Source organism: Sus scrofa, chromosome X (genome assembly GCF_000003025.6).
Source record: "Sus scrofa isolate TJ Tabasco breed Duroc chromosome X, Sscrofa11.1, whole genome shotgun sequence".
NCBI lineage: Eukaryota > Metazoa > Chordata > Mammalia > Artiodactyla > Suidae > Sus > Sus scrofa.
Genome location: NC_010461.5, coordinates 106,816 through 178,179, shown reverse-complemented (window position 1 = coordinate 178,179; position 71,364 = coordinate 106,816). Strand labels below are relative to the sequence as shown.

The 71,364-nt window shown below is 49.4% G+C and overlaps 2 protein-coding genes and 1 long non-coding RNA gene across 13 annotated transcripts; 2 read left to right on the top strand and 1 right to left on the bottom strand.

The window, feature by feature from the left end:
• On the top strand, window positions 22,097–46,411 carry ARSE (arylsulfatase E (chondrodysplasia punctata 1)). 3 transcript variants are annotated; one of them, XM_021079485.1, is made up of 12 exons: window positions 22,097–22,224; window positions 22,464–22,696; window positions 26,503–26,547; window positions 27,411–27,560; window positions 29,581–29,702; window positions 31,831–31,953; window positions 35,119–35,542; window positions 36,596–36,732; window positions 38,663–38,797; window positions 41,028–41,190; window positions 44,800–44,921; window positions 45,978–46,411. In XM_021079485.1, exons 3-12 carry the CDS (start codon window positions 26,525–26,527, stop codon window positions 46,334–46,336), a joined length of 1,758 nt encoding a protein of 585 aa, XP_020935144.1. In that variant the 5' UTR covers window positions 22,097–22,224; window positions 22,464–22,696; window positions 26,503–26,524; the 3' UTR covers window positions 46,337–46,411.
• Window positions 46,771–51,968, bottom strand: LOC110257664. Of its 8 annotated transcripts, XR_002340586.1 has the most exons (6): window positions 51,613–51,936; window positions 50,579–50,883; window positions 50,430–50,496; window positions 50,160–50,320; window positions 49,681–49,908; window positions 46,771–47,112 (listed from the first exon to the last, which is right to left on the bottom strand). It is a non-coding gene; the product is annotated as an uncharacterized LOC110257664 (long non-coding RNA). The 8 variants fall into 8 exon arrangements; XR_002340588.1 differs by having other exon boundaries at window positions 50,160–50,883; window positions 51,613–51,728; window positions 51,887–51,968; XR_002340585.1 differs by having other exon boundaries at window positions 50,430–50,883.
• Window positions 52,195–70,188, top strand: LOC100624032 (arylsulfatase D). Of its 2 annotated transcripts, none has more exons than XM_021079791.1 (10): window positions 52,195–52,321; window positions 53,689–53,838; window positions 54,981–55,102; window positions 55,297–55,419; window positions 58,904–59,327; window positions 59,698–59,834; window positions 62,073–62,207; window positions 65,751–65,913; window positions 67,082–67,203; window positions 69,634–70,188. In XM_021079791.1, the coding sequence occupies exons 1-10, from the start codon at window positions 52,278–52,280 to the stop codon at window positions 69,996–69,998; spliced, it is 1,785 nt and encodes a 594-aa protein (XP_020935450.1). In that variant the 5' UTR covers window positions 52,195–52,277; the 3' UTR covers window positions 69,999–70,188. The 2 variants fall into 2 exon arrangements, with proteins under 2 accessions (XP_020935450.1, XP_020935449.1); XM_021079790.1 differs by lacking the exon at window positions 52,195–52,321 and adding an exon at window positions 52,564–53,147.

Genomic DNA, 71,364 nt, shown 5'->3' with positions numbered 1-71,364 from the left:
ACAATGTTAAATGCACCAACATCCGTATTATAGGGGAGCCAGAAGGAGAAGACAGAGAGAGAAGGGGACAGAAAAAATATTCCAAGAGATAATAGCCGAAAACTTCCCTAACATGGGGAAGGAACCACTCACTCAACTCCAGGAAGCACAACGAGTACCATATAAAATAAACCCAAGGAGGAACACCCCGAGACACATAGTAATCAAACTGACCAAAATTAAAGACAAAGAGAAAATCTTGAAAGCAGCTAGGGAAAAGAAAAAATAACATACAAGGGAACCCCAATAAGGTTATCAGCAGATTTTTCAGCAGAACCTCTGCAGGCCAGAAGGGAGTGGCATGATATACTTAACATGATGAAAGGAAAAAACCTCTAAGCAAGATGACTTTACCCAGCAAGGCTCTCATTCGGATTTGAAGGAGAAATCAAAAGCTTCGCAGATAAGCAAAAGCTAAGAGAATTCAGCACCACTAAATTAAGCTTAACCACAAATACTAAAGGAACGTCTATAGGCAGAAAAGAAAAGGCCACAACAGGAAACAAAAATACCACAAATGACAAGGCTCACCAGGAAAGGTATATATACAGTAAAGATACAAAATTATTCACGTGCAATTATGCCACCAAAATCAGAAATTGTGAAAAGAGGTGGGTACAAATGTAGGACACTGGAGATGAACTTGCAATTAAGAGACCAACAACTTAAAACAATTTCAAATATATATAGACCCTTATATCAAAACTTCGGAATAACTGCAAACCAAAAATCTACAATGGATACACAAATTAAAAAAATCAAGGCAAGTACAATGCTAAAGATAGTCATCAAACCACAAGAGGAGAGAACAAGAGAAGAAGAGGAGAAAAAAAAGCAACAAAAACAAATCCAAAGCCATTAATACAATGGCAATAAGAACATACATGTCAATAATTACCTTCAGGAGTTCCTGTTGTGGCGCAGTGGTTAACGAATCCAACTGGGAGCCATGAGGTTGCGGGTTTGGTCCCTGCCCTTGCTCTGTGGGTTGAGGATCCGGTGTTGCCGTGAGCTGTGCTGTGGGTTGCAGACGTGGCTTGGATCCCAAGTTGCTGTGGCTCTGGCGTAGGCCGGTGGCAACAGCTCCGATTAGACCCCTAGCCTGGGAACCTCCATATGCCTCGGGATCGGCCCAAGAAATGGCAAAAAGACAAAAAAAATAATAATAATTACCTTCAATGTCAATGGACTTAACGCCCCAACCAAAAGACCCAGACTGGCTGAATGGATACAAAAACAAGACCCATATATATCCTGTCTTCAAGAGGCCCACTTCACTTCTAGGGACACACACAAATTGAAAGGAAGAGGATGGAAGAAAATATTCTAGGCAAACGGGAATCAAACAAAAGCTGGAGTAGCAATACTCACATCAGACAAAATAGACTTTAAAATGAGGAATATTTGAAGGGACAAGGAAGGTCATTACATAATGATCAAAGGATCAATCCAAGAAGATGATATAACAATTTTCAATATCTATGCACCAAACACAGGTTCACCACCATATATAAGGCAAATGCTAACAACCTTAAAAGGAGAAATCGACAATAACACAATCATCGTGGGGGACTTTAACACCACACTTACAGCAATGTACAGATCATCTAGACAGAAAATCAATAAGGAAACACAGGCCCCCCTGACCAAGGAGGTAAAGGACCTATATGCCGAGAACTATAAAACCTTAATCAAAGAAATCAAAGAAGATGTAAAGAAATGGAAAGATATTCCATGTGCCTGGATTGGAAAAATCAATATTGTAAAAATGGCCATACTACCCAAACCAATCTACAGATTCAATGCAATCCCTATCAAATTACCCAGGACATGTTTCACAGAACTAGAACAAACAATCCAAACATTTATATGGAACCACAAAAGACCCAGAATCGCCAAAGCAATCCTGAGAAACAAAAACCAAGCAGGAGGCATAACTCTCCCAGACTTCAAGAAATACTACAAAGCCACAGTCATCAAAACAGTGTGGTACTGGTATCAAAACAGACAGGCAGACCAATGGAACAGAATAGAGAATCCGGAAATAAACCCTGACACCTATGGTCAATTAATCTTGGACAAGGGAGGCAAGAACATAAAATGGGAAAAAGAAAGTCTATTCAGCAAGCATTGCTGGGAAACCTGGACAGCTGCATGCAAAGCAATGAAACTAGAACACGCCCTCACACCATGCACCAAAATAAACTCCAAATGGCTGAAAGACTTAAATATACGACAGGACACCATCAAACTCCTGGAAGAAAACATAGGCAAAACACTCTCTGACATCAACATCATGAATATTTTCTCAGGTCAGTCTCCAAAAGCAATAGAAATTAGAGCAAAAATAAACCCATGGGACCTCATCAAACTGAAAAGCTTTTGCACAGCAAAGGAAACCAAAAAGAAAACAAAAAGACAACTTACAGAATGGGAGAAAATAGTTTCAAATGATGCAACTGACAAGGGCTTAATCTCTAGAATATATAAACAACTTAAACAACCCAACAGCAAAAAAAACAACCAATCAATGGAAAAAATGGGCAAAAGACCTGAATAGACATTTCTCCAAAGAAGATATACAGATGGCCAGCAAACACATGAAAAAATGCTCAACATCGCTGGTTATAAGAGAAATGCAAATCAAAACGACCATGAGATACCACCTCACACCAGTCAGAATGGCCATCTTTCATAAGTCCCCAAAGAACAGGTGCTGGAGGGGCTGTGGAGAAAAGGGAACCCTCCTGCACTGTTGGTGGGAATGTCAACTGGTACAGCCACTATGGAGAACCGTTTGGAGATACCTTAGAAATCTATACATAGAACTTCCATATGACCCTGCAATCCCACTCTTGGGCATCTATCCGGACAAAACTCTACTTCAAAGAGACACGTGCACCCGCATGTTCATTGCAGCACTCTTCACAATAGCCAGGACATGGAAACAACCCAAATGTCCATCGACAGATGAGTGGATTCGGAAGATGTGGTATATATACACAATGGAATACTACTCAGCCATAAAAAAGGATGACATCATGCCATTTGCAGCAACATGGATGGAACTAGAGCATCTCATACTGAGTGAAATGAGCCAGAAAGACAAAGACAAATACCATATGATATCACTTATAACTGGAATCTAATATCCAGCACAAATGAACATCTCCTCAGAAAAGAAAATCATGGACTTGGAGAATAGACTTGTGGCTGCCCGATGTGAGAGGGAGGGAGTGGGAGGGATCAGGAGCTTGGGCTTATCAGACACAACCTAGAATAGATTGACAAGGAGATCCTGCTGAACAGCATTGAGAACTTTGTCTAGATACTCATGTTGCAACAGAACAAAGGTGGGGGAAAAAATGTAATTGTAATGTATACATGTAAGGATAACCTGACCCCCTTGCTGTACAGTGGGAAAATAAAAAAAATTATTAAAAAAAAAAAAAAGGAAACACAGGCCCTGAATGATGGATTAGACCAAATGGACTCAATATTTATAGGACATTCCATCCCAAAGCAGCAGAATACACATTCTGCTCAAGTGCACATGGAACATTCTCTACGATGGATCACATCCTGGGCTACAAATCCAACTTGGTAGTTTTAAGAAAACTGAAATCATATCAAGCATCCTTTCTACCACAATGCTATATGGCTGGACATCAACAACAAGAAAAAAAACTGCAAAACACACAAACATGTGGAGATGAAACAACATGCTCCCAAACAACCAATGGGTCACTAAGGAAATCAAAGAGGAAATGTAAAATGACCTAGAAGCAAATGACAATAAACATACAACACTCCCAAACCTATGGGATGCAGCAAAAGCCGTTCTAAGAGGAAATTTTATAGCAATACAAGCCCACCTCAGAAAACAAGAAAAAGCTCAAAGAAACAAGCTAACTTTACATCTAAAGCAGCTAGAGAAAAACAGACAAGACCTAAAGGTAGTAGAAGGAAATAAATCATCAAGATCAGAGCAGAAATCAATGAAATAGAAACAAAGAAAACCACAGAAAAGATCAATGAAACAAAAAGCTGGTTCTTTGAAAAGATCAACAAAATTGATAAACCCTTAGCCAGACTTATCAAGCAAAAAGAGAGAGGACTCAAATCAATAAAATTAGAAATGAAAAAGGATAAGTAACAACAGACACACAGAAATACAAAGGATCCTAAGAGACTACTATATGCAACTACATGCCAATAAAACGGAAAAGCTAGAAGAAATGGACAAATTCTTCGAAAAGTACAATCTCCCAAGACTAAACCAAGATGAAAGAGAAAAGATGAACAGACCCATCACAAGAAGAGGAATTGAGCAAATGCATCTGAAGCAAGCACAGCATGAAAGGTGAAGATTATGGGAGAACAGAGAGAGGACTGAGGGGGTGCACAGGAACGCTGGGGCTCTTTCTTGTGGCACCACCATTGTGCCCAAGACATGAACTGGAGAAAGTGCTGGGAACAGTCTGGAAGGACCACTCTCCAGATGAGAGATGGGGGGACGAGGATCCCTCAGAAGTCCCGTGGGAAACCATTGCAGGCTCTCATCCTTCTCTAGAAGGGAGTTCGAGACCTTCCCAAAACACCAGGGGTTCCCTAGACTGGCTGAATCCCCGAGGAGAAACCGAAACGGGTAAAGCAAGAATGCTGTGGAAAAGGCTGCGTCCTGGCTTCCGTTCCAGCAGCCAGGGGCAAGGAAGTGTGTCGCCATCTGATAAAATTATCAGCCCAGCTCTCTCCATGTGAGGATGCTATAACCCTCCACCCAGCCTGTCTACAGGACCCCTGGGCATCAGCAACAATGTACTCGCCTTACACAGCAAATAGCGAGTTCCCGTGGTGGCTCAGCTGCTTCAAACCTGACTAGTATCCATGAGGATGCAAGTTCCATCCCTGGCCTCGCTCCGTGGTTAAGGACAGGGCACTGCTGTGAGCCACGGGGTGTAGGTCGCAGAGGCAGCTCAGATCTGGCGTTGCTGTAACTGTGGTATAGACCTGCAGCTGCAGCTCTGATTCGATCCCTAGCCTGGGGACTTCCCTCTGCTGCAGGTGTGACCCTGAAAAAAAAATTAAGAAGAATAAAGGTGTTGATGCTTATAACAGCCCTGGGAAAAGTGCCTGATATATATACATCTATATATTATATATTATCTATTATACATTTATATCATGTATACAGATATGGTCTATCATATATATCACTCATTTATTGTCACATGTGTATCTACCATATACTATATATCATATAGTGTGTCGTCTCCTTCATATACAGATATTATATGTTACATTATTATATATTACATATCACATCCTGTGTATGATAAATCTACATCCACGTCCATGTCTGTATTTATATCTATCCGTAATACATTACATGTCTATTGTTTGGAGATATATACCACACATAATCATGTACAGCTATCCCATATTTTATGTCATCTCATATATATCATATTATATGCATCATATATCTGTTTCTGTATAAGCACCTTATACATATTCTTCATATATTTATTCCTCTGTTTTGTTTTATTTTTCACTTTTTAAGGCCACACCCACAGCATATGGAGGTTCCCAGGCTAGGGGTCCAGTTGGAGCTGTAGCCACCGACCTACGCCACAGCCACAGCAATGCTGTGTCCTTAACCACTGAGCGAGGCCAGAGATCAAACCCGTATCCTCATGGATGCTCGTCAGATTCATTTCCCCTGAGCTACAGCGGGAACTCCTACTTCCTGTATTTATATATATGAGTACACATGTGTGTAGGGCATGTGAATATGCTGTTTATATATGATGAGCACAGGCACACTATATACAAACACCATATCCCTGCCCTGCACATATCTCTTTCTCCACCATGTCCATTAAATACATGTAGTGATTCCACACCATAAATACTGCCAGCCAACTCTGGTTAGGTCCTACTTGAGTCCTCCTGTAGAAATTCCAGACCACATCTTACTGCTTTTTTAGGGCCACACCTGCGGCATGTGGAGGTTCCCAGGCTAGGGGTCGAATCGGAGCTGCAGCTGCCGGCCCACACCACAGCTACAGCAACACCAGATCCGAGCTGCGTCTGCGACCTACACCACAGCTCACAGCAATGCCAGATCCTTAACCCATTGAGCAAGGCCAGGGAACGAACCAGCATCTTTTTTTTTTTTTTACCTTCACATCTTTTAGACATTCTGATGTATATATTGTTGAGATCTGTTTGAGTTATATAGAGTATGTATATATTCACATATATAAAATATAAGACCAATTGTACGTATCCTTCATTTCCTGATCGGTGAGGTTAGCACCCGCCGCTTAGCAAGGACACAGGGACAGGATACAACACCGTCCTAACATGGAAATATCTGCAGACTCCACAGACCAGGGGTGTCCCAAGGCAAAAGAGGAAAACACATCACGGCTGGTAGGAAGACTCTCCAGAGGTGTATCCATGCTCTTACTGCAATAACTGGTGGCTCTTGTAGACATGTGAACGAGAGGTCCACATGAAATTTTTTTATTTTTAACATACAGTTGATGTACAGTGCTGTGCCAATGTCTGCTGGACAGCATGGTCACCCAGTCTCACACACACACACACACACACACACACACACACACTCTCTCTCTCTCTCTCTCTCTTTTCTCATATTATGCCATTCCAGGGCATCCATCTGTTACTGAAAAAGTGCCAGAAAACAGTAGATTCCTTTGCCTCTGAAACCAACGACCCCAGACTTACTGGCTTTTAACAGTGTTTATCTTCTCCTATCCCAGAGGCCAGCCTTCTAAAATGAACATCACAGGCCCCTAACCAAGAGGTAGGCAGGGCTGCCCCAGGGGAGAAGGCTCCCTTTGAAAAGTTAAAACATCAGAAAAGCTCTGATTCCTAGTCAGCAGATGCAAACGCTGACATGGAGATGGATGAGCCATGAGGGCCTGCTGTGCAGCACGGGGAACTCTATCCAGTCTCCTGCAATAAACCATAATAGAAAGAAATATTTTTAAAAAGCATATGTATTACGTCTATAACTAAGTCATCTTGCTGTACAACAGACACTAGCACCACATTGTAAATCAAGTGTAATTTAAAACAAACGAACATCTGTAGCAACATCAATACAACTAGAGATTCTCGTACCAAGTGAAGTAAGTCAGACAGAAAGACAAATACCATAGGATATTAATTCTGTGTGGAATCTAAAATATGGCACAAGTGCAAGACATGGAAACAACCCAGTGGTCCATCGACAGATGATTGGATGAGGAAGATGTGGTATAGATACACAATGGAATACTACTCAGCCATAAAAAAGAACACCATAATGCCATTTGCAGCAACATGGATGGAACCAGAGACTCTCATCCTGAGTGAAATAAGTCAAAAGAGAAAGACAAATACCTTATGATATTACTTAGAACTGGCATCCAATGTACAGCACAAATGAAGCTTTCCACAGAAAAGAAAATCACAGACTTGGAGAATAGACTTGTGGCTGCCTGTGAAGAAAGGGAGGGTGTGGGAGGGATTGGGAGCTTGGGGTTAATGGAAGCAAAGTGCTGCTCTTGGAATGGATTTACACTGAGATCCTGCTGTGTAGCCCTGAGAGCTATGTCTAGATATTTACATCACAACACAACAATGACAGGAAAAAGTATGTGTACACGTATGTGTAACTTGGTCCCCATGCTGTGCAGCGGAAAAAATAATAAAAAAATCATTATTAGAAATAAATAAAAACAAAAACAAAAAAATAAAATGTGGCACAAATGAACCTATCTACAGAGCAGAAACAGACTCACAGCCATAGAGAACAGACTTGTGGTTGCTGAGGGGGGAGGGAGTGGGATGGACGGGGAGTTTGGGGTTCACAGAGGCAAACTATGACACTGAGAATGGATAAGCAATGAGGTCCTGCTGTCCCGCACAGGGAACTCTCTCCAGTCTCTTGGGCTAGACCAGGATGGAAGAGAATATGAGAAAGGCAATGGATATATCCTATGACGGGGTCACTTTGCTGGACAGCAGACATGGACACTATAAATCAACTATAGTTTAATTAAAAATTTAATACCATCAAACAAAACTGATGCTGTGTAGCCCTGGGAACTATATCTAGCCACTTATGATGGAGCATGAGAATGTGAGAAAAAAGAATGCATACACGTATGCATAACAGGGTCCCTTTCCTGTAGAGTAGAAAATTGACAGAACACTGTAAACCAGTGGCAATGAAAAAAAACATCACGCTAGAATAAAATCTACTCAATACTCTGTGATAACCTATATGGGGAAAGAATCTGAAAAGGAATGCGTAGATATATATGTATAACTGATTTGCGTGGCTGCACACCTGAAACTAACATGACGTGTAAGTCAATTCTACTCTAATGCATTGTTTTGAATGGCAAAGAGTGGCTATAACTGAGATGCCTGTCAGTGCAGTGTTGCTTCTATCAGTGATTTGTTTTGCTCTACCTGGATACTGCACATATATGCAGTCAATATATACTGTTACGTACAGGCATGAGCGTAAGACCCTATAGCATGTACAATGTATAAAGCATATATAATAGCAGAGACTATAATTCTCCATGGATACCACCTGAAGTGCCACGTGGTAAATAACAGCAAACATGAAATACATGATCTGACAGAATCTGATTACACCAACAACTGCACAAAAAAATAGTAATTCCACAGTGGGAATTCTTAGAGAAAAATGCATTTTCTTCTTGAACAGAAAAAATCAGTGGTATAAAAATAGGATTTCCTCCTGTACCAATCCAAATTTTTTTTTTTTTTTTTGCAGGGGTCGGGGGCCATGCCCTGGGCATGCAGAGGTTCCCCGGGCCAGGGATGGAACCCACGTCACTGCATCGACCTGAGCCACAGCCATGACCATGCTGGATCCTTAACCCACCAAGCCACCAGGGAACTCCCTCATCTATATTTAAAAAAAAAATTGTAACCTGGCCAGTGGCCCCTCCCATTCATCTGGAACAAAATGAACATAAGGGAACAGAAAGGAAAAAAAATTCCTTCAAATAAGTGATGGTCAGAGGCAAGTTGACAGGACAAATGGTCAAAGGCATTCTAACACTAGAGTGATGTAATCAATTTGCTACATAAAAGACGAAAAAGGAAGCAACTCTGGTAAAAGAAGGAGACAAAGAAGAGGAAAAGGAAGAAATTTAAAAAGAGAGAAAGGGGACAACAAGAAGAAAAAGGAGCAGTTTGAAAGGGGTTGTATTCCTCCACGGTGTCATTCCAGAATCACATCCAGGACTGTGGGAGAAAAAAAAATCTCCATTTATGCCAATACGTTGAGTGAATTTCTGGACCCATGTACTCAGAGTGTATTGATCGTAGGATTATGTTACTTAAAAACGACTTGAGGAGTTCCTGTCGTGGCGCAGTGGTTAACGAATCCGACTAGGAACCATGAGGTTGCGGGTTCGGTCCCTGCCCTTGCTCAGTGGGTTAACGATCCAGCGTTGCCGTGAGCTGTGGTGTAGGTTACAGACGCAGCTCGGATCCCGCGTTGCTGTGGCTCTGGCGTAGGCCGGTGGCTACAGCTCCGATTCAACCCCTAGCCTGGGAATCTCCATATGCCGTGGGAGCGCCCAAGAAAATAGCAACAACAACAAGAAAAAAGACAAAAAAAAAAAAAATTATACACGACTTGAAATGTTCAGTAAATCAACACGACATGTGCCATGTCAGATTGTCTGCATCATGTACTACCTTCATCCTTCAGCGATGCTCTTCGTAGAAACCCAAGACCAGAGGCACAGGTGGGGTCCCTGGATGAAAACCATCCTTTCTTTGGTCCCTGGAGTCTGGAACGGAAGCAACAGCGAGATGTTGACATCTGCGTATTTCCTAAGATGCAACAGCCAGCCCATGCATGCACCCGATACCCACGGGGGCATCACCAAAGGCATGAGGGCAAAATGCTAGCCAGAGCCTCCGACGTGGGACTTCCAGCACGATTGCCCCACGAGCAGCTGGCTCACCCGGGGTGCTGCGGAACAGCCTCCTGCCACGAGAGAGAAACTCAGGATTGCTCCACACTGACCTCTGAATAACCTTATTCATTGTTTCTTGGCTGCAGAAACTTTGGGATTAAATTCTGGGGCTGGATGAGCGTAGGTAACACAAACTTCGTACTTGCTGTGAGAGAGACCAACACAGCTTTGAAAATAGGGCACGGCCAGGGTATGTATGATCCAACACCTTTAGGAGTTCCCGCTGTGGCTCAGCGGGTGAAGCACCTGACATTCCATCCATGAGGACGTGGGTTGGATCCCTGGTCTCGCTCAGGGGTTAAGGATCTGGCATGGCCACAGAGGCAACGTGGGCTGCAGATGAAGCTCAGATCTGGCATGGCTGTGGCTGTGGCATAGGCTGGCAGCTGCAATTCGACCCCTAGCCTGGGAACTTCCGTATGCTGCCTGTGCAGGTGCGACCTTAAAAAAAAAAAAAAAATAAAATAAAACAAAATAAAATGTGATCCAGATATGATGCTGGATGATTGACTGTAAAAATTTTTCTATGAAGGCCTCAGAAAGATCAAATCATGGAAAGCAGTCTTCAGTCAGACCTATGACCCGTTTGGGGAGGTGACAAAGGTGGCTTTGCATAGTATTTTAATGGAACAAGAGGGCCTGGGAGAAGCGGAAAGGCTTGTCTCACAGAGAGAGGGGGGCCTTTTGTGCGACAGATCGAAGGGCAGTGACAGGCATAGGAGGCCTACAAAGTTCTTGAGAAAATTACATGAGCAGACGTTTTCTCAGATGGGTCTGAAAGGGGCTCCTTGGACCCTAAAATTGTGCAGGAAGGAAGCAAATGAGAAAACAACTCCGCCAAAAACACATGATCCATTTTATGAAACCGACTCAGAGGGATGACATAAGAGCCACAGAGACTCATACTCAGGCTTCAACACCTAAGTAAGCAGCTTTTAACCTTGCCTGGTAGGATTTCAGCATTGTTAGGAAACTGAAACTTTTTTTCTTTCCTCTCCTTCTTCTTTTTTTTTTGGTCTTTGTTTGATTTGCTTCACTTAGTATGAGAATCTCTAGTCACATTCATGTTGCTGAAATGACATTATTCTTCCTTTTTTATGGCTGAGTAATATTCCACTGTATATATGTACCACATCGTGTGTGGGGGCGGGGGTTCCCTTTTTAAATTTTTTAAATGTTTACGTTGTTTGTCTACCACATCTTCTTGATCCACTCCTCTGTCGATGGACATTTAGGGTGTTTCCACGTCTCGGCGATTGTGACCAGTGCTGCAATGAACATTAAGGTGGGATCATTTGCTTTTAATGAGGCAGAAAGCCCCCATCAATGACTCTCTGGTAGATGAACTTTAAACTTTCTGAGAGTTCCCCTTGTGGCTCAGCAGGAAGTGAATCTGACTAGGAGCCACGAGGATGCAGTTCCATCCTTGGTCTTGCTCAGTGGGTTGAGGATCCGGCGTGGACGTGAGCTGTGATGCAGGTCGCAGACGAAGTTCAGATCCCATGTTGCTGTGGCTGTGGTGTAGCCCAGCAGCTACAGCTTCAATTTCACCCCTCGCCTGGGAACCTCCATAGGCCACAGGTGCGTCTCTAAAAAAAAAACTCTGGTGACACAGGGCAGCAGACAACTCTTGATCATAATGTTCTAATGTCCTGGGCCACTTACTCCAGCCACAGCTGTGCCCACATGCTTTTATAAATGTCACCTGACACGATCTCATTTCAACAGCAGCGTGGTTCTATCGCCAGCCCAGCCCAGTGGATCAAGGATCTGATGTTGCTGCAGCTGTGGTGTCGTTTGCAGCTGTGTCTTGACTCAGTCCCTGGCCAGGGAACGTCCATATGCCCATGGATGTTGCCAAACCTATAAAAAAAGAATATATAGCATACGTTATACCTAGCATAAATAGGATAGTAACAGACTTTATTATGCAATATGTACTTTCACTGTATATGATTCTATGTATCTTTTAATTATACATCTCATTTTATTACATATTTATAAAATGCATCTCGTTTTACAAATTATGGAATAATCTATACAAATAAGGTCATAGTGCAGACACGTTATAGATACATTATAAATATACATGTTATATTATGACAAAATATGCAATATATCTATAATAAGCAATGTCGTCACGCATAACAGTTCAAATAGCCGCTATGAATGAGCTCCAGCAGTTAAAGCTATGAGCCCTAATAAAAAGGAATTAATTTTAAAAATGGCGTTTCTGGAGTTCCCGTCGTGGCGCAGTGGTTAACGAATCCGACTAGGAACCATGAGGTTGTGGGTTCGGTCCCTGCCCTTGCTCAGTGGGTTAACGATCCGGCGTTGCCGTGAGCTGTGGTGTAGGTTGCAGATGCGGCTCGGATCCCGCGTTGCTGTGGCTCTGGCGTAGGCTGGCAGCTGCAGCTCCGATTAGACCCCTAGCCTGGGAACCTCCATATGCTGCGGGAGCGGCCCAGGAAATGGCAAAAAGACAAAAAAAATAAAAAATAAAAAAAAATAAAATGGCCTTTCTGGGGAGTTCCTGTCGTGGCTAAGTTGTCACGAACCTGACTTGCATCGGGGAGGACTCAGGTTGGATCCCTGGCCTCGCTCAGTGGGTTAAGGATCCAGTGTTGCCATGAGCTGTGATGTAGGTCACAGACTCGGCTTGGATCCCGTGATGCTGTGGCTGCAGTGTAGGCCAGCAGCTGCAGCTCCGATTCGATCGCTAGCCTGAGAACGTGCATATGCTGCAGGTGCAGCCCTAAAAAACAAAAAAATAAAAATAAAAATAAAAAAAATTGCCTCTCTGGGAATAAATAAGCAAAGTCATACACTTGCTCCAGGGAGCGATACCCCCTGTTCTCTCTCTATAATCCGCATCGAACCAGCAAGTTATTCTTGCTTTTCAGGTTGTAGTGAAGCTCCTGTTCTGGCTCACCCAGTTAAGAACCTGACATAGTATCCATGGATTCAATCTCTGGCCTCGCCCAGTGGGTTAAGGATCTAGCATTGCCATGAGCTGTGGTGTAGGTCACAGACACGGCTGGGATCTGGAGTAGCTGTGGTTGTGGTACAGGCCAGCAGCTGCAGCTCGGATTTAACCCCTAGCCTGGGAACTTCCATATGCTTTGGGTGTGGCCTTGAAAACAAACAAACAAATAAATACAACTAAGGAAGACCAAAGGAATGTGATCGAAAGGAGAACATGTCATCTGTAGAAAGGTTTCCTCCTCGTTCCTTCCTTCTTCTTCTTGGTGCTGCCTGGTTCAGAAGCATGATGGCTGGAGCAATGGCATCCACTTTGGACCATGAGGCCGCCCACGCAGGTAGGAAAACAGAAGCAGCTAGGGTACTGAGAGCCAAGAACCTTCTCACTGATATTTTGTTTGTTGTGGTTGGCATTTTATCGTCCTGTGTCACCATCCTAAATCTACCCTTTCGCGCAGTTAAACAAAGGGGGAGGGGCAGAGAGACGAGGGATGTTTTCTCAAGGATAGCCCACGCAAAGTGAGTTGGGATGGGAGCAGCAGGGAGGAGGAAGGCAGCTGGGGGACGGTACCAGCATTCTGACCACTAGGTGACCGCCAAGAATGAACATGACCTTCTCAGGCTTCCCTGTCAGTGAGGTCCTGTTGGTTACTCGTGAACCTCATGGAGTTAGAGAGACTTCTTTCCATCCACTCCCCTGCAGCCTCTCTGAGTGCACAGAGAAAGATGAGTGAGACGTCATGCCAACGACCTTCCTCCACCTCTACAGGCTCAGCTACAAGGGAGTTGGCCTGGAAGGATGGCTTTTTACATCCATGCCTGCATGGCTTGTATTATGCATATAAAATTAATAAATGACTCTGTAAATAGAGTCACCACTCAGTGGTTCCTGGACCGAGACATCTTCTTGCTGCTGTTTCTGAAGCAGAGCAAAGGCAACTCTAGGCCCCGAAGCGTCAACCCATTTCGAAACTAATCCACAGGGATGCAATATGGATTAAAATAAAGTAATTCCATTTTTTATAAAAGCGAGCTAAATATATTTCTTTCCATTTTCCATGTTCAACTTAGTAGGACGTTGAACACTCAATTTCATTTACCTAAGGAGACAGTCCAAGAATCCCTGGTGGCCTAGAAGTTAAAGATCCAGCATGGTCACTGCTATGGCTCGGGTTCGATCCCCGGCCTGGGAACCTCCATATGCCATGGCGAGACAAAAAAAAGAAAAAGAAAAGAAAGAAAGGGAGAAAGAACAAGTTCTGGGAGTTCCTGTTGTGGCACAGCGGAGAGGAATCCGACGAGTATCCGTGAAGATGAGGGTTTGGTTTGGGCTTATCAGACACAATTAGAATAGATTGACAAGGAGATCCTGCTGAGTAGCATTGAGAACTTTGTCTAGATACTCATGTTGCCACAGAACAAAGGGTGGGGGAAAAAATGTAATTGTAATGTATACATGTAAGGATAACTTGATCCCCTTGCTATACAGTGGGAAAATAAAATAAATAAATAAATAAATAAATAAAATGAAAAATAAAATAAAATAAATATGCAGAGTAAAACTATAAAACTTGTAGAAGAAAACATAGAATATTTTTGGGCCTCAGAATAAAGAAAGATCATAGGCAAATAAAAATATAAACTGTAGTATATTTATACAATGGAATATTACACAGCAGTGAAACTTAATAAACTACATCTCTACATGCAAAAAAAAAAAAAAAGATGAGGGTTCGATCCCTGGCCTCACTCAGTGGGTTAAGGATCCAGTCTTGCCGTGAGCTGTGGTGTAGGTCGCAGACACGACTCGGATCCCGCTTTGCTGTGGCTGTGGTGTAGGCTGGCAGCTGTAGCTCCGATTGGACCTCTAGCCTGGGAATTTCCATATGCTGCTAGTGTGGTCCTAAGAAGCAAAAAAAAAAAAAGTTCTGGAACTCTACAGAGGTGATGGTTACAGAACATTATGAATTTACTAAATGTCTCTGAGCTGCTGGCTTTAGGTTGGTTAAAATTAATTTTAATCATGGGTATTTTACCGCAACTGCTATAGACAGAGGTTAACTAAGACGCCAAATGCTGTGCCCATGCTGTGCGGCTTCTTAGAGCGCCCTCTGCTGTTCTCATTGAAAACTGCTCCCCATCAGCCGTTCTCCAAGGCAGAGGTGCGACCAGCATGGCACCACCACCTGCAGGGGGCAGTTTCCTTAACCCACCGAGTTAATAGGGCGGCAACACGAATTACATTTCCTACCCAAGGTTGTCCGACATCAAGAGAAGAAAGAGGGGCTTGGAGTTCCTCAGCACCAACATGTCATGAAGGCTCCCAGACAAGCGCCACAGGCACAGGGACAGCCAGCCACGCCTGAAAGTATTTAGGGGGAGAAAAAAACAAAAAGCCATTTTTAAAAAACCCAGAAGCCATCTTGGCACCATATTGTAAATCAACTGTATTTAATAAAAAAAAACAATAATAAAAAAAAAAAATTCAAGCCTGCATTTTAGACAACTTAAAATAGGAAAGAATAGCATTGCTTATTGATGTTGGCAACTCACCCGAGCGAGATTATTCAAAAAACAGAAACGTGGAGTTCCTGTCGTGACGCAGCGGAAGTGGATCCGACTGGTATCCATGAGGTCGCCGGTTCGATCCCTGGCCTCGCCGTGGGGCGACATTGCCGTGAGCGGTGGTGTAGGTGGAAGCCATGGCTTGGATCCGGCAGCACTGCTGTGGCTGTGGTGTGGACCGCAGCTGCAGCTCCAATTCGACCCCTAGCCTGGGAACCTCCATAGGCCACAGGTGCGGCCCTAAAAAGACCAAAAAAAAAAGAAGAAAGAAACTTTTTTAAAGTTATGATTTATGTGAATGTAGTACACAAATTAATTTTATATGGGTGGGGACATTAAATTCTCATCACTTTTCAACTGTTTTAGTAGCATAAGTCCGCTAAAAAACAATAGTAAAATAATAATAAAAATAATAGTAAATTGAGTAAAGGCCTAATGATTTAATTCCTTTGCTTAAATATGTAAACCAAATGGAAACTCAGAGGCTAAGAGCCAGGTAATCGGGTCTGACTTTTTAATTTTTTTTTACTTTACTTTTTTATTTTTATTTGTTATTATTATTATTTTTTTTGTCTTTTTTTCTTTTCTTGGGCCCTCCCACGGCATATGGAGGTTCCCAGGCTAGGGGTCCAATCGGAGCTGTAGCCACCAGCCTACGCCAGAGCCATAGCAACACGGGATCCGAGACGCGTCTGTGACCTACACCACAGCTCACAGCAACGCCAGATCCTTAGCCCACTGAGCAAGGCCAGGGATCGAACCCACAACCTCATGGTTCCTGGTCGGATTTGTTAACCACTGGGCCATGATGGGAACTCCAATGACTTCTTAGCTCTGACACCGAAAGCTCTAGCAACAGAGCCAAGAAAAAGAGATCAGAATTCAAAATGCATGGGCCTCCCAGGACGCAATCAGGATCGCGCAAAGACAGCCCACGGCGTAGGAGACGTAGGAGACCGTGTTTGCAAAACCCTGCAGGGTGGTATTTCTGAATTGCAGATGCATGTTCCAGATGCCCATCCGCCAGGGGGCCGCCAACACCTACCTGTGCACAAACCTCAAGAAATCTCAGGAAAGTGCCACTGACAGCCTGGGGTCTCCTGAGCCCCTCGCAGCTCGGTCACTTATTATCATTCCTGCCATTTTTTCCAGTTGGTCTTTTTTTTTCCTTCTTTAGGGCTGCAGTGGCACAGGGAAGTTCCCAGGCTAGGGGTTGAATCAGAGCTGCAGCTGCCGGTCTACACCACAGCCACCGCCCCCCCCCAAGATCCGAGTCACCTCTTGACCCTACACCACAGCAGGCTCCTCAAACCCGCATCTTCATGGATACTAGATGGGACTCGTCACCCGCTGAGCCACCGCGGGAATGCCCGGTTTCTTTGGTGGTGGTGCTGTTGCAGAAAGCTGCCTGCAAAGTCTCTCAACAGTGTCCATTGTGAGACGCTGTCTTCCTGCTCATCACAGGCGCTACCCGCTTCGCAGTGCAAGAGGGTCCCATTCTTCAGGCTAGAACTAGCATCTCCTGCCTCCGAATACCCCTCATGCCCTGAAGGAGCCTTTGCAGGGGACTGATTTGCTTGTAGAAACAAGACTGCTTTGTCCACCGCTTTCTCTGGACCAGCCCTCTCACTGCATCCACCCTTGATCCAGGGAACCGGCCTCTTAAGGAAGGGGTGTCTCTTGTCACCATGTGCTCTGGATGGACCCGTGTCTCCCCTGAAAGAAGGTCAAAGTCCTCCCCTCCAAACCCGGAAAAGTGACCTTATGTAATTCTTCCTGGATCTCAAGTTCCCACAGGAGGCGGACTCGTATATCCCAGGACGGGTGCCCTTACAGGAAGAGGAGCAGCAGTTCCGGGGTGGCTCATCTGGTTAAGAACCCAACACAGTCTCCGTGAGGACGCAGGTTTGATCCCTGGCCTCGCTCACTGGGTTAAGGATCTGCATTGCCGTGAGCTGTGGCGTAGGTTGCAGACCGTTCAGATTTGGCGTTGCTCTGGCTGTGGTGTAGCCCAGCAGGTGCAGTTCTGATTCAACCTCTAGGCTGGGAACCTCCATATGCCGCAGGTGCAGCCCTAAAAAAAAACAAAAAATAAATAAAACAAAAGAAGAAGAAGAGGAAGAGACACAGATCAGACATAAGAGAAGTCATATATATATAAAGCTGGAAGCAAAGCTTGGGGTGATGTGTCCGCACCCTAAAAGAGAAACTTGCCAGGAGCCACCGGAAGCTAGAAGATGCAAGGAGGGGGGTCTCTCTATGATTCTGCAGAAGACGCCAGCCCTGCTGACCCCTCCAGTTCAGAGAGCAAGCCTCCGTACCTGAAAGATTGTAACGGTTTTAAATTTTTAAAATTGTACTGGAGTAGAGTTGACTTGCAAGCTGTGTTGGTTTCAGGGGTACAGCAGAGGGATTCGAGGGTGCCTATACACACATGCCTTCCTTTTCCGATTCTCTTCCCATGTAGAGGCTCACACAGAGTGTGCAATAGAGCTCCCTGTGCTAGACAGAGGTCCTCGCCGTGTGTCTATTTTACATATAGTTGGGTGTCTCTGACAACCCCAACCTCCTAATTTAACCCTCTCTCCAATGGTTTCGCCTACGGGAACCCTGAGTTTGGTTTCAAAATCTTTGAGTCTGTTTCTGCTTTGTACGTGAGTTCATTTGTATCTTTTTTTTTCCTAGATTCCACAGAAGGCTATCCTATGATATTTCTCTTTCTCTGTTGACTTTCTTGACTTTGTAATTATATCTAGGTCCACCCATGTTGCTGCAAGTGGCATGACTCCAGTGTCCAGGATGAGAACATATTGATACAGCCAAAAACTAGGGAGAACCACCTCCATGACGTGCAGCCTGGCCTTGGCCATGAACTTGCTCTAACCCGCTTTGCACACATGGTCTTGTCCTTGCTGAACTGTTTCTGTCCCTCATGGCTCCTTTCAACGTTGAGTTCTGTGGCACGTGGGGGTTTTTTGCCTCTGAAACCCTCCCCCACACCCCTTCCTTGGTGAGCTGTCTACACTGCAGAGAGAAGGGCAAGGTGCCATCACCCCAAAGACCACCAGGCACCGTCCCCGGACCCCCGGACTGCGGTCGTGATGACTCTGAAATGACCTCTGGAGGGAGAAGAATGCAGGCTCCCACATCCTCATCAACAGCCCTGGTTTGCAGCTCAACCTCGAAGAGCCCTGGCTGTCCCCTCTCAAGGGAGGACCCCATTTGGAGGGGCTCACCTGCCGGGGCCTCCTCTGCCTGGCAGAGCCATAGAGCTGGTCTTTCTGCTTCACCCCAACTCTGTCTCCGAGACTTCATGGGGGCCGCTGGACAGAGGCCACATGTTCAGCTCCACCTGCAGAACCACGAGAGGGCTTTCTCTTGACTTAAGCATCCGGCTGCATGTCCTTGGTCACCGCGGGACCCGATGGCAGTTTTGTCCATGGGATGCTCTGTCACACTCTGCAAACATCCTCTGGGTACCACGGCAGCTGCTGCCCTGGAAAGAGGATGCAAGCAATGAGCTATTCCATCCCCTCTCCTGGCACCTCCACCCCCCTCCTTCCAGAGCCAGCCAAAGGGGAGCAGGGCCAGGTTGCTGCCAAAACTCGGCCTCTGTCCACCGGTGCCAAATAGAAACTCCAAGACAGAGTTTTGGGCATAGGAGGAAAAAAAATAGCTTTATTGCTTTGCCAGGCAAAGGAGGCCACAGTAGGCTGATGCCTAAAGACTGTGCCCCCCTTTGGGAGAGAATAGGAAGGGGTCTTACAGCATGAAGCGGAAAATAGAGCCGCAGATAAGGATCAGGGTGGGTGCTAGGTTGCATTCTTTTTTTTTTTTTTTTTTGTCTAGGGCCACTCCTGCGGCATATGGAGGTTTCCAGGCTAGGGGTCTAATCAGAGCTGTAGCCACAGGCCTACACTACAACGCCTGCCACAGCAACGCCTGATCCTTAACTCACTGAGCAAGGGCAGGGACCGAACCCGCAACCTCATGGTTCCTAGTCAGATTTGTAAACCACTGAGCCAAGATGGGAACTGCTAGCTTGCATTCTTTTCCAGGCTGCTGTTTAGTGGCTCCGGGACTGGTTCTGAGGGTTATGGAGGCTTTCACATATGACCTTCTTTCTGGAATAAAGAAGTTTTATCAAGCAGTTAATGCCTTCCATCTGTCGGGGGTTTAATTCTGCAGAAGGGCTCAAAGACATTGTTCTGTGTGTGTCCCTTGAGGGGGAACCAGGACCTGCCCCCAGGGGGCACTGTGGTCCCCTGCCATCCCCTCGGGGTCTCTGTATCCCCTCCCTTCCTTGATCAGCACCTGCAGGCACCTGCCCTTGGGGGCTCAGAAAAGGGTCTGGAAGCTGAATGAAGCTTATTTCCTAAAAACAAAAAATGGGGGACCTGGAAAGCCTTTGTGTGCCCAGGAACCTCCCCCCGCCCCCGCCCCAGGGCCCTGCTGAGTTTCAACATGGGGTGTACTAGAGCAGAAACGCAAAGGAGAGGCAGGAGGCCGGAGCAATGCGATTTCAGGTGAGTTTTATTGACCAACAGATGGGCCAGGAGCAGTGAGAGCCAACGGAGGCCCCCTCGGCTTAGGGAGCAGTTAGTTATTCGGGAAAAAGGGGAGTTTCTACTTTCAGCCCAGGTTTGTTCTTGTCTGTGTCTACAGTCAAGGGTTAGGGAAGCAATTGCCTTAGGAATGTGGGTAACGGTTTGGGGTCAGGGGTAGGGGGGAGTTGTAACAGAGTGTCCCAGGACAAAAGGCTAGTTAACTGGTCGCCAAGGCAACGCACTGTTCCAGAAGGATCAGCCTTCTAGCTTGCACGTCTGATTAGAGTTTTGGTGGCGCCTGGCAAGTCATGCCTGAGTCCCCTCAAAGGCTGGGGTGCCCACAAAGCTGTCATTCACTGTCAATGCCTAGGGAGGTGATGCTGGAAAGATGATACCAGAATCCGGGTTCTTATTCATGCAGCCAAAGAAAGACCTTTGCAAACACACAGGCAGCAAGCCAGCAACGCCTTTATGACAGGAAAGCAGACGGCTCCCGGCAATGCTGGGAGGGGGGGAGAAGAGCCCCCCCCCGTCCTATAGGTGTTTTTATCCCTTAAAGATGGGGGGGTACCAATGTGGGGTCCAGAAAGAGGTGGTTTTCTCCGACTGGCCCTGCCCAGTGACCTGTATCAGTCCTTGGCCAATAGGGGTCTTAGGAATGAAGATGCCCCCTAAGTCTCCTGGTTTCTTTGCCTTTTTCTTCCTATAGACTGAGTCACAGGGGGTTAGGGATTAATTCCATCTGGGGGTAGGTACACTCCTATAGTAACAAGGCCTTTGGGCATGTTACTCCCGGGAGCCCTTAAGCCACACAGGTGAATCAGTAGCCACATCAGAGGATGCTTCGAAGCCCCTGCTCCTACACTGACTATCTGAGTTAGGATTCTGCCCCAGAGAAACACCACATGGGGACTCGAACCCACGTGCCGGGACCCAAACCCAACCTGAACCCAGGTGGGGACTTGACCCCACGGTGGTTTTTTAAGTGAGAATCACTCACCCGGCGTCGGGACGCACTGAGGTCCAGGTTCTTCATATGTCTGCGCAGAAAGAATTCAGCGAGAGACACAGGGCTAGGCAAGAAATAGACTTATGAGGATAGGACGCTTGTGAGACATGCAAGCGGGCAGGCACAGAGGCTCTGCTCTGAGGATCCAAGGAGCCGGTGGGCTACAGGTTTATCTTCCAAGGGCGCATGGGGGTCGGAAAAGCCCCGCCTCTTCCTTTCTGGGAGGGATAGCCCTCCTTTGCATCCGGGAAGGTGTGTATTGACAGCAGCTGAAGGGCGGTCTTTGAACTCCTGCCCTGGGTCTGAACCGGACTGCAGGGCTCATCCCGCCCCCCACCCCAAGACCTGAGGCAATTTGGGCACTTCCGCTAGTCAAGCACTAGTCAAGCCTTGTTTTGATGGCTTTCTTGAGCAATTTACTTACAGTGATCTCCCAAGGTCCCCTACGTTTCCCCCGTTACCTGGGGTCTTCTACTGGGACTTCCACAACCACCTGTGCCCACTCCCTCCCCATCAACCTGATCCTCAGGCCAGAGGCTCCTTACCTGCCCGCTGGCATCTCTCACGCATGTCTCATCATAATAAAGCCATTTCTTGCCTGTGGCTTTGTCTCTCGCTGAATCCCTTCTGTGCAGAGACACCAAGAACCTGAGCCTCCCTAAGTCCAGACACCAGGGGAGGGATTCGAATCTAAAAAAAACTGTGGGTTCACGTCCCAACCTGGCTTCTGGCTGGGTTCACGTCATAACGGTGCTCAGTTTCACTGGGGGAAGAAGGATGCATATGTATGTATGACTGGGTCACTTTGCTGGACAGCAGAAACTGGCCTGTTATAAATCAACTCTAATTTTTCCAAACACACACACAAAAGGAGAACGAGCTCTGTCTTCTGCTGCCAGATGGGGAAATGTGTTCTCGAACCACGAGCAAAGACACAAACCTGGCTTGGAACCCAGAAGAAGTGGAATAGTCCAGCCACCAGGTCACCGAGCCTTGTTTTCACAGACAGCAAGTCAAATGTGATTTGCGTCTAGAGGTAGGTACAGCCTGGTCAGAGCTGTTTTGTCTCCTCCTCGCCTTTTGGAGGCAGCCGCCAGCGTGGGTGGGGGGTGGGGTGGGGGGACTACGCCCCTTCAGGACTGTTCTAGAGAGATTTTCAAGGCAACTGCTTGGCAGCTCTGGGACACAGCCAGCGACCGCCCCGTCTGAGTGACCGGTGGCCGGCGGGTTTCCTGGCGGCGGCTCCTGCATGAAAGGCTTGCTGTTTCCTGCCAGAGCTGCCGGGATCCCTCCGCGAGTGTTGCATTTTGCGACTAAGAACAAAACGTCTTCTGTGGAAAGCTGAAAAGAGACGGCTGGGCGGCCCAGGAGACAACCTAGCTTGGTGTCTGGGCCGTTCGTCTTGCTTTGAGGTGGGGATCGCCTGGCGTCTCCTGGCCGAGGATCAGGCGCCTGGAGGAGCAGCCACGCACCGACCTGCAGCTGGCCTGTCCCCGCCGCACCTTCAGGTAACCCTCTCTGCCTGTGCCGCCTGGACGGCCACCCTTGGCGGCCACCTCACACACACGCGGCCACCGGGCACCTGGCCAGGTTTTAGAGATACGTTCCTTTGCACGGGGAAAGCAAGATACTCGACAGATTTACACCCACCCCACCCCCAGGTGATTGCTAGAAGGAATGCAGAATGATAAGAACCAGAGAGCCAGGGGACACGCAGCACCACTAGAGGCTAAGAGGCTAAGAGATCCGGGGGCAGGGGGACCCGGCGCCGGAGAGATGCTGAGATTAAAAACTGCCTGTGGGAACAGAGGCCGAGGGCCATGAAGAAATGTGGGCGAGCTGCCTGCGGGCTGGAGGACAGCCCGGGACCCAGGGGCTGCAATTTCTTCTGCCCTGGAAGAGCATCAGAGGCAAAATGTGGGCTTCCTTTCCCTTTGGCCGGATCTTTTTTTAAATTGAGATAACAATTAGATATAATTAGCTGATAACACTGTGAGAGGCTGAGGTGGGACAGAGTCAGCGTGACATGTTTAACTGTTGCAATACGATTTCAACAATTGTGTTAGCTGACTCTCACGTCCTGTAGGTGCCATTGTGTGTTTGTTTGGCCGGATTTTTTTGTTGGTTTTTTTTTTTTTTTTTTTTTAGGGCCGCGTGCATATGCAAGTTCCCAGGCTAGGGGTCGAATCAGAGCTTTGTCGAGGGCTACACCACAGCCACAGCAAGGCTGGATTCGAGCCATGTGACCTACACCACAGCTCACAGCAACACCAGATCCTTCACCCACTGAGTGAGGCCAGGGATCGAACCCACATCCTCATGGATACTAGTCAGGCTCCTAACCCACTGAGCCACAAGGGGAACTCCCGGGGTGGGGGGTTGGTTCCCCCGGCCAGAGGTTGAACCTCTGCCACAGCAGTGACCCAAGACCCAGCGGCAACACTGCCAGGTCCTTAACCTACTGAGCCACCAGGGAGCTCCGCCATTGCTTTTTCGTTTGGAAGAACAATTACCAGTTAGTCTCTTAGCAACCTTGAAATTTCCCTTCCAGCAGCAGTTGAGTATAATCAACAAGGGCTGAGTTAGCTCTCCAGAATGTTTTCAACTACGTGTTGCAACTTTGCATCCTTAAAGCCTCTCAATTTCCCCACCCCCTACCTCCTGGGAACCACTGCCCGCCCCTCTGTTCTTTCTCTGTATCTTTCTTATGGAAAGTTTTCTCTGCTAACAGGGAGCCCATAGGAAGAAAAACATGCTGTGCTTTTAGGCATAAATCCCTGCATTGAGTGGAACGAAAAACAACCACACTCCTTCATGTAGCGAAATACAGACCACCGATCTTCAAATCAGACCAAACCTTGTAGGAAATTAACCCCGTCAGTGAGTTTAGCATATAATCACAACTCTAACCAGTCAGGTGGAACGAATAGAACCAGTCATTGCCCAGAAGCGTCAGAAACTGCCCATAAGATGCTTTTTTCCCGAGAGGAAAAAGACTAAGCAGCTATCAAGAAAAAAATCATATCTACTTTATGCTATGTTATAAATTCATGCATAATGCATGTGTATTGTGTTTTATATTGTACGTCTCTGTATACATATGTAATACATAATATGGGTAGGATATTATACATTTAAAATGTATGTTATCTCATATATAAATATGTCAAAATCAGTGTGCCCATAGACCTTCTAAGAAGCCAAAAATCACACGAGGGAACAAACGAGGGCTTGTGTACATGCCAGCGGTATGAAAAGAATGCATCTCCAGCCTTCCTCCTCTGCTCTTTTTGTGATAAGCCGTCAAAGCCACCTGCTTGTTACAACAGCTCGGGGAGCTCCCTCTGTGGCTCAGAGGGTTAAGAACCCCACACAGTCTCTGTGAGGGTGTGGGTTCGATCCCTGGCCTTGCTCAGTGGATTAAAGATCCTACATTGTCGAAAGCCGTGGTGTAGCTGCAGTTCTGATTCAGTCCCTAGCAACGTCCATATGCTGCAGGTGTAGCCATAAAAAGGAAGAAAAAAAAAGGGGGGAGTTCCCGTCGTGGCTCAGCAGTAACAGACCCAACTAGTATCCATAAGGATGCAGATTTGATCCCTGGCCTCGCTCAGTGGGTTAAGGATCCGGCGTTGCCATGAGCTTCAGTGTTGAGCTGCAGTGTAGGTTGTAGACATGGTTTGGATCTGGTGTGGCTGTGGCTGTGGTGTAGCCCGGCAGCTATAGCTCTGATTTGACCCCTAGCCTGGGAACTTCCATGTGCCAGGTGTGGTGCCTAAAAATGTGTGTGTGTGTGTGTTTGGATAGGGAGTTCCCTGGTGGCTCAGCAGGTTAAGGATCAAGTGTTGATACTGCTGAGGCTCTGCTTATGGCAGGTTTGATCCCTGGCCTGGGATATATGCAGAATGCAGTCCACTATTATAAATATTATAATACATATAAATATATACATTTATAACATAAATAGCATAAATATAAAACATAAAGGAGTATCATTCAGCCATAAACAGGAAGGGAATTCTGACAGAGGCGACAACATGAGTGAAGCCAAAGGACAGTCTTGTCAGGGGAATAAGCCAGACACGAAAGGACAAAGACTGCGATTCCGGCTGTGTGAGGTCCCTTGAAGACTCACCTGCACAGAGATGGAAAGTCGTAGGGTCTGTTCCAGGGGCTGGGGGGGCAGAAGGGGGAGTCGGCGCTGGATGGGGACAGGTTCTGGATGATGTGAGGTTTGCACAACAGAATGAATGCGCCCTCCACGCCGCGGATTGTGTGCTTAAAAATGGCTAGGATGGGAAAGTTCTTTATGCCAGCGTACCACGATTACAAATAAAACATACGGGGACTTCCCGTTGCAGCTCAGCAGGTTAAGAACCCCACATGGTGTCCATGAGGACGTGGGTTCCATCCCAGGTCTTGCTCAGCAGGTCAAGGCTCTGGCGTTGCTGTGAGCTTAGGTGTAGGTCACAGATGCGGCTCGGATCCCCAGTTGCCGTGAGGTGTGGTGTAGGGCTGCACCTGCGGCATATGGAAGTTCCTGGGCTAGGGGTGGCGTCAGAGCTGCAGCTGCCCGTCTACACCACAGCCACAGCAAGACTGGATCTGAGCAGCATCTGCGACCTACACCACAGCTTGCGGCAATGCCGGATCCTTAACCCACTGAGCAAGGCCAGGGATGGAACCTACATCCTCATGGAGACTAATTCAGGTCCTTAACCTGCTGAACCACAGCAGGAACTCCTATTCTTTTTTTTAAAATAGTCTTTTCCACGATGCTTTATCACAGGATACTGAATGTAGCTCTCTCTCCCATGGGAGCTTGTTTATCCGTTCTGGGTATAAGGGTTTGCATCTGCTAACCCCAGACTCCCAGTCCAACCTCCCCGACAACCTCTCCCCCTTTGTGACTTTTTAGCAGTAGTTTTAAGATGTTACCAATAAGCATCAGAGAAAGTGGAGTTCCCGTCGTGGCTCAGTAGTTAAACGCATCCGACTAGGAACCATGACGGTGCAGGTCCGATCCCTGGCCTTGCTCTGTGGGTTAAGGATCCGGTGTTACCGTGAGCTGTGGTGTAGGTCACAGATGTGGCTCAATTCTGGCATTGCTGTGGTTGTGGTGCAGGCAGGCGGCTACAGCTCCGATTCAACCCCTAGCCTGGGAAACTCCATATGCCTCGGGTGCGGCCCTAGAAAAAACAAACCAAAAAAGCATCAGAGAGAGGCTAACATCTGCTTCTTGTTACAGGTGTAACTCTTCCTGAGCTGGTTCATTTTCCGCTGCCTCTGTTCATATAAACCTTTTTATTTCTTACAGGAAATATAAGAAACGGGAGGACATGTTACATCTGGGCAGTTCTTGGTAAGATGGGATCCTGTGCCGTTGTGAGGTCCTGTCTTTCTCAGCAAGCAGTGATGACAAAGTGACCTTTTCCAGTGAGTGACCGATGGTGCCTTGTGACGATCCGGCATGAGGTTCACGATCAAAACCACAGGATCCACGAGCCTCCCCTACCTGGGAGGTACCCCAGACCCCTGCCGAAGGAATTCCGTTTCCTTCTCATCGAGCTGCGTATCAAGTCCTGCCACGGGCCAGGTGTCTGCTTTTCCTGGAAGCCCAGGATGCAAACTGCATCGGACTCAGATTTCCATCTTTTTCCTTCTCCTTCTCCTCCTCCTTCTTCTTCCTCTTCTTCTTCTTCCTTTTTTGTTGTAGGGCCACAGGTGCAGCGTATGGAGGTTCCCAGGTTAGGGGTCCAGTTGGGGCTGCAGCCGCCAGCCTACGCCACAGCCACAGCCACGCGGGATCCAAGCCACGTCTGTGACCTACAACACAGCTCGTGGCAACCTCGGATCCTTAACCCACTGAGCAAGGCCGGGGATCGAACCCCCATCCTCGTGGATCCTAGGCGGCTTCGTTTCCGCTGAGCCACGACGGGAACGCCATCCACCCTTATTTCTTGGGGTTGGGGATTGGAACATCGTTGACTTGCTCTTTATGGGCCTGCCCAACTGGGCATCCATAAAGCGATGAGTTCTTTTTAATTTCAAAAACAAGAAGAAAAAAAAAAAAAAACCTAACAGGTGCATTCAAACGCTTCAGACCTGGGATGACCCTGCCGACGTGCCCTAAAACGGTGACCCCCAACTTCCCCCTTTACAGAAGTCGTGCCAATGGAATGGACAGCAGTGGGAGGAAGGCTTGTCTGGGATGCTGTCTTTCAGGAGCGGGCTGGCCCTGACCATCGGCGTGCTTCTGGGTTCGAAGCCCTCGGCTTACGGCGATTTGTCCGCCTCCCGTCCAAACATCCTTCTTCTGATGGCGGACGATCTGGGCATCGGAGACCTTGGCTGCTATGGCAACCACACCATAAGGCAAGGGGCAGAGAACGGCTTGTCTGGGACCTTGGTCCGAAGGGCGCGGATAAAGCATCCCGGCCTTGGGCCTCGCCATTCCCACTTGACGAGATTCTGCACTCCCGCCATCCTTGCTGGGAACACCCTTGACCCAGCTCACATCCCTCCCATGTGTGAACAGTCACACGCCACGATTTAAGAGGAGGTCCCTCAGCACAGTCTAAGGCAGGCAATGTTGCGTATTTTAAAAAGTTTTTCATTTTAAAATTAAATAAGTGGGGAGTTCCCTTCGTGGCTCAGCAGTTAACAAACCTGACAAAGATCCGTGAGGATGTGGGTTCGATCCCTGGCCTCACTCAGTGGATTAAGGATCCTGTGTTCCATGAGGTGCGGTGTAGGTTGCAGACACGGCTCGGATCTGATGTGGCTGTGGCTGTGGCTGTGGTGGAGGCCGGCAGCTACAGCTCCAATTCGACCCCTAGCTTGGGAACCTCCATATGCCGCAGGTGTGGCCCTAAAAAGCAAAAAAAAAAAAAAATTAAATAAGCGGCTATGGCAACAATGCCAGAGCCTTAACTCCATGCACCCCAAGAGCTCTCCTAGACAAGGGTTCTTATTTTATTGTTTATTTATTTTAATGTAAAAAAAAATTTTGTACAGCCGCACCTGTGGCATAGGGAAGTTCCCTGGCTAGGGGTCGAATCAGAGCCACAGCTGTGACCTATGCCACGGCCATGGCGATGCAAGATCGGAGCTGCGTCTGCGACCTATGCCACACAGCTCACGGCCACGCTGGATCCTTAACCCACGGAGCGAGGCCAGGGATTGAACTCACATCCTCACGGATACGAGTTGGGTCCTTAACTCACTGCGCCACAACAGGAACTCCTCTTTTTAATTAAAAAAATTGTTGAATTAAAACTTAGTGGACTTACAATGTTGTGCCAATGTCTGCTGTACAGCGAACTGACCCAGTCATTCATATATAGCCAATCCCTCTCTCGTATCATCTTCCATCATGGTCTATCCCAAGAGACTGGATAGAGTTCCCTGTGCTGCACAGCAGGACCTCAAAGGCTCATCCATTCTCCATGTCATAGTTTGCTTCTACGAACCCCAAGCTCCCCGTCCATCCCACTCCCTCCCCCTCCCCCTTGCAACCTCAAGTCTGTGACCCACTGGACAATGCTTTTTAAAGCACTGCTATTGTCTGTAAGCCAACGGCCGATTTCTAGGTTCCATCACCCTCCAACCTCCATCCACCACGCCACGTCTGCACGCACACACACATGCACACACACATGCACGCACGCATGCATGATTCCAGCGCCCCCTGTTGAAAATCTCTGTGCCGCAGGGAGTTCCCTTCATGGCTCAGCTCTTAAAGAACCCAACGAGGATCCAAGAGGATGTGGGTTCTATCCCTGGCTTTGTTCAGGGGGTTAAGGATCTGGCATTGCTGGGAGCTATGGTGCAGGTGGCAGCCACAGCTCTGATCCCGTGGTGCTGTGGCTGTGGTGTAGAAACGGCAGCTGCAGCTCTGACTCAACCCCTAGCCTGGGAACCTCCATATGCTGCAGCTTCGGCCCTAAAAAGAAAAAAAAAAAGACCGACTCCTATATGAGAAATCATCTTGGACTCTCTCAGTTCTGGATATTTTATCGTGTCCCTCTCAGCACCAGGAGTCTTTTGTGCAAACCTAGGGCACAGTCATGGAGTCGATGCCTCTGCGCTGACTTGCATGACTGGCCCCTGCCTTTGGTCACTGTTAAGAATATGCCCATGTTGGCGTTCCCTGGGCGGGGGGGGCCTTGGGTTGAGGATGGGACGTTGTCACTGCAGCAGGGTGGATTCCATCCCTGGCCCAGGAAGATTTTTATGCCACAGGTGCAGGCAAAAAAAAACCCCAAACAAACACATGGATGTGTTTATTGCTGATGGTAGATTTTTATGCAGTGCAATGGAACAGGGATGCTTCTGGGGGAAACACCTGGATGGGTGTTGGCTGCGGGATCCACGCTCATGCTTCCTCCTGCAGGACGCCAAACATTGACCGCCTCGCCGCGGACGGCGTGATGCTCACCCAGCACCTCGCGGCAGCTTCACTGTGCACCCCGAGCAGAGCCGCTTTCCTCACGGGCAGATACCCACTCCGATCAGGTGCGTCCATGCTAACTGAGCCTGGGACGGGCACCTGCAGTTCCTTGAATAAAGGCTGGATTGATTCCTCAGTACCGTGGGGAGGAACGCTCTGGGTCCCCCATACTGTGTTTTTGAATTTTTTTAATTCTTTTATCAGAGTTGATTGCCAGTGTAGTACCAATTTCTGCTGAACAGCAAAGTGACCCAGTCAGACATAGACACACATTTCTTTTTTAATATTATCGTCCATCACGGTCTCTCCCAAGAGAATGGATCGAGTTCCCCGTGCTGTACAGCTGCACCTCATGGCTTATCCATTCACAAGCCTGTGAGTCTGTTTCTGTTCTGCAGACAGGTTCATTTGTGCCGTATTTTAGAATCCACCTGTAAGTGATCTCCTGTGGTCTGTGTAAGTGATCTCCTGTGGTCTGTGTCTTTCTCTGTCTGACTGACGTCCCTTAGCATGAGAAACTCTAGTTGCAACTATGTTGCTGCACTTGGCATGATTTCATTCCTTTTTACGGCTGAGTAATATTCCATTGTGTGTATGCACCACATCTCCTTGATTCACTTTTCAATTTTTTTATTATTAATTTTTTATTGGCAGAATGAGTTTTATTTATTTTTTTATTATTTTTATAATGATTTTTATCTTTTCCATTAGAGCTGATTGACAGTGTCCTGTCCATTTGCTACTGCACAGCAAGGTGACGCCGTCACACAGACATGCACACGTTCTTTTTTCTCACAGGCTCATGCTCCATCCAAGCGACGAGACACAGTTCCCAGGGCTACACAGCAGCATCCCACTGGACCACATCTTCTTTATCCATCCCTCTGTCGATGGACATTTAGGCTGATTCCATGTCTTGGCTATTGTGAGCAGTGCTGCTATGAAAAAGGGCTGCAGGCATCTTTTCAAATGATGCTTTTCTCTGGATAGATGCCCAGGAGTGGGATGGCTGGATCGTATGGTGGTTCTACATTTTGCTTTTTAAGGAGCCTTCATACTGTTCCCCACAGGGTTCCAGCCATTGACATTCCCCCCAACGCTGTGAGCTTCCACTTTAAAACGTTGCACTAGATGTCTTGCCTGTAACAGAGACAGGAGGAGTTACATCCGTGGCTCCCAAACTTTTCAGCTCATGAGAAACCTGTGGGGGATCTTTCAACCATTCCAAATTCCACCCCAGACCAACGAAAATCACAGTTTCGGGAATGACAACCAGGTCGGAGAATATTGGGAAGCTCCCCGCACGATACCAACGTGCAGACACGTTTGAGAAGCGCTGGATGCGATCAGCAGTGGGATGAAATCAGAAAATCAGTTTTTTCCTTTTGAAACATTTTACCAGGATATAGCTGACTTACAGAGTTGTGTGAGTTTCAGGAGTACAGCAAAGTAGATCCGTTCCCAAAACATCATTTTTATGTATCCATTCCCATAAAATCATTTTTCATTCTCCTTTCTTTTTTATTTATTTCTCTTTTGGTTTGTCACTTTCTTTCTTTTCTTTTTTTTGGTCTTTTTAGGGCCACACCCACGGCATATGGAAGTTCCCAGGCCAGGGGTCGAATCGGAGTGGTAGCTGCCGGCCTGCACCACAGCCACAGCAACACCAGATTCGAGCCATGGCTTCGACCTGCACCACCGCTCACAGCAACGCCAGATGCTGTACCCACCGAGTGAGGCCAGGGCTCGAACCCCTGTCCTCATGCATACGAGTCAGGTTTGTTACCAGTGAGTCACAGCAGGAACTCCTTGGTTATCAGTTTCAACATAACAGAATAACAGCACAACTTTTTCAAGGAATGAATCATTTTTTTTTTTTTTTTTTTTTTGCTGCCAAAAAATAAAACCAGGAGGCAACTGGTTTTATTCCAGCAGGAAGTGAATGTTCAGTTTAATGCTGAAGAATGGTGATGTTCCACAGATCATCCGTGGTTACAAATAAGACTAATGATAAAAACTGGTGTTTGAGAAGCTGCCACCGCGCCACGTTTAGGATCCGGGCCTGTCCCTGCAGTGGCTCAGCTTCGATCCCCGGCCTGGGAACGTCCACGTGCTGGGGGTGCAATGGAAAAAAAAACAAAACAAAACCTTGATGTTTGATTGTAACATTTCTTGGAAAATGATTCATGACAGGTATGGTTTCCAGCACCGGCTCGCGTGTTCTGCAGTGGGTGGCAGCCTCCGGAGGCTTGCCACCAAATGAGACGACATTTGCAAAAATATTGAAGGACAAAGGCTACGTGACTGGACTTGTGGGTATGTACAGCCTCTCAGTTCTACGTGCATTTCTCTTTTTGGACATGTTTTAAAGTTTTATGGAAGTAGAGTTGATTTATTTTATTTTATTTTATTTTTGGTCTTTTTGCCTTTTCTAGGGCCGCTTCCTACAGCATATGGAGATTCCCAGGCTAGGGGTCGAATCAGAGCTGTAGCCACCATCCTATGCCAGAGCCACAGTAACGCGGGATCAGAGCCGCGTCTGCAACCTACACTACAGCTCACGGCAACGCCGGATCCTTCACCCCCTGAGCAAGGCCAGGGATCGAACCTGCAACCTCGTGGTTCCTAGTCGGATGCGTTAACTACTGCGCCACGACAGGAACTCCTGAAGTCGAGTTGATATACAAGGTTGGGATACTTTCTGCTGTACTGCAAAGAGATTCAGGGATTCATGTCCACACATCCATTCTCTTTCAGATTCTTTTCTCACACAGATGATCACAAAACATTGGGTCGCGTTCGCTGTGCTAGACAGCAGGTCCCCATTGGCCCATCATTCCATAGACCTCAGGGTGCACCTGCCAACCCCACACCCCCCATCCATCCTCCCCCACCCGTCCTCTTTGGTCACCATAAGATTGTTTTCAAAGGCTGTGAGTTTGTTTCTGTTCTGCAAATACGTTCATATGTCTCCTTTTAAAACTTTTAACAAATTTTCAAAAAGTTGTTTTGGAATAGAGTTGATATTATAAAAGGCTGCGATCCTTTCTGCTGGACAACAAAGTGACGCATTCTCTTTCAGCTTCTTTTCCCACGTAGATGAGCACAGAATATTGGGGAGAGGTCCCAGTGCTGGACGGCAGGTCCCCAATGCCCATTACTTTCACATGGAGGTTACAGTCAACTATAAAAGTACCGAAATGAAATAGTTGGGTCATCGTCCATTCCCCTCTAAAGGGGAAACCCACCACTCATTGGGACATGATGTGATGACCCTGGTTGCTTGGGGCAAAGCAGGTGCTCAAGAAATCTCAGCTGGGCCGCTCCTTGGTGGCCTGGCGGTTAAGGATACTGTTGTGGCAAGGGTTCGATCCCTGGCCTGGGAATTTCTGCCTGCCGTGGGGGAGGCCAAAAACTTAAAAAATAATAATAATACAATAAAGTGAGAGACATGGGATTCTGCTTTAAAAAAAAAAAGAAAAGAAAAACACATCAGCTCCATGCCATGTGGCATTTCATACAGTTTGCTGGTGCACCATGATAAAAATACTTAGAAAAAATGCTTCTAATTTGACTACATTACCAAAAATTTCCATCATGCTGCTTTTCCTGTTTTCAGCCTGGAAATGTGACTGCATGCAGTTCCCGTCATGGCTCAACGGGTTAAGGGCCTGATGTCTCTGCGAGGATGTAGGTCCAATCCCTGGCCTCGCCCCGTGGGTTAGGGATCCAGCACTGCCACGGGCGGTGGTGCATGTCGCAGGGGCAGCTCGCATCTGGGGCTGCTGTGGTTGTGGTGTAGACCGGCAGCTGCAGCTCCGATTGGACCCCTAACCCGGGAACATCCATATGCCGCAGGTGTGGCCATAAAAAGACAAGAAAGAAAAGAAAGAAACGGGGCTGCCCAGCTCAGACCCTTCCTCTCTGCTTCCGTAAAATGCATGCTCATGTTTCTTTTTCTTTCTTTTTCTTTTTTTTTTTTTTTTTTTTTTTGGTCTTTTTGCCTTTTCTAGGGCCACTCCCGCGGCATATGGAGGTTCCCAGGCTAGGGGTTGAATCGGAGTTGTAGCCACCAGCTTACCCCAGAGCCACAGCAACGCGGAATCCGAGCTGCATCTGCAGCCTACACCACAGCTCACAGCAACGCCGGATCCTTCGCCCACTGAGCAAGGCCAGGGATCGAACCCGCAACCTCATGGTTCCTGGTCGGATGCGTGAACCACTGCGCCACGATGGGAACTCCTTCATGCTCATGTTTCTAAACGTCAGCACATCACGTCACATGCAGAACGAAGTAACGTCAGGGACGACGGTTTCTTGAAAAGGGACCCCCGTTGTTGTCGCTCTCACGTTGTAGGGATAATTTTCACTGAGGATCGTTTATTGACCACAAAGAACAGGCCTAACTTCTTTAGCCCCTGAAACATCCAGCCCACAGAGTGACGGCTCTTCCTCTGGACATCCCATGAGGTTTCGGGGACAACAGACACCACTGGGTTGAGAAGACACGACACCGTCTCTGTCCACACCCCGGTCGAGACAGAACAGAAACCAGGCATCTCTCACGGCCTGACCCTGAATGTTGGGCTCTGTAAAACCTGCCTCCCACCACGATCCCCGCGGTTGTTACAGGGAATCAGAGGCGGAGGGTCACGTCTAAAGGCGGAACATCTTTGCTCAAGCTGGTCACTTCAGAGGACGTTTTCCAGAGCCCCCTGACCACAGCGTACCTTGCTTTTCACTCGCCCACAGACCGTGGCAAAGTCGGGGGTAGGGGATGGAATAGGGGGTCCCTGAAGACAGCAGGTCCTGAATGCCAAAACCTGCAAACATGACCGTCTGTGGAAAAAAGAGTCTTTGCAGGTGTGAGGAAGGGAAGGGTCTGAGAGGAGGTCCTCCTGGATGAGGGGTCCCTCCCTCCAAGGACAGAGTCCCCCTAAGAGACAGAGAGGAGACCCAGAGACAGAGGAGAAGCCACGGGAAGGGTCTGAGAGGAGGTCCCCCTGAATGAGGGGGGCCCTCCCTCCAAGGACAGAGTCCCCCTAAGAGACAGAAGAGGAGACCCAGACACAGAGGAGAAGCCATGGGAAGACGGAGGCAGAGACGGGAGGGAGGCGGCCACCAGCCCAGGGCCACCTGGAGCCCCCAGAACCTGGAAGAGGCAGGAAGGACCCTGCCCTGGAGCCTCTGTAGGGAGCATGGCCCTGGGACCCCTTGACCTCAGACGTCTGGCCCCCGGGATGGGGGAGTGTGCATTTGTACTATTTTAAGCAATACGTAATGGTCCTTTGTTCCAGCATCACAGGAATGTTGCCAGCCAGCATCCTCAGTCCCCTGAAACAAGCTGACCAGGTCATGGTGCAAATACCAGCAAACGCCACCCCCGCCCCAGCGCCCTGCAGAGGGCCCAGGACGCGGCACACGCGCCACACCCACTGCCCCGGGGCCGGTGCTCACATCTGCGTCCCTTCTGCCTTTCAGGCAAATGGCATCTGGGTCTCAACTGCGAATCGTCCGAGGACCACTGCCACCATCCCCTCAACCACGGCTTTGACCTTTTCTACGGGATGCCGTTTTCCATGATGGGCGACTGTCTGCCCTCGGACATCTCGGAGAAGCGGGTGATCCTGGAGCGCCAGGTCAACGTCTGCTGCCACATCGTGGCCCTGGCCGCCCTCACGCTCGCCCTGGGGAAGCTGACCCGCCTGACACCCGGCTCCTGGACCCCGGTCGTCTGCTCAGCCCTCGCGGCCGCCTTGCTCTTCCTGTGCTCCTGTGTCCTGAGTCCCCTGATCGCGCACGCGGACTGCTTCCTGATGCGAAATCGCACCATCACGGAGCAGCCCATGCGCTTCCACCGAACCACGGCCCTTATGCTCAGAGAGGTCTCCTCCTTCCTCAAAAGGTGAGGGTCCAAGGTCAGCCTCGGCTGCGCGTTTCACGTCCCGATGGACGTGCCTTTGGAACTTTCTTCTTCCCTGATGGGTAGCGGGCTCAGGCCAGGGTCCTGTTTCCGAAAGCCGATTTTCGATGAAGGTGGGGCCATGCATGATTTTCACGGGGACCCAACGCGACCCATTAAAACAAGTGACCAGGGGTCTCAACTTGACTTCTCTCCCTCCTGTTTTGGAGCCAGTCCCACGCTGTCACCACCCTCTGACCGTCACAGGCTGCATCTAATGAACCTATCAATCTGCTGGCAATAAAGTCTAAGGTTTGTTTTTTCTTTCGTTTTTTCCCTTTTCAGGCTGTACCTGCCACATGTGGAAGTTTCCAGGCTAGGGGTGGAATCAGAGCTGCAGATGCAGGTCTCCGCCACAGCCACACTGGATCCCAGCTACATCTGCCACCTACGCCACAGCTTGTGGCCACGTGGGATCCTTAACCCCCTGAGCCAGGCCAGGGATCGAACCTGCGTCCTCTCAGACACTCTGTCAGGTTCTTAACTTCCTGAGCCACAATGGGAACTCCTCAGTAGACTTTAGAAGGAAAAAACTTATCACTCATCATCGTGGCTCCGTGGAAATGAATCTGAATAGCAGCCGGGAGGATGCAGGTTTGATTCCTGGCCTCGCTCCATGGGTTAAGGATCAGGCATTGCCGTGAGCTGTGGGGTAGGTCGCAGAGGCAGCTCCAATCCCGCATGCCTGTGGCTGTGGTGGAGGCCGGCAGCTGCAGCTCTGATTCCACCCCTAGCCTGGGAACCTCCATATGTCGTGGGAGCAGCCCTAAAACACAAAACGAAACAAGAGAGTCATCACAGCCAATATTGCCCATCCCAGGCGCATTCCCAAATCAGTTGGTTGAGCAGAGGTACGCCTTTGCTTCTGGTGGGCAGAGCCACAGAGACGTATCCCAGCGAGGCCACGGCCAGGGAGAGAGACGTTTCACACATCCAGGAGCTCACGCGCTCATCTACCACAAAACAACTCCCGTCGTGTTACTTGTCTGTCTGCAGAAACAAGCAAGGACCGTTCCTCCTTTTCGTGTCCTTTCTGCACGTCCACAGCCCTCTTATCACCACAGAGCCCTTCCGAGGGAGGAGCCTCCACGGGCGGTACGGGGACAACGTGGAAGAGATGGACTGGATGGTGGGTAAGTGGCCTTTCCGGGGGCAACGCGAGGGTGCCACGTCGGCCAAGGGCAGCCGCAAGGAGACTGTAGAGAGAGGGGAGGGGACTGACTGTTGTTGTTTTCATTTCTTTCCTGGGAGTGGCATTGACTTACAATGGGGGTGAGTTTCAGGTGTCCAGCGAAGTGATTCAGTGATGCATAGACATCCGATCCTTTTCAGGTTCTTTTCCCACTCATGCAGGTTATTACGCAGTATTGAGGAGGTTACCCTGTGCCAGACAGTAGGTTCTTGTTACCTGTTTTATAGACAGCGTGTGACTATGTCAAGTCCATCCCTCTAAACTATCCCTCCGCTCACCCATGTTTTTTTTTTTAACTTGGTAACTTTTTTCCCTTGCCTTTCCCTGCCTTTTCTTTTCATGACAGCACCTGCAGCATATGGACCTTCTCCAGCCAGGAGTTGAATCCGAGCTACAGCTGCCGGTCTACACCACAGCCTCAGCAATGACAGATCTGAGCCATATCTGCGAACTACACCACAGCTCAGGCAACGCCGGATCCGTAACCCACGGAGTGAGCCCAGGGATCAAACCTGCCTCCTCATGGACCCGGTGTCGGGTTCTTAACCTGCTGAGTAACAATAGGAACTCCCACGTTTTTAACTTTTAAGCAGCATCCTTCACCCATGTTCCCCCCCTCCTCTCCACCTCCAATAGTCACCCATCTTTCTTCTGTTTTTGTGAGTTTGACTTTTTGATTCCACATGTAAGTAAGATGGTACAGGGTTTCTCCTTCTGTGTCTTCTGTGTTGCTCTTATCATGATACCTGCCAGGTGCATCCAGGTCCAGGCTGCGGCACAAGGCATGATTCCATTCTTTTTTACGGCTGAGTAATATTCCATTGTATGTATGGACCACCTCTTCTTGATCCATCCCTCTGTCAATGGACATTGAGGATCTTTGCTTGTCTTGGCTACTGTGACTAGTGCTGCTGTGAACACAGGGGTCCACGGATCTTTTTGAATTGCAGTTTTGTCTGGAGAGATGCCCAAGAGTGGAATGGCTGGATCATATGCTAGTTCTATATTTAGTTTTTTGGCGTCCATCACACATCCACAGTGTTGTCTGTTTTACATATAGTAGTGGCTATATGTTAATCTCGAACTCCTAATTTATCCCTCCCCCCTTGTCCCCACTTGTGATCATAAGTTCTCCATGACTCTCGGTCTGTTTCTGTTCTGGAGATGGGTTCATTTGTGCCATAGTTTAGCTTTCACATAGAAGTGATATGATACTTGTCTTCTCTGTCTGATGGACTTCACTTCGTATGAGAATCTCTGGTTTCATCCATGTGGCTGCCAATGGCACGATTTCATTCTTTTTCATGGCTGAGTAGTATTCCATTATGTACACACACCGCATCTTCTTTATCCACTCCTCTGTCGATGGATATTTAGGTGGCTTCCATATCTTGGCTTATTGGAAATAGTGCTGCTGTGAACATTGGGGTGTGTGGATCTTTAGCTCATGGAACACTAAGAAAACCAGAACCACTATGGAAGACTATTCTTCATTGATATGCATGCATTTCTGATGTCATTACCAGCCTCCTTCTTAGACTCTCCCCACCTACTCCCTCCCCTGTCCTTCTCCCTTTGGTAATATTTTGCCTCCCATTTAAGTTGCAGTACTTTGTTCTAGGCAGCATGAAGTGTTGTAGCCTTCCTAAGACTTTTTTGGAAACAGGTTGGGACCTACAGAAAGACATGGATCCCTGTTAGATCCAGGATGCTTCAAACACCACGATTAGATTCCTGTTCGCCCCCCATCATGCTGGAGGACTAAAGATATGCTGTCACTGAGTGTTCCCAGATGCTAAAGTGCACGCCGAAGAACTGGGTTTAAGACAGTCTTCGATTCTGACCGGCTCCTGCGCCTCTGTCCTTTGCAGGGCAGGTCCTGGATGTTCTGGACACAGAAGGTTTGAGTAACGGTACCCTGGTTTACTTCTCGTCTGATCACGGGGGATCCTTAGAGGCTCACTTTGGAAACCAGCAGTACGGCGGCTGGAACGGGATATACAAAGGTAATGACGAGGGGTTCCTAGACCCTTGTCTGGCTTCCTGACCTTTCCCAGCCCTTCCGCAGGACGGCGGCCACCTGCCTCGACAGAGATTTTGAAGATTCCAAAGACTCTTGCTTTTCTGGTCAGGGAGGAAATGCTATGTCACACTCAGATTTGATTTGTTTCTTTTCCTTTGCACCATTCAGTCAGTGTGGTTTCTCTGCGGAATGGCACAGCCTTGCCACTACATAATTCTAGAACCTGGCCAGCTCCTCAAAAAGAGAGCCAGTTTCAGACCTCTCGTTGTGGCTCAGTGGGTTAAGGACCCAGCGTTGCCCGCGAGGATGTGGGTTCGATCCCTGGCCTTGCTCAGTGGGTTGAGGATCCAGCATTGCCGTGAGCTGTGGTGTAGGTCGCCGACGTGGCTCAGATCTGGCGTGGCTGTGGCTGTGCTGCAGGCTGGCAGCTGAAGCTCCGATTGAACCCCTAGCCTGGGAACCTCCAAATGCCGTGGGTGTGGCCCTAAAAAGACAAAAAGAGACAAAAAGACAAAAAAAAGAAAAAATAATACACTTATATACTTATTTAAATAGGGAGTATATATATATATATATATATATATATACACACACACATACACACACTTGGGAATATATATATATATAAAGGAATAAATATATATTTATATATTTACATATTTATACTTGGGAATATATATATAAGGGAATAAGTATATATATATATGGAATATATATACACTTGGGAATACATATGGAATAATATTTATTTATATAGGGAATATATATATCAAGGGATAAATATATATTTATATAGGGAACACCTATCTATATACACTTGGGAATATATATGTATAAAAGGGGATAAATATATATTTATATATTTACATAGGGAATATATATATACTTGGGAATATATATGTATAAGGGAAAACTATAATAAATATGTATTTATTATTCCCTATAGGGATATAGGGAATATATACATATACACACTTGGGAACATATACAAGGAAATAAATAAATATATTTACATAGGGAATAGATACGTATTTAGGAGTACATATATATCTATACGTGGAGTGTGTTTGTGTATATATATACATACAAACTAAATACATTAGTCCCTTTTTTTTTTTTTTTTTTGTTTTTTTTTGCCATTTCTTGGGCCACTCCCACGGCATATGGAGGTTCCCAGGCTAGGGGTCGAATCGGAACTGTAGCCGCCAGCCTACGCCAGAGCCACAGCAACGTGGGATCCGAGCCTCATCTGCATCCTACACCACTGCTCACGGCAACGCCGGATCCTTAACCCGCTGAGCAAGGCCAGGGACCGAACCTGCAACCTCATGGTTCCCAGTCGGATTCGTTAACCACTGAGCCACAGCGGGAACTCCCATTAGTCCCTTCTTAAATCTTCTGATCTTAAGCCCTTTTCATCGCAAGATATCTCTTTCTTCACCCATTTTTTTTTTTTTTTTTTTGTCTTTTTAGGGCCACACCCGCGGCATATGGAGGTTCCCAGGCTAGGGGTCGAATGGAAGCTACAGCTGCCGACCTACGCCACAGCCACAGCCACAGCAACGCGGGATCCTTAACCCGTGGCACGAGGCCAGGGATCGAACCCGCCACCTCATGGTTCCCAGTGGAATTCGTTTCCGCAGCGCCATGACGGGAACTCCTCTTACCCCATATTGACAGCGTGGATTACACGGCTTTATTTCAAGGTGTTCCGCCACCCACTCGGCGATTTTTTTTTTCCCCCATTCCTCTGACGCCCCATTCCGCCCATCTGGGTGCTCGCCCACAGCAAAGGGCAGCCACGTGCGCACCGTCCCGGGCTGTGGAAGCACCACGTGCACCCGGGAATCTCTGAAACAGAGCTGGGGGTGGGGGGGCTTTGGGGTCTACAAGGCAAAGTCGTAAAAGCAGAGGAAGCTAAGGGATGGTTGCGGTGGGCAGAACACCGCCCCCCCCCCACGTCCACATCCCGACCCCCGTGGGGGGAGGGGACAGAAGACACCTCCCCCAAGACGTCTGGGATCCCCACGTGGTAGACAACCCACATCCGGATGAACAGGGACCATAAAATCGAGCCTCTGCCAGGGAGGAACGAAATGGCATCACGCCGTTTAAAGAGCGAGACGCAACGCCAGCAGAAAGCTTCCATCACCCAGGGCAGCATCCGCTCGGATTACCAACCATCATCTCTTCTGTTCACCTCTGACCCGCAGGTGGCAAAGGCATGGGCGGCTGGGAAGGCGGGATCCGCGTCCCCGGGATATTCCGGTGGCCTGGGGTGCTGCCGGCCGGCCGCGTGATCCAGGAGCCCACCAGCCTGATGGACGTCTTCCCCACCGTGGTCCAGCTGGGCGGCGGCCAGGTGCCGCACGACAGGTAGGGAGCAGCCCGCAGAAGGCCGTTCAGTTTTGTGCAGAATTTGTGCCGAGAAGGACACGTGTGTGAAATGTCACGGCCTCTCTTGCTCACCCAAGGGGTGCATGACATCCGTTATCTGCAAAAACACTGCAGGGCTGCCTCACACCTACGGGAGCTGACATCCTTTCATTTTATGTACAAAATGCTTTTGCTTCCCTTCCCCGGATGCTTCAGTGAAGCCGTGGGGGGTAAGGACCGCCGTCATTGAAATGCACCCGTGCATTTACTCAGGGTGCATCACAAGGCATGAATTTGGTGCCGTGGAAGGGGCTTTTCAGGATCCCTATTTTTCTTGCTTTAAAAATGATGGAGGCACAGTTTCCAATCTATCTCAGCAGTTAAGAGCCCCACAGAGTATCCATGAGGATGTGGCTTTGATCCCTGGCCTCCTTCAGGGGATGAAGGATCCAGTGTTGCCGCAAGCTATGGTGTAGGTCACAGATGCGGCTTGGATGCGGTGTTGTCGTGGCTGTGAGGTAGGCCAGCAGCTGCAGCTTGGATTCAGCCCCTAGCCTGGGAACTTCCATATGCCACAGGTGAGGCCCTAGAAAGAAAAAAAAAAATTATGGAGGAGTTTCCTGGTGGCCTAGCGATTAAGGATCCAGCACTGTCATGGCTGTGGCACAGGTTCAGCCCTTGCCCTGAGGGTGTGGCAAAATTATGAAAAATTTGGGGCAATAGAAAGAAAGTAAAAGTATTTTGTAATCTTGACAGTGTGAAGATAAATACATAATTTTGACTTATATATTGAGTTGGTTTTGTTTTTTGTTTTTTGTCTTTTTCTAGGGCTGCAGCCACGGCATATGGAGGTTCCCAGGCTGGGGGTCTAATTGGAGCTGTAGCTGCCAGCCTACCCCAGAGCCACGGCAACTCGGGATCCGAGCTGTGTCTGCAACCTACACCACTGCTCACGGCAACGCCCTATCCTTAACCCACTGAGCAAGGCCAGGGATCGAACCCACAACCTCATGGTTCCTAGTCGGATTCGTTAACCACTGTGCCACAACGGGAACTCCTGTTTTTTGTTTTGTTTTGTTTTGTTTTTTCTCTTTAATGGCTACACCTGCAGCATATGGCAATTCCCAGGATAGGGGTCAAATCGGAGCTGCAGCTGCCTGCCTACACCACAGTCACAGCCATGCCAGATCTGAGCTGCCTCTGTGACCTATGCCACAGCTCCCAGCAATACCGGATCCTTAACCCACTGAGCAAGGCCAGGAATTGAACCCACATCCTTGCAGACACTGTGACAAGTTCTTAACCCACTGAGTCACAATGGGAATTCTGAGAAATTTTTTTATGTTTGTACAAATATATAGCTACGGATATATACATGACATATCTATGTATATTTAGAAACCTTTCTGCATGGGCAAAATTTTAGTGGTTTTTCAGTGTTCTTTCAACTAGCCTCTTATGCATAGACATTAGCCGTATTCTTTTATTTATTTTTTTTTTATTTTTATTTTTTGTCTTTTTAGGGCCACACCCATGGCATATGGAGGTTCCCAGGCTAGGGGTTAAATCGGAGCTGTAGCTGCTGGCCTGTATCCCAGCCACAGCCACACCAGATCTGAGCCATGTCTGCGACCGACACCACAGCTCACAGCAGTGCCGGATCCTTAACCCACTGAGCGAGGCCAGGGATCGAACCCATATCCTCATGGATTCTAGTCAGGTTCAGTTCGTTAACCAGTGAGCCACGATGGGAATGCCTTATTCTTTTTTTTTTTTTTTTTAAGAAAACCCTGCTTTGTCATTTTACTGTGTATCATAATTATCATCTTCGTAAAAATCCCTAGAACTTCAATTCCTGGGCCCAAGTGGGTGGCCTTTTTCAGGTAACGCTCGTGACACATTGTTACCAAGCTGTTCCCGAGGCACTGACACTGGCCATATGGGAGAGTATCTACTTTAAAAAGAGTAGAATTTCATCTATTTAAATTATACATGTAATTTATGTATAAAGGACACAAATGTGTCATTGGAATGATACACGGAGGAGTTCCCACCATGGCTCAGCGGAAATGAAACTGACTAGTATCCACGAGGACATAGGTTCGACCCCTGGCTTTGCTCAGCGGGTTAATGATTTGGTGTTGCTGTGGCTGTGGTGTAGGATGGCAGCTACAGAGCTTCAATTTGACCCCTAGTCTGGGAATCTCCCTATGCTGCTGGTGTGGCCCTAAAAAGGCAAAAAAAAAAAAAAATTGTACATGGAATTTCTTTATTATATATATGAAGGAGCTGGATGTGTGTACATAGGCATACATATATCTGTGTGCTGTAAGTTCCATTGCTTTATCACTGCACAGGCTGATTATTTCAGACCTTTAGTTTACATTCTCCTGTTTTTTCTTACATTAAATATCATGTTTCTGGTTGATGTCTTTTACCTAACTGGCTGCTAATTTTTAAAATTAATTCATAGTATCTCGTTTGTGTTAAAAGTAGAAATTTGGGAGTTCCTGTCGTGGTTCAGTGGTTAATGAACCTGACTAGCATCCATGAGGATGTGGGTTCCATCCCTGGCCTCGCTCGGTAGGTTAAGGATCCAGCGTTGCCATGAGCCGTGGTGTAAGTTGCAGATGCAGCTTGGATCCTTTGTTTTTGTGGCTGTGGTGTAGACTGGTGGCTACAGCTCCAATTTGATCCCTAGCCTGGGAACCTCCATACGCCTCAGGTGCAGCCCTGAAAAGACAAAAGACAAAAAAGAAAAGAAATCTGTCCATCATGTGTATTGCAAATGTGTTTTGCTCAATGGTAACATAATTTCACCATATACTGTTGCCTGGTTATATACATATGTAGCCAGTGGTTATATGCATGCATATGTGTGTAAAAGATACATGCATACATGTGCATAGATACGTATATACACAGACACACATGTATATAAATATATGGATACATGGTATGTATAAATGGAAGTGAAACGATAATACGTTGTGGATATAGATGGTATAATATGCTATATATATATGCTGTGTATATATCATATCTATGCTATATGTATAATAGTATATGTATTATATACATTGAATATATAGCACATGTATTATGTCATAAATTTTATAAAAATGTATTTTTATAGAATGATATAGTGTATATGTTGAATATATAAACATACATATATTCACATATATGCATTTTATGTTATATATATATATGTATTTTATGTTATATATATATATATATGTATTTTATGTTATATATATATAACACATATTTTCTTTACTGTATATATAACAACACATATATATTTTTTCTTTAATACATATGTAAAAAATTAGTGAATCGATTCCAAGTCCTGTTGAGGAATGCAACCTATTCTATAATGCCTTAAAGCCAAACAGATGTTCCAGCGATGGGAGCCTATTTGAGAGTTCCCAGTCAGGTTGGGTGAACCCTTGCTTCAGTGCAGCAGGCTGGACCCTCCATGGTCTTTCGGCCAAAGGTGCTGTTTGCAGGCGAGCGGCGTGGGGCTGCCCTTGCTTTGCCACGGCTCCCGCCCACCCGCCTTCCCGCAGAACTGCCCTGAGCGCCACCCTGTGCTCCCGCCTGCAGGGTGATTGACGGCCGGGACCTGCTGCCTTTGCTCCTGGGGACCGTTCAGCACTCGGACCACGAGTTCCTGATGCATTACTGCGAGCGCTTTCTGCACGCAGCCCGGTGGCACCAGCGGGACCGTGAGTGGGCCGGGGGAGGGAGTCCCATCGGGGTCTCCTTTCTTGTTCTCCTGCTTCATTATGGCTTTCCTTCCTCCGTTATGTCCCTCTCTGTATCCTTCTTCTCGTGCCAGCAGCATCCCCTAACTGCCCATTGCCCTCTCCTTATGGGAAGGGAATTCTTACTTTAGGTCTAGGCAGGATTTGTGGGGTCATGTATGGCTTTCCTACCTCTCCCTGGGTGTGAATGAGCGACAGTTTTGTCCATCACACGCCCGCGCGCGCGCGCACACACACACACACACACACACACACAGAGTCACACTAACGTCATGACACACACCCTCGCACACACTCAGCTGGCCTAATCTTCCTCTTTCAACTCTCTTCTCTTAATCTAGAGACATGTTTCCATGTGTCTTTGTGACCCCAGCTCACAATTGCTGTGATAATGATCACTGTAATATAAGCCGCAACTGTGCCAACTGCATAATTTTTGAGACTAAAAATTTTCTGGGCCACTTTGGCCCCATGGTCCTTTGGCCCCATGAGCCACAATGGGAACTGTGAATTCCCATAACATTTTCATCACTCCAAAAGGAAACTCCAAACACATTAAATAATCACTCCCCCTCCCCCCACCCCTGGTACCAGAAAAACACTTCCTGTCTCTGTGGACTTGTCTGTTCTGGATGTTTCCTATCCATGGAATCACACACCATGTGTCCTTCTGGGTCTGGCTTCTCTCCCTGAGCATCATGAGTTCAAGGTCCATCCACATGGCAGTGTCAGAGCTTCACTCCTTTTCATGGCTGCATAATACTCCACTGTGTGGGTGGACCACGTGCTGCTTCTCTATCCATCCATCCATCATCCAACCATCCATCCATCCATCATCCAACCATCCATCCATCCATCATCCAACCATCCATCCATCCATCATCCAAGCATCCATCCATCCATCCTTGGACATGTGGGGAGTTTTCAGCTCCCAGCCAGTGTGTGAATAACTCTGCTCTCCATCAAGGCATCCTGCTTCTCCTCACCAACCGTCCCCAATTCTTGCCACTCCTGCAGGAGGGACAGTGTGGAAAGTCCACTTTGTGACCCCAGTGTTCCAGCCAGATGGAGCAGGTGCCTGCTATAACAGAATGGTCTGCCCATGCTTCGGGGACCAGGTCACACACCATGAGCCCCCTCTGCTGTTTGACCTCTCAAGAGACCCTTCTGAGGCCCACCCCCTCACACCAGACACGGAGCCGTTGTTCCATCAGGTCGTGGAGAGGGTCAAAGAGGCCGTGCGGGACCACCAGCAGACACTCAGTCCGGTCCCGCTGCAGCTGGACAGGCTGGACAATGTGTGGAAGCCGTGGCTCCAGCCCTGCTGTGGTCAGTTCCCCCTCTGCTGGTGCGATCGGGAGGCTGACCCCCAATAGCTGCCCGACCCAGAAAGCTGGGTTCCTGATCTTCCCTGCGGTCCAATAAAATGTCACTGTGAAGTGACATCACCGGCTTGTGTGGGGCTGTGCTGTTTCACCAGCTCTAAAGGGGAAGGTGGTACCCAACTCAGGTTCGGCGGCTCACGGATCAAGAATTCAACACTGAGGAGTTCCTATCACGGCTCAGCAGTCACTAACCTGACTAGTGTCCATGTGGAGGTGGGTTCGATCCCCAGCCTTGCTCAGTGGGTTAAGGATCCGGTGTTGTTGCGAGCGGAAGTGTAGGTAGCAGTGTAGCTCGGATCCAGTGTGGCTATGGCTGTGGCGTAGACCTCAGCTTCGGCCTGGGAACTTTCATATGCTGCAGATGCAGCCCAAAAAATAAATAAATAAATACCCATAGAAAAGAATCCCATACTGGGAGACAAGTGTGGGATGAAAGGAAAGACGGCTTTATCGAGGAAGCCGGCAGTCCTGGGGAGAAGGTAGACTCATGTCCCAACCTTCCACTCCCCAAGTTTTGCTAGGAGATGATACAAGAAAAAGAGGAAAAGGGTTCCGTGCAGAAGAGAGGGTGTGGGGGATGTGATCAGCTCAGGGACTGTCTTCTGATGGGCGGGTGGGGAGGAGTCAGCGTCACCCACCTTCTGGTTCCAGTGGGTCCGGGATCTCCATGCAGGTGGGCAGCATGCAGTTAATGTCTTCCACCTGGTGGGGATTTCAGTGTCTGCCAAACAGCTCCAGGCCATGGCTCTGAACGTCATCTCTCAGCCCTGAGGAGGAACCGAAGGTCTTTGACTTTGTTGAAGGGAGAAATGACTCTTTTGTCCTGCTTGGTGGTTTTCCTGTGTTTACCCATTTTCTCATTTCTCTGGTTAAATGTATTCTTTGCCTGGAGTTCCCATCATGGCTCAGTGGTAATGAACCCATCCATCCATCATCCATCCATCATCCATCCATCCATCCATCCATCTGTTATCCATCCATCCATCCATTCACCATCCATCCATCATCCATCCATCCATCCACCATCCATCCATCCACCATCCATCCATCCATCATCCATCCATCCATCCATCCATCCACCATCCATCCATCCATCATCCATCCATCCATCATCCATCCATCCACTATCCATCCATCCACCATCCATCCATCCATTATCCATCCATCCATCCATTCACCATCCATCCATCATCCATCTATCCATCCATCATCCACTCATCCATCATCCATCCATCCATCATCCATCCATCCATCCATCCATCCACCATCCATCCATCCATCATCCATCCATCCATCATCCATCCATCCATCATCCATCCATCCATCCATCCATCCACCATCCATCCATCCATCCATCCATCCATCCATCATCCATCTATCCATCCACTCATCCATCATCCATCCATCCATCATCCATCCATCCATCCATCCATCCATCATCCATCCATCCATCCATCCATTCACCATCCATCCATCATCCATCTATCCATCCACCATCCATCCATCCATCATCCATCCATCCATCATCCATCCATCCATCATCCATCCATCCATCCATCATCCATCTATCCATCCACTCATCCATCATCCATCCATCCATCATCCATCCATCCATCCATCCATCCATCCACCATCCATCCATTCACCATCCATCCATCATCCATCTATCCATCCATTATCCATCCATCCATCCATCCATTCACCATCCATCCATCATCCATCCATCCACCATCCATCCATCCATCATCCATCCATCCATCCATCCATCCATTCACCATCCATCCATCATCCATCCATCCATCCATCCATCCATTCACCATCCATCCATCATCCATCCATCCATCCATCATCCATCTATCCATCCACTCATCCATCATCCATCCATCCATCATCCATCCATCCATCCATCCACCATCCATCCATTCACCATCCATCCATCATCCATCTATCCATCCATTATCCATCCATCCATCCATCCATTCACCATCCATCCATCATCCATCCATCCACCATCCATCCATCCATCATCCATCCATCCATCCATCCATCCATCCATCCATCCATCCATCATCCATCCATCCATCCATCCATCCATCCATCCATCCATCCATCATCCATCCATCCATTCCATCCATCCATCCATCATCCATCCATCCATCCATCCATCCATCCATCCATCCATCCATCATCCATCCATCCATCATCCATCCATCCATCCATCCATCATCCATCCATCCATCATCCATCCATCCATCCATCATCCATCCATCCATCCATCCATCCATCATCCATCCATCCATCATCCATCCATCCACCATCCATCCATCCACCATCCATCCATCCATCCACCATCCATCCATCCATCCATCCATCCATCCATCCATCCATCCACCATCCATCCATCCATCATCCATCCATCCATCATCCATCCATCCATCCCTCCATCCATCATCCATCCATTATCCATCCATCCATCCATTCACCATCCATCCATCATCCATCCATCATCCATCTATCCATCCATCATCCATCCATCATCCATCTATCCATCCATCATCCGTCCATTATCCATCCATCCATCATCCATCCATCTGTTATCCATCCATCCATCCATCATCCATCCATTCACCATCCATCCATCCATCATCCGTCCATCCATCATCCATCCTCAGACGTGTGGGCAGTTTCCACCTCCCAGCAATTGGCAGTTTAACCATCAGACACTGTCTCCAGTCCCAGAGGCTGGACATCTGTGGTCAAGAGTCTGTAGGGCTGGCATGTCTCCTGGGCGTGTCAACAGACGTCTCCTCCCTGTGTCCTCTCACAGCTGTCCCTCTCTGTGTGTCTGTGTCCTGACCTCCTCTTCTTCTAAGGACCCCCATCCTGGGGGATCAGGACCCATTTATTACCTCCATCCCCTCTTGAAAGTCTCCAAATACATCACAATCCAAGGTCCTGTGTTTAGGGCTTCACTGTCTGAATTCTGGGGACACAGTCCAGTTCAAAATACATCTTCTGCTGGCGGGGTAGGGGTTTGCCTCCCAAGAGTTCTTTCTGTCTCCAGATCCAAAAAACTCCCCCTCTGCAAGCCTGGGGCCACAACAGCCACCCCGTGTTCTTACAGCCACAAGCACCCTCCCCTAAACCCATCCCATCACAGATGATGGGTGGAGAAATTCCAGCCTCCAGCAGAAGAGGCTGCTTACCTCTAACAACCACAGCCAAATCCCTCAGGCTAATTCTGCCCCAAGTCAGTTCCCCTTGGGGGTAAAGAAAGACTTGGTGACCAGGCGTGCATCCCTCCCCCTCCACTCCCTGGGGACCCCAGCTCTTACCCCACACCCATGGTTTATCCAACACCAAACCAGAGTTTTCGGCCAGCTGTACCCTGCGTCCCGGGCCCGCCAAGTCACCCCTGAGGCATTCAGCATGAGCCGTGCTCTGTCACCTCCCTGTGCAGCCCCGTCCACACCGGTCACTGATACTGTGAAGCCACTAGACTCTTCTATAGTGAACTCAGAGCCACAGGACTCGTACTGCAGAAAACTCTTTTTCGTGGTTGCCTGGAGACATGACCAAGCCAAAATCACGAGATTAGGTTGTATGATTTCTCACAAGTACAAAGAACACCAGGGAACCTTCCTTAAAGCAGGGCCTCCCCAACAGAAAAACTGGGTAAGTTTAGAGCTAAGGGTACATACATATTCCTGAAGGGCCATGAGTGGTGCATGCATATTCATGAGGGGGCTCACATGGTGCATGCATATTCATAAAGGGCCATGGGTGGTGTATGCATATTCATGAGGGGGCTCACATGGTACATGCATATTCATGAAGGGGCCTGAGCCGAGGAGAATTCAGCGTAGAATTGGGGCCAAGGTCCATGGAGTCCAAGCTTTAGTGGGCTGAATCACAAGGGTCAGAAAGGGTCACCACTGTCACCTTTAGATTCCAGCTGATTTGGTGGTTGAGCACCTGGGGCGGGGCAGGGGGGTCGTTAAATGCTGCACAACAGCCCAAGAAAGGGCTTTGGGCTGATCTTGACCAAGGAAACACCGAGGAGCCCTTCCCACTGATTTCTTACTTTTGCTCTTATTCTCTCGCCTGAGAAGTTTGTTCTTTGGCTCCTTAAGGTCGCTAATCACTGAGACCTGTTGAAGAACAAGTATGGGGACCAGGCTTGGACCAGAAATGGCTCTCGTCTGTCCAAAAACCCCTGTCTGTCATTCTTACCTGCTTACACAAATTCCCCCAAATAGTACTTCTGGAGCCACTGGCTCCCTGGCCCCATCCCTCTTCCTAAAGGCTCATGCAGGCATGAGTTTTGTTTGCAGGCTTTGTCTGAGTGTCCGCCAGCCTCCTGTTTGGCATGTTTGGGGAAATCTCCCTTCCTTCCAAGGCTGAATGTCTTCAAAGATCAAATCTGGACCCAACTCTTTTTTTCTTATTTGTTTTCTTCCTTCCAATGCAGAATTTCTTTGAAGATCAAATCTGGACCCCACTTTTTTTTCTTGTTTGTTTTCTTTTTAGGGCTTCACCTGCAGCATATGGAAGTTCCCAGGCCAGGGGCTGAACTGGAGCAGCAGCTGCAGGTCTACACCCCAGCCACAGCCACACCAGATCTGAGCTGCATCTATGACCTACCCCAGAGCTCGCAACAACGCCAGATCCTTAACCCACTGAGCGAGGCCAGGGATCGAACCCACATCCTCACGGACACTAGGCCAGGTTCTTAACACGCTGAGCCACATCGGGGACTCCTCACCAGCCTTCATGTGGATCTACATCTGGACACCAGCTTCCTGCCCTCCCTCCAAGCCTCAAAGCTCTCTAGCTGTTCAGTATCTGCTTAAGTTCAGAACCCCGGGATGTAAGGTCCTGCACTGGAAAGGCTCCTCTCAAAGAATCCATAACCCAGGACAAAGACAGAAGCGATACAGATGCCCAAGCACGAATGCTGCTAAATGCATCACCGCAAAAAAAATAAACCACTTGAACTTGCCAAGAAAAAAGCAAAGGTCTTTGCTCCAAAAGACGCAGTGAATTTGGGTGGAGGGGTTCAGGGCTCTGGGTTTTCAACACTCTCAGGATTAGGGGTGTGTGTGTGTGTGTGTGTCGTCTTAGGGCCACACCCTTGGCATATGGAGGTTCCCAAGCTAGGGGTGCTGCTGGCCTGAACCACAGCCATGGCAGCGCCAAATCCTTAACCCACTGAGCGAGGCCAGGCATCCAACCCGCTTCCGCGTGGAACTAGTCTGGTTCATTACCGCTGAGCCGCAATGGGAACGCCTCGGCCTCGGGGTTAGTCTTAAGGCCGCGCAGTCCCCTCTCCTCTGCCCTAGGCTTTTGGTCAGCACAGATTCCACGTGACCATGTGGTAGAACTGCAGAAATGAGAAAAGTCAAAAAAAAGAACGGGTGAGCTGCTAAGGGGACCCGAGCACGCCAGGCAGGGCGCCCCCCACCCCCAGAGCCCCTGGTAAGGGTCCAACTAGGCTAGCTCATTTTTAAACGCCCCTCTCTTGAACCACAGATGAGAAACCTGGCATCCTGGACCCTCTAGAATCTGAATTCTTTTCCCGGTTGCCAGTTTGCAGGAAGCAGGTCCGAAAACGCTTCCTCCGTGAGACGGAGAGAGGGAGCTGCCGCGGGGCGGGGCGCGGCGCGGCAAGGGGTGAAGAGAGGGGGTTTACGCGCCCGGGCCAAGCGGGATTAATCAGCCCCTCCTGGGCCCCACTCTCCTGGGAGTGCCCGCCGGCAAGTGCCCGCCCGGAGAAACCTGTGCGCCAGATCCGTTCCCCGGAGGCCCCAGGAGTTTAAGCGGATCAGAGAGGGAGGTCCCTCCACACCCCCGATCGCCGCGCAAGTCCCTGGGCGGGTCCGGGACACAGGGCTCTCGGGGCAAGGTCCGGCGCTCCGGGCCGCGCTCAGCCATGGGACCCACCGCTCCAAGGAGACGCGCTGCGCCCGCCGCGAGGTGCGCGGGACCCTGGGACACGGTCCCCACTCGATCAGGGGACTGGGGGAGCGGAGTTGGGGGGAGGAGCTCCAGAGCGAGCGTGGGCCCCCGGGAAGGCCCGGCTGTGCGTGCGCCTTGGTGTCACCAAAACGCTGCTGGAGGTCGGGTCTCTGCCCTGGACACACTCGAGGCGAAAGCTCTGGGTGGGTTAGTACTCCCCCAACGAAACAGGGGGCTGGGGGAAGCGAGGAGTAGAGAGAAAGGGAACACGGCCTATGGAGGAGGGGGAAGGGCCGCGAGGAGGAAGGGGACCTGGCAGGCCACGCCCCGGCAGAGCGCGGCCGAGCCCCTCCCCGGCTCTCCAAGCACTTCCCGTGCAACCTCCCCGTCCCCGAGTCCCGGGGGCGGCCGTGTCCCCTCCCCCACGCACTAAGACGCGCCCTGTCCGAACCCACGTGGCCGCCTCCTCGTTACCACCCGGAAACGCCACAACGTCCTCCTTCCAAGGCTTTTTCGCCCCGCCCCGCCCCGCCCCCGGCCCTCCAGCCCGAGCGCGGCCTGCAGCCTGGAAACCCTCGCTTCCCGGCAAAACTAAGATAAGCCCTGTCCTGTCCTGTGCACACGCCACCCTCGCCCCCAGCTCCGCCGAGCCACCTCCCGCTCTTCGGCCACGACCTGTCCCCACCCCAGTCCGGGACCCTATCCCAGGAGCGCAGGAGACCACTCCCTACCCCAGTCTCCGGACTGCGGGCGCACGGGGCAGCCCTGCTGGCGGCCCCGGGACCCCCTGGAGCTTCCAGCCCGGAAACCGGGATCGGAGCGCCTCGGGCCCGCGTCCCTCCAGGTGACGGGACTGGGAGAGCCAGGGGTCCACCCCCGGGCCGCCCCAAACCTCCGTGACGCACCGGCGCGGGGCCCCAGCCCTCGCGAGTCACGGGCCTTTCAAATCCGAGCTGTGACCGTTTGGTCCAAACAGCTGTGCCCTCGCCGCGTCCTGTCTAGGGTCCTTGTCCTCCCACGCGTATCCTTTAAAAATGTAGGCCCCCCTCTGCTCCGACCCGGGCCCGCCTCCCCCGTGGCGGCGCCGGGGCTCCGGGGGCGGAAGGCGCGTTCAGGACACCCGGAAAAACGGGCACTGCCTGCCTGTCGCAGCCCGTCCTTCAGTGAGGGCTTAACTCAAGTGGCTTCATTCCGAATTTTGGCCGACTGTGACTTTCAAAACACAAAACTGGCCGTTCCAAGTTTTCTGCGGCGCGCGTTCTTACGCCAGCCCTTGGGACAAAGAGACCCAGAGCGGGAGAGAGGCTAATCCCAAAATCCGGCTTGAAAGGCCGACTTTTCATCCCAAATGAGGACCCCCTCCCCCTTTTTGTTTTTCTCTCCAGGGAGTCGTTGCCCGGTCTACTCACTGTGTGTTTGCTTCTGCCGACTTGCGCATCCAAAGCAGGTCCCGCCTTTAAACCAAATATTCTGCTGATCATGGCGGATGATCTGGGCATTGGGGATCTCGGTTGCTATGGGAACGACACACTGAGGTACCCTGGGCTGGGGCTGCGGGTGGGGTGTGTGTGCGCTCACGCGGGTTTGTGTGTGTTAAGAACCTGACAAGTGGTTCCCCCGTCCTGGCTCCGTGGTTAACGAATCCGATTGGTAACCACGAGGTTGCGAGTTCGATCCCTGGTCTCTCACAGTGGGTGAAGGGTCCAGCGTTGCCACACGCTGCGGCTTAGGTCACAGACGCTGTTCCGTTCCAGGTGGCTGTGGCTGTGGTGTAGACTGGCAGCTGTAGCTCCCATTTGACCCCTAGCCTGGGAACTTGCATATGCCACAGGTGAGGCCCTAAAACGCAAAAAAGAAAAAAAAAAAAAAAAGTTAAAAAAAAATTAGGCCAATGGGACCTAATTCAACTCTGAAGCTTTTGACGCTAAAAACCCACCTCGGAAGTTGGGGAGACCTACTGCCCCGTGGGAGTCACTGGGTGGCCTTTCTTGCGGGTGGGAGCCCAATGATGTTGGGGCTCCTGGTTGGAAGGGAGACTACCCCCTCGGCTTCTTGGCGTCTCACTGCTGCCGGCCTTGGGACCTAACTTCGCTGCCTTGTCCCTGGGTGGTCCCTTTGGACGAGCTGATAAGAAAGCCTGCTGCTCCTTCCTCTGGGGCTCGTGGGAAATTCAAAGCACAGCAGCCCCTGCTGGGCGGGACCCCTCACCCTGGCCCTGCGCCCGCACCCCAGGGAAACCCCAGGCCGCTCTCCTGTCCAGCTCTCTCGCCATCTCACCTTGTGGGAGCCCGTGGTGCTCTCCCCGGAAAGCAGCCTCCTTGGGTGACCAGGAAGTCTCTCAAAAGCCTTTTGGGGGGTATGTGTGTGTGTGACCGTGTGTGTGCGTGCGCGTGTGTGCGTGTGTGTGATGGATCATCAGCCGCCCCCTCTGAACCAAGCTTTTGGGGGGGGGTGCGTCCAGCGGCCCCACAGGGGACACAACTCAAGTAACTATAAAGCCTAGAAAAGTCCCTAAAAATAATAGGGACGCAGTCTGTCCCAGCGCCTTTCAGCGCGGGGACGCGCCTAAGCGCACGCGTCGGCTCACACGGCCCCGTGAGCCACGCGCCCCCCCCCGCCCCCAACCGTGACTTCTGTGTCACTGTGTGTCACCGTGACGTCTGTGCGCCTTGCTCAGGACGCCGAATATCGACCGGCTTGCGGAGGAAGGCGTGAGGCTCACCCAGCACCTGGCGGCCGCCCCCGTCTGCACCCCCAGCCGGGCCGCCTTCCTCACGGGCAGACACGCGCTCAGATCAGGTCGGTGGAAAGGCGCTGCGTCGGGCCCGCCTGTGCCCTGTTGGGGGGTTTCCTCCCGCTGGACAGTAGTCTCCCCAACTTGTGACAACCCAGACCCACTGCAGGCACGGCAGAGCGTGCTCGGGCAGGGGGGCAGGGTCCCGGGGGGCGAACCTCTCGGGAAACCACAGCTGCCTCTCTCCTCCGCTCCCCAGGCATGGATGCCACCCACGGGTACCGCGTCCTGCGGTGGAATGGGGGCTCAGGCGGACTCCCCCAGAATGAGACCACCTTTGCCAGGATCCTGCAGCGGCAAGGCTACGCCACGGGCCTCATCGGTGCGCAGATGGTGACACCCAGTCCTTCTGTGATGGGGAAGTTTGGGGATCAGAAGCACCTGACAGTTCCTGTGGGGCGCGCGGGGGGAGGGGGGGGTTTCTGTGTCAGACCCCAATTTGGAGTTCCCGCCCTGGCGGAGTGGAAACAAATCCAACTAGGAACCACGAGGTTGTGGGTGTGATCCCTGGCCTCGCCCAGTGGGTTTAAGGATCTGGTGTTACCATGAGCTGTGGTGTAGGCTGCAGATGCTGCTCGGATCTGGCATTGCTGTGGCTGTGGTGTAGGCTGGCAGCTGCAGCTCCAATTCCACCCCTAGCCTGGGAGCCTCCATATGCCTTGGGTGCCACCCTAAAAAAAAAAAAAAAAAAAAAAAGAACCCAAATCTGGCACCTGATCCCCCTGATTGCTCTTGGTTGGCAACTTGTCCTTGAAGACTCATTTGGTGTTCGTTTTTTTTTTTTAATTTTTAAAATTTTTATTTCTTTTTAGGGCCACACCTGCAGCATATGGAAGTTCCCAGGCTAGGCGTTGAATCCAAGCTACAGCTGCTGGCCTACAGCAGTCATAGCAACGCCAGATGTGAGTCACACCTGCAACCTACACTGCAGCTTGTGGCAACCTGGCACCTTAACCCACTGAAGGAGGTCAGGAATCGAACCCGCTGAGCCACCAGGGGAACTCCTGAAGAGTCATTTTTGTTCAAACTCTGGTCCATTAGGTTCTTTCGTTCTCTGGACAAATCAATGTCCTCTTGGGATTGGCCCCAAATTTCCCAGGTTATCTTTCCCTCAATGGCCACACCCCCTCTGAAAACCTGAGGCCAAAAAAAAAAAAAATAAATCAAACAGAGAGTTCCCGTTGTGGCTCAGCAGGTTAAGGACCCCACACGTAGTCTCCATGAGGATGAGGGTTTATCCATGGCCCCACTCAGTGGGTTAAGGATCCCACATTGCCGTGAGCTGTGGTGTGAGTTGAAGATGTGGCTTGGATTCCCAGTTGCTGTGGCTGTGGTGTAGACCGGCAGCTGCAGCTCTCATTCGCCCCCAGCCCGGGAACCTCCATATGCCGCAGGTGCAGCCCTTAAAAAAAAAAGAAAGAAAAAAAAAATCAAAGGGCAGAAAACTTTGCAGGTGGGAGGTCCTTCCATTGCATTTTCTTCTCCACAATCCTCACCCCACCCCAGTGTTTTTGTTTCCTTAAACAGGAAAGGTACATAGATCCCTGGGTTTGGAACAGGCACAGGTTCCTACAGGTTCTGGAGACGGTTGGTGAGTGGGGGAGGGGGACCTGGTTTCACTTCTCCACTTGGCATTTGGGGCAAATCGCAGGTCAGAGCCTGTTCTGGGCTGTTCTGCAGCAGGCAGGTGAGCTGGCTGAGGGTTTGCGGCACAAGGAATTAACAGAACGTGAACAGACAACGCAATGCTTGGATCTTCTTGGGAATGTGAGACACGGTTTTTCTCCTGTGCTCCCTCTAGGGCAGTCAAAGTTATTGCCTTCAGAAAAAAATACCTCTGAGGGGGTTTTGTGCAGCAGTTAGTGGAGGAAGCCTGCTACTTCTGCTCTGTCCTGGGTTGTTGAAGAGCCAACTTCCCTTATCAAGTTTTTTTCTTTTCCCCGTGGGTGTGGCACGTGGAAGTTCCTGGGCCAGGGATTGAACCTGCGCCACAGCAGCGACCAGAGCAACAGCAACTCGGGGTTTGACCTGTGTCTGCGACCTATACCACAGCTCATGGCAACGCCAGATCCTTAACCCATTGAGCAAGGCCAGGGGTTGAACCCACGACCTCATGGTTCCTAGTCGGATTCGTTAACCACTGAGCCACGATGGGAACTCCTACTTTTTTTTTAGGTTAAAAAACAAAATCAGAGTTCCCGTTCGTGGCGCAGTGGTTAACGAATCCGACTAGGAACCATGAGGTTGCGGGTTTGATCCCTGGCCTCCCTTTGGCAAGGATCCGGCGTTGCCGTGAGCTGGGGTGTAGGTCGCAGACGTGGCTCGAATCTGGTGTTGCTGTGGCTAGAGCTCCGATTCGACCCATAGCTGGGAACCTCCATACGCCGAGGGTGCGGCCCTAGAAAAGACAGAAAAAAAAAAAAAACTATTACATTTTGTAAAATTATTTAATAGTAGAATGGTCTAGGGTTGCAATCTCTTAATGCCAGAGGCTCCGGTAAAGCTCCAATACCTTTAATCCCCAAGTCAATATCCTTATGTGGATTCGTTAATTCACGAAGCATAAAGGGTGCCTTTACACGGCAGTATCGTCAACCCGTTGGCTGTGTTTCTTTTTCAAATTTCTATTATTCCTTTTCTCTTTCAAATGTTGCCTTTTCATCGGAACATCCAAATTATTCTCAGAAGGTGATTCCTATCAGATAGAGTCCCTTAAGGGTATTTTTAAAATTTGTATTTTTATTATAGTTGACGTACAGGGTTGTGTCCATGTCTGCTGTCCAGCAAAGGGACCCAGGCATATGTAGATATCCGTTCCCTTTCTCATATTCTCTTCCATCCGGGTCTATCCCAGGAGACTGGACAGAGGTCCCTGTGCTGCACAGCAGGACCTCACGGCTTCTCCATTCTCAATGTCCTAGTTGGCATCTACGAACCCCAACCTCCCCGTCTAGCCCACTGCCTCCCCCTCCCTCTTGGCAACCACACGTCTGTCCTCCAGGTCTGAATCTTTTTTATTGCGTAGATAGGATCCTTTGTGCCATATTTTAGATTCCACATGAAAGTGATATCATATATTTGTCTTTCTCTTTCTGACTGACTTGACTTACTGTGAGAATCTCTAGTGGCATCCATGTTGCTGCAAATGGCACGATTCCATTCTTTTTTATGGCTGAGTAGTACTCCATTGTGAATATGGACCACGTCTTTACCCCTTCTCCTGTTGATGGACATTTCGGTGGCTTCCATGTCTGGGCTATTGGACATCGTGCTGCTGTGGACATTGGGGTGCACGGATCTTTTCGAATTAGAGGGGAGGCTTGAGGAGTTTGTCATATCAAGGTGGTTTTATATACACTAGTTTATCCATTCTGTATATACGGCTTTGCATCTAGGAACCCCAAACTCCCTGTCCATCCCACCCCCCATTCCCCCTTGGAAACTGCAAGTCTTTTTTTGTTTTGTTTATTTATTTATTTATGTATTTATTTCATTAATTTTTTTTTTTTTTTGTCTTTTTGCCTTTTCTAGGGCCACTCCCATGGCATATGGAGGTTCCCGGGCTAGGGATCAAATCGGAGCTGTACCCGCCAGCCTATGCCACAGCCACAGCCACGCCAGATCCGAGCCGCGTCTGCAACCTACACCAAAGCTCATGGCACCGCCGGATCCTTAACCCACTAAGCAAGGCCCGGGATCGAACCTGCAACCTCATGATTCCTCGTCAGATTCATTAAGCACTGAGCCATGACGGGAACTCCTGTTTTATTTTGGTTTTTTTTTAAGTGTCTTGCTTTCCTCTTCAGGAAAATGGCACCAGGGCGTCAACTGTGAATCCCGCACTGACCACTGCCACCACCCCCTGAACCACGGGTTCGACTACTTCTATGGCATGCCGTTCACGCTGGTCAGCGAATGTCACCCAGGCTGGCCCCCGCAAGTGGCCGTGGCCCTGGGGGGGCGGCTTTGGCTCTCCACGCAGATGATGGCGCTGGGGGTGCTCACGGTGGCGGCCGGCAAGACCCTCGGGCTCATCTCCGTTCCCTGGAAATTCGTCTGGGGTGCGGCCAGCCTGGTCCTGCTGTTCTTCGGCTCCTGGTTCGCCAGCCTGGGGTTCGTCCGCCGCTGGAACTGCATCCTCATGAGGAACCACGACGTGGTGGAGCAGCCCATGGCTTTGGAAAGCACGGCCCGGCTTCTGAGCGGGGAAGCGCTGTCCTTCATCCAGCGGTAATGACACGATCCCGTCGGAAGCGGGAGCGGAGCTCTCCGAGCGTCTGAGCCTCGTTGTCATCCGCGGGGTTGCGTCAAGCAGATGCGTTTGAGGAACGCCCACCTTGGGCGTTCCTGGTGCTGCCGCAGGTTAAGGCTCAGGTGTGGCCACTGCTGTGGCTTGGCTTCGATCCCTGTCCCCAGAACGTCTGCATTTCATGGGCGCCCCCAAAAGAGGAGAAGGAGGAGAGGCAGGAGGAAGAGGAAGAAGAAGGAGGATTCCTCATTCGCGGGCGGACGGGTTTCCAACACCGGAGCCTCTGCTGCGAGGTCACGGCCCACAGGCGATGCTCCGACACGTGAAAGCTGCTCTTCCTTCTTCTTGCAGACATAAGCCTGGTCCATTCCTGCTCTTTGTTTCCCTGCTCCACGTCCACGTGCCCCTCATGACCACCAAAGAGTTCCAGGGGAAAAGTCAGCACGGCCTCTATGGCGACAACGTGGAGGAGATGGACGGCCTTGTGGGTAAGTGGAAGCTCAGCCGCGCGCGGCCCGTCCTGACCTCACCTCGACAGCGTGACAGCAGGTTGGCTGTCTCGCCAGGAACCAGAATGAAAGACAGAGAAGAAGAAGGGTCTTCCATATCCTTCGTGTGCTCCTTCTGGCTTTCCCATTTTATTTTATTTTATTGATTTATTTACTTATTTATTTTTAGGGCTGCACCTGCGACCTATGGAAATTCCCAGGCTGGGAGTCGAATTGGAACTCCAGCCACCAGCCTGCACCACAAACCACAGCAACACGGGACCCGAGCCGCATCTGCAACCTACACCACAGCTCATGGCAATGCCGGATCCTTCACCCACTGAGCAAGCTCAGGGATCGAACCCGCAACCTCATGGTTCCTAGTCGGATTCGCTAACTACTGAGCCACGATGGGAACTCCCTTTTTCCCATTCTTTTCCGTGATGGTTTATCACAGGATATTGAATAGCGTTCCCCGTGCTTTCCAGCAGGAGCGGGTTTATATCCATTCTCTATATAACCCTTCGCCCCTGCTAATCCCCACCTCCCAACGCATCAATCCCCCTTGGCAGCCACAGGTTTGTTCTCTCTGGGAGTCTTTCTCTGTTCTTTAAGGTCATTTGTGTCGTATGTTAGATTCCACCTAAAAGTGGTCTCATATGATACTTGACTTTCTCTGGCTGACTCGCTTCAGTTCCTCTGAGAATCTCTAGGTCCATCCATATGCTGCTGCACGGCTATGATTTCATTTTTTTTAACCACCCCCTTGCCTTTCCAATTTGTTAGGCTACTTTTACATAAACTCGTCCTTCTAAACTCTGGGATTTAAAGCCACCATGGGGAGTTCCCCTGTGGAGCAGCAGGTTAAAGATCCAGCGTTGTGTGTGACGCTAGTGGCTCCGGTCACTGCGGTGGCTTGGGTTTGATCCCCGGCCCGGGAACTTCCGCATGCCATGGACAAGCCCCCCAAATTTTTAAAAATAACAAAAGCCATCCTGGGCCATCCCCCAAAGTAGACCATTAATGCTATTGTTCAGAGCAATGGCCTAAAGTCACTTTTCTTCCGTGGCTTCGAGAAAGCCTGCAGGAAACCAGCTTCTCTGAGGAGGTGACCCTTAAAACGTGGACGTGGAAATCCTTGCAATTTATCATAGCACGTGCTGGGACCTGCAGGGTGCAACATCGGGCCAGAGGAAGCGGCCAACACCCCTCCAAATAGGAAGGTGGATGACACAATGTTTGCAAAATACTGCATTTTCACTGCTGCCCACGCCCCCCCGGGGGGGGGTGTGTGAAAAATCTTTACTTTCTGTATTTTTCACGTCCATGGGGTCCCCAGGCGGGAACGTGACTGCTTGGTTTACAGACAGCTGCCTGCACCTGCTGTGTCTTGACTCCCTTTGGCCAACACACACTGATGCTCAGGGCTCTGGCTTCCTGCCGTGTAGACAGGCACTTGCCACATCCCTCTTTTCTCACCATTTCCCCTTGCACACACTTTTTTTTTTTCTTTTTCTTTTTGGCCTCACCTGTGGCATGCAGAAGTTCCCAGGCAGGGATTGAACGCCGGCCACAGCAGTGACAACGCCGGATCCCCAACTGGCAGGCCACCAGGGAACTCTGCATACATGCCTTTTTTTTTTTTTTTTTTTTTTGACATGTGTACACGTGCAAACAGAGCGTTTGGAAACATTCCATGGGTGACCTACGGGCTTGAAGTGTTTCTTCTATTTTCTATATTGGTGACGGCTTTGCAAGCAAGATTCAGAATCCTGCAGGGTCAGAAAGCATAGCTGTACCGTCCCACGGGGCGCTTACATGGATATTGATGGTCTCCTGGTGACTGTGGTTCCTTTTTTCTTTTTTTTTTTCTTTTTTTTTGGGGGGGGGAGCCACACCTGCCACATGTGGAAGTTCCCAGGCTGGGGGTCGAATTGGAGCTGCAGCTTCAGGCTTACGCCGCAGCCACAGCAACACAGGATCCGAGCCACGTCTGCAGCCTACACCACAGCTCACGGCAACACTGGATCCTTAACCCACTGAGCGAGGCCAGGGATCGAACCTGCATCCTCACCGTTACTAGTCGGGTTTGTGACCACTGAGCCACCCTGGGAACTCCCTGTGGCTCCTTTTTCTTAAGTGGCAAGCAGTGATGTATATTCAGAAAGTGGGGTTGTGTTGAATTTGCAGATGCCGTTTTATTGACGCTTCCCTGACACGTTTCATTGTTCTGTAAAGGGGACATTCTTAACGCCATCGAAGAACATGGGTTGAAAAACACGACGCTCACGTACTTCACCTCTGATCACGGGGGACACCTGGAGGCAATAGATGGGCACGTCCAGCTGGGCGGATGGAATGGGATATACAGAGGTAAGGCCGTTGGGTTTCAAGGACAGAAACGTGAGCAGTGAGAGGCCATCCACCAGCATGGTCTCCATGAAGATGCAAGTTTGATCCCTGGTCTCACTCAGAGGGTTAAGGATCCCGTGTTGCTGGGGCTGTGGTGTAGGCCGGCAGCTGTAGCTCCGATTCAACCCCTAGCCTGGAAACTTCCATATGCCGCAGGTGTGGCCATTAAAAAAAAAAAAAAATTAAGTGTTTTCATAGATACTCTATTGGAAGTTATTATAAAACATTGGTTACTTTTCCTGTGTTGTATAATAATCCTTACAGCTTATTCAAAGGGAATTTCTTAGAGTTTCCGGTGGCCTAGTGGTTGAGGATCCAGTGTGGCCACTGCTATGGTTCAGGTTCCATCCGTGGCCTGGGAACTTTCACAGGCCACAGGTGTGGCCAAAAAAAGGGGGGGGGAATTTCTTTTTTTTAAGTATAGTTGATTTACAATATTGTGAGTTTCAGGTATACAGCATAGTGATTCAATATTTTTATAGCTTATATTCCATTTAAAGTTATTATTATAAGTCTCATCCCAGCTCCAGATGATAAAGCTGTGTCCATTTCATACCCTACTGAGTGCCATGTTTTTGCATCCATGTGTTTTTTGGTTGATGCTTTTGCCGTTTGAAATGCCCCCACGCACGGTGCAAAAGTGCTGTCTACCGCTTCTAAGCACAAGAAGGCTGCCATGTGCCTAACGGAGAAAATGCATGTGTCGGATAAGCTCAATGTGAATAAGTCAACAATATCTATTTAATCAGGTGTCTTGAAACAGAAGCGACACAACAGGGTTATGTACTGACGGACTGATGAAAATATAGTGACCAGAGGCTCCCAGGACCCTAACCCCAACTAACCCCAACTTTCTCCTAAGAGTCAAAGCTCTATATTCACTAATTCAGCAGCTATAGTGACTTTGTGGACAGAACAACTGGGAAAAACGAGAAAACCACCAAATGATCTTTTTCATTTGGGGACACACACATGTATGTGCTTGTGGTTGGCGAGGTTGTAAAAATGGCCCTAGAAAAATGCTCCTTCCTTTCTTGTGGCCTCTGTGACTCTGATGAGCTGTCGCTGCCGTGATCGCAGGTCCAACAGAGAAGTCACAGGTGACTTCTAGGAAGGCAAGAGATTTGCTGGGTGGGCCTGATCCAATCCCACAAAGTCTTGACTGCCAAGAGCTTTCTCCAGCTGATGGAAAAGGAGAAATCAGATCTATTTGAAACATGAGACGAACTCAACCACCTGTCGATGCTTTGAGGCTGGAGGGGCCGCTGTATGTGAGAAGAAATGCAGAGGGTGACCCTGTCAGCAAGGAAACGGTGACCTCAGGCCAAAAACCACCGTGATCTGGATTTTTCCAACAACTGAACAAATTTGGACCTGAATCTTTCCTCCCATCGGCCATGTACAACCCCAAGATGTCATGGGCACCTCGGTCCTACAACCACCGTGACCCGGATTTTTCCAGCAACTGCATAAACTTGGACACATGAATCTTTCCGCCCATCCGCCATACACATCCCAAAGATGTCACAGGGGCCTCAGTCATACAAGCACTGTGACCTGGATTTTTCCAACAACTGCATAAACTTGGGCATGATCCATCTGCCCATCCGTCCTATGCAACACCAATATGACATGGGTCCATTTACAGTCAAATCGCATTGTTCTCAACACTCGTATCCTACAAACCTACACTCTGCAAACATGTTGATCTCAGACTCTCTAACCCACAAGGGACCACCCTGCCAAGCCATGCCAAACTTGCCACCTACACAGCAAACACCTAATAACTAGGGGGTTGTTGTCAGCTGCTGAGGCTGCAATAACGGTTATACAGCCCTAGAAGATGAATGCGAGAGCGTTAAAATGCTACCTCCAGGAAAGAAGCATTTCTTGAGTGAGATTCTGAACAGTCTCTCTCTGTTTAAAATTCTCCCATTGCAATTTACAATTGTTTCATTCCCAGGTGCCAACTTCGTAGGGAATAACAGCATGTTGCCTTATGCTTGATCATTATTCGAGTTTGTTCAGGAGCCAGTCTGGGTCCCAAGGCATTGCCAGAGGTCGCTGAGAAGGTCATCTTAGAAATAGCTGAGGGCAGTAAGGAAACAGGTGGAAGGAAGGATGAAGAGCTTGGAGAGGATAAGGCAGGTTCCCATCCATCTGTCCATCCTCTTGTCCATCCTCCCATCTGCTCATCCGTCTGTCCATCCGTCCATCCACCCATCCATTCACCCATCCATCTATCCATCCATCCATTCATCTGTCCATCCACCTGTCCATCCATTCATCCATCCACCCATCCACTGTCCATCCATCATGCATCCATCCACCCATCCATTTACCTATCCTTCCATCCATCCATCCATCCATCCGTCCATCCACCCATCCATTCACCCATCCATCCATTCATCTGTCCATCCACCTGTCCATCCGTTCATCCATCCACCCATCCACTATCCATCCATCATGCATCCATCATCCATCCATCCACCCATCTATCCATCCACCCATCCATTTACCTATTCATCCATCCATCCATCCATCCATCTGTCTGTCCACCCATCCATTCACCCATCCATCCATCCATCTATCTGTCCATCCACCTGTCCGCCCATCTGTCCATCCACCCATCCATCCATCCACCCGCCCATCATCCATCCACCCACCCACCCATCCATCCATCCATCCACCCACCCACCCACCCATCCATCCACCCACCCACCCACCCGCCCATCCATCCATCCACCCACCCATCCATCCATCCATCATGCAGCCATCATCCATCCATCCACCTGTCTGCCCATCCGTCCATCCATCCATCTGTCCATCCACCCATCCATCATCCATTCATCACCCACCCACCCACCCATATCTCTGTCTGCCCATCCATCCAGAAATAAAGAGGAAGTTCGTCAGTGAAGGCAGCCCACCATCCATACGTATGAAATCCCAGAGCTAGTTCTGCCTCTGAAGGCACACCTCCTACCCCCCATTTATGGAGGCGGCTACAAAGACTGACCGATTTCATGGGGTTGTGGAGAGGTGGGCCTCACGTGCTGCTGGGGAAGTGACAAGGTGCTAGAACCGTGGTTTCTACTGATCTGGGGACCTCCAGGCTGCCCCACTGTGCCTTTATTTATTTTTCATTTATTTTGCTTTTTGGGCCACACCTGCAGCATATGGAAGTTCCCAGGCTAGGGGTCACATCAGAGCTGCAGCTGCAGGTCTACACCACAGCCACAGCAACACCAGATCCAAGCCACATCTTCAACGTACACCACAGCTCACGGCAACGTCGAATCCTTAACCCACTGAGCGGAGCCAGGGATGGAGCCCATGTCCTCATGGATCCTAGTCGGGTTCTTAACCCACCGAGCCACAGCGGGAACTCCCCACTATGCATTTCTCTCTGCAGGTGTCTAGGTACAGACACACAGGTGCCCCCAGGTGTGTTGCAGACAGGACCATCTCCTGGAGGAGCCTAATGACATCATTGCCTTCCAGGTGGCAAAGGCATGGGCGGCTGGGAAGGCGGGATCCGCGTCCCTGGGATATTCCGGTGGCCCGGGGTGCTGCCGGCCGGCCGCGTGATCCAGGAGCCCACCAGCCTGATGGACATCTTCCCCACCGTGGTCCAGCTGGGCGGTGGCCAGGTGCCCCAGGACAGGTACCTGTATCATGAGACCACCTGCTCCCCAATTCCTGAGATCTCCCTGCCTCCCTCTTCCCTATTTTAGGGGAGAAAACCTGCAACACTGGGAGAGCATTTAGAAAATTCTCAGCATCTTCAAAGGGAGGGGACTGCCTGGTGTGAAATGACCACACTCAGTAAAACATGAACTTAAGTGACCTGCTGGGTCAAACTACTCGTTTGCAGGGTTTTTTTTTTTTGGTCTTTTTGTCTTTTTGCCATCTCTAGGGCCGTTCCTGTGGCCTGTGGAGGTTCCCAGGCTAGGGGTCTAATCAGAGCTACAGCCGCCAGCCTACGTCAGAGCCACAGCAATGTGGGATCCAAGCCGAGTCTGCAACCTACACCACAGCTCACAGCAACACCAGATCCTTAACCCACTGAGAAAGGGCAGGGACCGAACCCGCAACCTCATGGTTCCCAGTCGGATTCGTTAACCACTGAGCCACGACGGGAACTCCCCAAAGTGAATATTTTGATAGAGATTTGATTTTACTTCATTTAAGGTAATAACTAGGAGTTCCCACTGTGGCTCTGTGGGTTAAGAACCTGACTAGTATTGATGAGGGTGTGGGTTTGATTCCTGGGCTTGCTCAGTGGATTAAGGATCTGGTGCTGCCACAAGCTGCAGCATAGGTTGCACGTGTGGCTCGGATCTGGCATTGCTGTGGCTGTGCTGTAGGTCTCTGCTGCAGCTCCGATTCGACTGCTAGACAGGGAACTTCCCTCTATTTTTCCCTAAAAAGAAAAATAAAGAAATAAATACAACGATAAGGCGTAAGGAAGGCCCATCCAGTCACAGGTCCATCGGTGGCTTCCTTTGTCCTGTCGCTTTGCACATGTGACAACGTATCTTGGGGTGTGTTAGGTTTTCAAAGGTTCTGCTGCCCTCGTGGTCCGCCTAGGGGCCCGGGCAGTCTGGCTGGAATTTAAGACGACCTGGTGTTGATATTTGGAGCCACAACGGTGTGTGTGTTCTGAGCATGAAGTGCTGCCTGCAGTGTGGGCATCCTCAATGAGACCGCTGACCTCTGCTCTGCTGTTATCTGGGGACCTGGCAGCCTTGGCACGTTCAGGGTCCCAGGTCCAAGATGTGGCTTGAGCGTCCTGGTTCTGATTCCCTCCTGTGGTCTCTTCACTCACTCAGGGTGATCGATGGCCGGAGCCTGGTGCCCTTGCTGCAGGGAGAGGCCGAGCACTCGGCCCACGAGTTCCTGTTTCACTACTGCGGGGAGCACCTCCACGCCGCACGCTGGCACGACAAGGACAGTGAGTACACGCCGCGTCCCTGACACAGGGGGCTTGTACTGGCCAGAGCTCCCCGGAGAAACGGAACCCAGAGGACAGGTGGTGGGTAGAGGGATGGATGGGTGCGTGGATGGATGAGTGGATGGATGGTGGATGGATGGATGGATGAGTAAATGGATGGATGGATGGATAGATGGATGGGTGGGTGGATGGATGGATGGGTGGATTGATGGATAGATGGATGGATGATGGATGGATGCATGGATGATGCATGCATGGATGATGGATGGAAGATGAATGGATGGATGGATGGGTGGGTGGATGGATAGATGAGTGGATTGATGGATATATGGATGGATGATGGATGAATGTAGGTGGGTGGATGGATGATGGATGGATGGATTGATGATGGATGGATGGATGATGGATGGAAGATGAATGGATGGATGGATGGGTAGATGATGGATGGATGATTGATGGACAGATGGATGGACAGAAGGACAGATGGATGCATGCATGCATAGATGAGTGGATGGATGGAGTGGATGGACAGAAATGGAGGGGGACATGGATGGATGGTTGGGTAGGTGGATGGATGGACAGAGTCATGGTAAGTAAATATATAGCAATAGGTAGATGAAAAAGATGATGTGATAGGTGAATAGAGAAATAGATACAGACAAATATTAGATGAATAGATATAATTGTTTAGATACATACAGAGAGAAAGCTATAGATAGCTCATGGTCAGATAAATGATCGACGACTGATCATGACAGAAAGATGCTACACAGATGAAAAGATGTACATAGATGCAGAGATGATAATGTGGAGATATAGATAAACAGAGATGATAGATAATAGATAGATAAAGGTAATAGATGGGAGACAGGTGAAAATGTAGGTAAGAAAGAGATGATAGAAAGGTGATCAGTAGACGATTAGATAGATGAATTGATACGTCGATAGCTGGATGACAGTCGTACTGGCTGACGAGGTTATGGGGACTGTTGAGTCTGTGATCTTCATGGCAGCCTGGCGGGAGCTGATGTTGCCTTTGTGACTACAAAGGCTGGAGACTCAGGCAGAATGTCTGTGCTGCACTCTGGAGGCAGAATTCCTTCCACGTTGGGAGGCCTCTGTCTTTTTCTTTTTTTAAAGTCCTTCAACTGATTGGGTAAGGCCCACCCACACCGTAGAGGGCCATCAGGTCACCTCCACATCTATTACTTTCAATGTTAGTCTCATCTTTAAAAAAAAAAAAAAAAAAAAAAACCTCCCAGGGGATACGTAGACTAGTGTTTGTCCCCATACCTGTGCCCCTTCGCCTGGCCACATGGACACGTGAAACACTCTCATGGAGCTAGTCCTTTTTTCACAAGATGAGAACATTCACTTGCTATCTCAAGGGGGATGATGCTGACACTGGCCCTATTTATGGGAAAGGGATGTGTGGGTCCAGTCCCAGTGCCTTCCTCTGATTGGCTGTTATTGTCCCAGGTGCATCCACCTGAACCCCTTGAGGTCCTAGCAAGACCTTGCCCCACCACGCAGTTGGCCTAACTTCCTTGCTTCTGGGTATAAAAGTAATACCGGGTGTGCAACACTGCAAATCACCAGTATTTCAATAAAATAAATTTTAAAAATAAAAGTAAGAAGGAAGGAGTTCCAGTTGTGGCACAGCGGAAACGAATCCGACTAGTATCCGTGAGGATATGGGTTCGATCCCTGGGCTCATTCAGTGGGTTAAGGATCTGGTGATGCCGTGAGCTGTGGTGTAGGTCACAGACGTGGCTCAGATCCTGAGTGGCTGTGGCTGTGGCATAAGCCTGAAGCTGCAGCTCTGATTTGACCCAGAGCCTGGGAACTTCCATATGCCGCAGGGGTGACCTTAAAAAGCAAAAAAAAAAAGCAAAAAAAAAAAAAAAGGAAGGAAACAGCAAACAAAAATAGAAAGGATAAGCATAGGCTAAGGGTATCTGTTATCCTAATCCCCAGGGGAGCCCCTGAGCACCTGGCCAGAGGGCCCTTTGCCTCCCTGCCTGGGTTTGTAGGAACCACACGAGGGGCAGCAGGAAGTGAGATGAGAAATCTTCCCCCCATGACACAAGTTCACAAGGTTCCAGGGGCCCACTCAGAAGTGGTACCGCAGGAAAACAGGTGTAAAGTTTAATTCTTTTTTACTTGACTCGGCCAAGGAGAAAATGTGAAGAGACGGAAAAAGATGCCATTGGTAAGAATTGCGCGCGCGCGTGCACACACGGGCGCGCGCACTGATTTGACAGCGATCATGCAGGACCCACGCTGCCCAACCCTTCCGTGCCTCCCCCTCCTGGCCTGTGGGCTGTTGCGGAGGATTCCCCAGGGCTGACACCTGGCCAGGTGTGCAGGGACCGGGCTTCTCCGGCCCTGATTGATGCCCTCCCCTACCCCAAACCTCTTTGCATCCAGGCGGAAGGCTCTGGAAGGTCCACTACGTCACACCCCGCTTGCACCCCGAGGGAGCGGGGGCCTGCTACGGCCACGGCCTGTGCCCGTGCTCCGGGCCGGGCGTCACCCACCACGACCCCCCTCTGCTCTTCGACCTCTCCGGGGACCCCTCAGAGGCCCAGCCCCTGGCCCCCGGCTCGGAGCCCCTGTACGGCGCGGTGCTGGCCAGGGTGGAGCAGGCGGTGCGCGAGCACAGGAGGACCCTGAGCCCCGTGCCCCCGCAGCTGTCCCCGGGTCGCATCGCGTGGAAGCCCTGGCTGCAGCCGTGCTGCGGGCACTTCCCCTTCTGCTCCTGCAGCCAGGACCCAGCCCTCAGGGAGGCTTGACGGCGCCCAGTCCTCCTGGCTGGGTGACGTCACCAGAAAGTCAGAGATGCCGCGGGAGTTTGAGGAGGCGAGGGACACTGCACCCTCCTGCCTGGTGGGATCGTGAGCTCGTGCAGCCTCCCGGGAGCTTCCCGAACAATAAAAAGTGGAGCTGCGCAAGGATCCAGCAGTCCCACGCCATTGGAAGTCATTTTTGGTCCCTTTGTGTCTGACTACAGTGAACCCCAGTTCTTTGCTGGGGACAGATTTGGAGGCTGGAGGGAAGAGAAGCTGTCCTTTTCCCTGCATTTAAGAATAGCTTTGGGGCGTTCCTGTCCTGGCTCAGTGGTTAATGAATCTGACTAGGAACCATGAGGTTGCGGGTTCGATCCCTGGCCTCACCCAGTGGGTTAAGGATCAGTCGTTGCCATGAGCTATGGTGTAGGTTGCAGACACAGCTCGGATCCAGCATTGCTGTGGCTGTGGTGTAGGCAGGTGGCTACAGCTCCAATTAGACCCCTAGCCTGGGAACCTCCATATGCTGCAGGAGCAGCCCTAGAAAAGGCAAAAAGACAAAAAAAAAAAAAAAAAAGAATAGCTTTGGGAGAGCTGTTTCTCCATGACTGTACCGAACTCATGTATCAACTTGGCAAATGCATCTATGGAAGACAGACTACGTATTACTATAATATGGGATCAATGATATTGAGGCAAATTCATGCATTAATAATGGTTGAGGAGTTCTCACTGTGGCTCAGTGGGTTAAGAACTCAAGATAGTGTCCGTAGGATGTGGGTTTGATCCCTGGCCTCACTCCGTGGGTTAAGGATCCAGCATTGCTCTGGTCACAGATGCAGCTCAGATCCTGTGTTTCCGTGGCTGTGGAGTAGGTCACAGATGCAGCTCTGATTCAGCCTGTAGACTGGGAACTTCCATATGCCGCAGGCGCAGCCATAAAGAAAACAACAGGAAAAAAGAAAACGGATCCGTATCACACAAGCGCACACTCGGAAAATGAAATGCTCTTCAGTCATAAAAAAGAAGGAAATCCTGCCATTTGTGACAACACATGTGGCCCTCGAGGGCATTGTCCTGAGTGAAATAAGTCAGCCAGAGAAAGATGAATCTTGTAGGATCTCACTTATGTGAAGAATTTTTTTTTTTTTTTTAATTTTAGGGCTGTACCTGCAGCATATGGATGTTCCAGGGCCAGGGATTGAATCCGTATGGCAACGCCGGATCCTTTAACCCACTGCACCGGGCTGGGGATCAAACCTGTGCCTTCACAGGGACCCAAGCCTCTGCGGTTGGGTTCCTAACCCCCTGCACCACAGCAAGAACTCCATTCTCTGAGGAATCTTAAAAAACAAACAAACGAGTCATAGAT

Coding starts and splice junctions, on each gene's coding strand:
- ARSE (XM_021079485.1), top strand. CDS start 26,525: ATGTTACATCTGGGCAGTTCTTG. Junction 26,548..27,410: donor TTACATCTGGGCAGTTCTTG/GTAAGATGGGAT, acceptor GCTGTCTTTCAG/GAGCGGGCTGGCCCTGACCA. Junction 29,703..31,830: donor CAGATACCCACTCCGATCAG/GTGCGTCCATGC, acceptor GATTCATGACAG/GTATGGTTTCCAGCACCGGC.
- LOC100624032 (XM_021079790.1), top strand. CDS start 52,579: ATGGAGGAGGGGGAAGGGCCGCGAGGAGGAAGGGGACCTGGCAGGCCA. Junction 59,835..62,072: donor GGAGATGGACGGCCTTGTGG/GTAAGTGGAAGC, acceptor TGTTCTGTAAAG/GGGACATTCTTAACGCCATC. Junction 62,208..65,750: donor ATGGAATGGGATATACAGAG/GTAAGGCCGTTG, acceptor ATTGCCTTCCAG/GTGGCAAAGGCATGGGCGGC.